We start from the raw sequence: 71,461 nt of genomic DNA, 5'->3' as shown, positions 1-71,461 counted from the left end.
GAGACCTTGGACCTTGAATAACAAGCAGCTATACCCAGGTTCTTCATCAAGGGCTTTAGGTGAGAATCTGAGACTTGCTGGCTTCAGGTGAAGCTTAGCAGATTCCCCACTGTGGTGAGACAGATAGACCCCCAATACAATAGTAAGTGGAGACGTCAATACCTCACTTTGACTATCGGACAGATCTTCCAGACAGAAAATCAACAAAGAAACATCAGACTTAATCTGAACTATAAACCAAATGGACCTAGTAGATATTTGCAGAATATTTTATCCAACAGCTACAGAATACACATTATTTTCCTCAGCACATGGATCATTCTCAAGGATAGACCATAGGTTAGGCCAAAAAACAAATCTTAAAACATTCAAAAAATTGAAGTAATATTGAGCATCTTCTATGACCACAATGAAATAAAACTAGAAATCAATTAACAAGAAGAATTTTGGAAACTATACAAATATATGGAAGTTAAACAATATCCTCCTGAATGACCACTGGGTCAATGAAAAAATTAAGAAGAAAATTGAAAATTTTCTTGAAACAAATGATACTGGAAACAAAACATACCAAAATTTATGGGATACAGCAAAAGCAGTACTAAGAGGGAACTTTATAGCTGTAAGTGCCTGTCTCAAAAAAGAAGAAAAACTTCAAATAAAACCTAAGGAACAGAAATAAATGAAATTGAAATGAAGAAAGTGATACAAAAGATCAATGAAACAAAAAGTTGGGTCTTTCTTTGAAAAGATAAACAAAGTTGACAAAACTTTAGCCCAACTAAGAAAAAAAAAGAGAAGATTCAAATAAATAAAATCAGAAATGAAAAAAGAGATATTAAAACTGATGCTGCAGAAACTCAAAGGATAATTAGTGGCTACTATGAGCAACTACATGCCAATAAATTGGAAAATCTAGAAGAAATGGATACATTTCAAGACACAAAAACCTACCAAGATTGAACCTTGAAAAAATAAAAAACCTGAACAGACAAATAGCAAGTAATGAGATTTACTCCATAATAAAATGTCTCCAAGTAAAGAGAAGCCCTGGACTCAATAGCTTCACCGCTGAATTCTACCAAGCATTTAAAGAAGAACTAATACCAATCCTACTGAAACTATTCTGAAAAATAAAGGATGAAGGAATACTTCTGAATTCATTCTACAAGACCAGTATTACCCTGATACCAAAACCAGACAAAGACACATAAAAAAATTAAAGGCCAATATCTCTGATAAATATTGATGCAAAAATCCTCAACAAAATACTATCAAATTGAATTCCACAATACGTTAAAAAGACCATTCATCACGACCAAGTGAGATTTATCTCTGGGATGCAAGAATGGTTCAACAAATGCAAATCAATCAGTGTGATACATCCTATCAACAGAATGAAGGACAAAAACTGTATAATCATTTCCATTGATGCTGAAAAACATTTAATAAAATTCAACATCCTTTTATGATAAAAACAAACCCTCAAAAAACTGGGTGTAGAAGGAACATACTTTAACATAATAAAAGCCATATATTACAGACCCACAGCTAGTATCATACTGAATGGGGGAAAACTGAAAGCCTGTCCTCCAAGATCTAGAGAATGACAAGGATGCCCACTATCACCACTGTTATTCAACATAGTACTGGAAGTCCTAGCTAGAGGAGTCAGACAAGATAAAGATATAAACAACATCCACATTAGAAAGGAAGCAGTGAAATTATCCTTGTTTGCAGATTATATAATCTTATATTTGGAAGAATATAAAGACTCCACAAAAAAACTATTAGAACTTATAAACAAATTCAGTAAAGTTGCAGAATACAAAATCAACTTACAAAAATCAGTAGCATTTCCATATGCCAACAGTGAACAATTTGAAAAATAAAAAGTAATTCCATTTACAATAACCACAAATAAAATTAAATACCTGAGATTAAAGAAGTGAAAGATCTCTATAAAGAAAACTATTAAACAGTGATGAAAGAAATTGAAGAAGACACCAAAATGTTCATTGATTGGAAGGATTGATATGGTTAAAATGTCCATACTACCCAAAGCAATCTACAGATTCAATGCAGTCCCTCTCAAAATACCAGTGACCTTCCTCACAGAAATAGAAAAACAATCCTAAAATCTATATGGAACCACAAAAGACTCGGAATAGCCAAAGTTACCCTAAGCAAAGGAACAAAACTGGAGAAATCACATTACTTGACTTCATATTATACTACAGAAGTATAGTAAGCAAAGCAGCAGGGTACTGGCATTAAAACAGACACATAGATCAATGGAATAGAATAGAGAGCTAAGAAAAAAATCCATACACAACAGTGAACTCATTTTTGACAAAGGTGCCAAGGAAAAGACAGTCTCTTCAATAAATGGTGCTGAGAAAACTGGATATCCATATGCAGAAGAATGAAATTAGACCCCTGTTTCTCACCATATACAAAAATCAAATCAAAATGGATTAAAGTCATAAACATAAAACCTCATACTATGAAACTACTATAAGAAAATATTGGAGAAACTTTCCAGGACATTGGTCTGGGCAAAGATTTCCCGAGTAATAACCCACAAACACACGCAACCAAAACAAAAATGGACAAATAGGATTACATCAAGTTAGAAAACTTCTGCACAGCAAAGTAAACAATTGCCAAGGTGAAGCGACAACCCACAGAATGGGAGAAAATATTTGCAAGCTACCCATCTGACAAAGGAGTAATAATCAGAATATATAAGGAGTTCAAACAACTCTGTAGGAAAAAAAACGAATAATCCAATTTAAAAATGGGCAAAATATTCGAATAGACATTTCTTAAAAAAAGACATACAAACAGTAAACAGGCATATGAAAAGCTGCTCAACATCATTATCATCAGAGAAATGCAAATAAAAACTACCATGAGATATTTTCTCACCCCAGTTACAATGGCTTGTATCCAAAAGACAGGCAATAACAAATGCTAGCGAGGAAGTGGAGAAAAGGGAACCCTTCTACACTGTTGGTGGGAATGTAAATTAGTGCAACCACTATAGAAAATAGTTTGGGGGTTCCTCAAAAAACTAAAAATAGAGGTACCATACAATCCAGCAATCTCATTGCTAGGTATATACCCAAAAGAAAGGAAATTGGTATATGGGATCTGCACTAGCATGTTTATTGCAGTACTGTTCACAATCGCCAAGATTTGGAAGCAACCTAAGTGTGCGTCAACAGATAAAAGGATAAAGGAAATGTGGTAAAGATACACAATGGAGTACTATTCAGCCATGAAAACGCATTTGATCCTGTCATTTGCACCAACAAGGATGGAACTGCAGATTATTACATTAATTGAAATAAGCCAGGCACAGAAAGACAAGCATTGCATGTTCTCACTTATTTGTGGGATCTAAAAACTGAAACAATTGAACTCATGGGGATACAGAGTAGGACAGTTACCAGAGGCTAAGAATGGTAGTGAGGTAGTGGAGGTGAGGTGAGAATGGTTAAAATATAGAAAGAATGAATAAGACCTACTATTTGATAGCACAACAGGGTGATTATAATCAATGACAATTTAATTGTACATTTAAAAGTCACTAAAAGCGTATAATTGTGAGATGGTTTGGCTGTGTGTCCCCACCCAAATCTCATGTCGAACTGTAATTCCCACGTGTTGGAGGAGGGTCCTGGTGGGAGGTGCTTGGATCATGGAGGGGTGGTTTCTAATGGTTAAGCACCATCCCTCTTGTGCTGTCTCATGATAGAGTTCTCATGAGATTTGGTTGTTTGAAAGTATGTAGCACCTCCCCCTTCACTCTCTCTCTCTCCTACTCTGTCATGTTAAGACGTGCCTGCTTCCCCTTCATCATCTGCCATGACTGTAAGTTTCCTGAGGTCTTCCAGCTATGCTCCCTGTACAGCCTGCAGAACTGTGAGTCAACCAAACCTCTTTTCTTTATAAATTACCCAGTCTCAGATAGTTATTTATAGCAGTGTGAGAATAGACTAATACAGGAAATTGGTACCAGAGAAATGGGGCATTGCTATAAAGATAACTGGAAAGGTGGAAGTGACTTTGGAACTGGGTAATAGGCAGAGGTTGGAACAATTTGGAGGAATCAGAAGAAGACAGGCAGATGAGAGAAAGTTTGGAACCTCCTGGAGACTTGTTGAATGGCTTCGACCAAAATGCTGATAGTGATATGGACAGAGATGGCCAGGCAGATGAGTTCTTAGATGGAAATGAGGAACTTACTGGGAACTGGCATAAAGGTCATTCTTGCTATACTTTAGCAAAGAGACTGGTGGCATTATGCCCCTGCTCTAGAGATCTGTGGAACTTTGAACTTGAGAGAAATAATTTAGGGCATCTGGCAGAAGAAATGTCTAAGCAGCTGCATTCAAGAGGTTACCTGGCTGTTTCTAAAAGTGTATTCTCATATGTATGAAGAAAGAGATTATCTGAAATTTGAACTTATATTTAAAAGAGGAGAGTATGAAAGCTGGGAAAATTTGCAGTTCGACCATGCAGTAGAAAAGAAAAACCCATTTTCTAGGGAAGAATTCAAGGCTGCAGAAATTTGCATAAGTAAAGGAGAGCCAAATGTTAATAGCCAAGTGTATTTATCCTTTCTCATGCTGCTATAAGGACATACCTGAGACCGGGTGATTTATAGAGAAAAGAGGTTTAATTGATCCACGGTTCTGCAGGGCTGGGGAGGCTTCAAGAAACTTACAATCATGGCAGAAGGGGAAGCAAACACATCCCTCTTCACATAGTAGCAGCAAGGAGAAGTGCAGCATGAAGGGTGAGGGTGGGGAGCCCCTTATAAAACCATTAGATCTTGTGGGAACTCACTCACTCACTATCACAAGAACAGCACAGAGGTAACTGCCTCCATGATTCAATTACCTCCCACTGGGTCCTTCCCATGACACATGGGGATTATGGGAACTACAGTTCAAGATGAGATTTGGGTAGGGACACAGCCAAACCGTATCACCAAGACAATGCAGACAATGCCTTCAGGGCATTTCAGAGACATTTGTGGCAGTCCCTCCCATCACAGGCCTGGAGACCCAGGAGGGAAAAATGGTTTTGTGGGCCAGGCCCAGGGCCTTGCTGATCTGCACAGCCTCAGAACATGGTGTCCTGCATCCCAGTGACTCCAGCTTCAGCCGTGGCTAAAAGGGGCCAAGGTACATCTCAGGCCATTGCTTTGGAGGATGGAAGCCCCAAACTTTTGTGAGTTTTAATCAGTGAGGCCCTGTGGGTGTGCAGAAGGCAAGAGTTGAGGTTTGGGAGCCTCTGTCTAGATTTCAGAGGATGTAAGGAAACACCTGGATGTCTAGGCAGAAGTCTGCTGCAGGGGCAGAGCCCTGATGGAGAACCTCTACTAAGGCAGTGCAGAGGGGAAATGTGGGGTTGGAGCCCCCACACAGAGTTCCCACTGGGGCACTGCTCAGTGGAGCTCTGAGAAGAGGGCCACCATCCTCCAGACCCCAGAATGGTAGATCCACTGACAGCTTACATCATGCACCTGGAAAAGCCATAGGCACTGAACGCCAGCTTGTGAAAACAGCCACAAGGGCTGTACCTTGCAGATCCACAAGGATGGAGCTGCTCAAGGCCTTGGGAGCCCAGCTCTTGCATCAGCATGACCTGGGTGTGAGACATGGAGTCAAAGGAGAATATTTTGGAGTTTTGAGATTTAATGACTGCCTTGCTGGATTTGGGACATGCATAGGTCCAGTAGCCCCTTTGTTTTGGCCAATTTCTCCCATTTGGAATGAGAGCATTTACCCAATGCCTGTACACCCCATTATATCTTGGAAGTAACTAATTTGTTTTTTATTTTATAGGCTCATAGGTGGAAGGAACTTGCCTTGTCTCAGATGAGACGTTGGCCTTTTGGTTAAAGCTGGAATTAATTCAGACTTTGTGAGACTGCTGAGAAGGGATTATTGTATTTTGAAATGTGAGAAGGACATGAGATTTGGGAGAGGCCAGGGACAGAATGATATGGTTTGGCTGTATGTCCCTACCCAAATCTCATGTCTTATTTTAATACCCACGATTGACAATCCCCATGATTGAAAAGTGTTAGTGAGGATGTGGACAAAGGGGAACTCTTGTGCCCTGTTGATGGAAATGTAAATTATCATAAATTATTGGAGGAGGGGCGTGGTGGGAGGTGATTGGATCATGAAGGTGTTTCTAATGGTTTAGGCACCATTCCCCTGGTGCTGTCTTGTGATAGGGTTCTCATGACATCTAGTTGTTTGAAAGTGTGTAGCACCTCCCCCTTCTCTCTCTCTCTCTCTCTCTCCCCCGCCCTCCTGCTCTGCCATGGTAAGACGTGCTTGCTTCCCCTTCACTTCCCACCATGATTGTAAGTTTCCTGAGGCCTCCAAGCCATGCTTCCTGTGCAGCCTGCAGAACTGTGAGTCAATTAAACTTCTTTTCTTCATAAACTACTCAGTGTCAGGTAGTTCTTTATAACAATGTGACAATGGACTAATACAAATTGGATTGCTTGTAACAGAAAGGATAAATGCTTGAGGAAATGGATACCTCATTATCTATGATGTGATTATTACACATTGCATACTTGTATCAAAACATATACCCCATGATATGGGTTGGCTCTGTGTCCCCACCCAAATTTCACCTTGAATTGTAATTCCCATAATCCCCACATGTAAAGGGCAGGACCAAGTGGAGGTAATTGAATCATGGGGGCAGTTTCTCTTTGTTCTCGTGATAATGAGTTAGTCTCATGAGATTTGATGGTTTTATAAGCGTCTGGTATTTCCTGTGCTTGCACTAATTCTCTCTCCTGCCACCCTGTGAAGAGGTGCCTTCCACCATGATTGTACTCTTTATAAATTACCCAGTCTTAGGTATTTCTTCATAGCAGCATGAGAACGGACTAATACACCCAATAAATATATACACCTACTATGTATTCACAAAAATTAAACATGAAAAATAAAGAAATTGAAGAGGACACAAAAAGTGTAAAGAAATGCAGTACTCATCAACTGGAAGAATTAATATTGCTAAAATGTCCATATACCCCCAAAATCTACAGATTTAATACAATTCCAATTAAAATTCCAATGACATTTTTCAAAGAAATAGAAAAAACAATCCTAATATTGTTATAGAATCACAAAAAATCCTGAATTAGCCAAAGCAATTTTGAGCAACAATGAACAAAGCTGAGGGGCATCACACTACTTGACTTTGAAATATACTACAAAGCTATAGTAACCAACACAGATTGGTATTGACATAAAAACAGACACATAGATTAACGGAACAGAAAGCAGAGCCCAGAAATTAATCCATGCATTTAAGGTCAATTGATTTTTGACAAAGATGCCAAGAACATACACAGGAGAAAGGACAGTCTCTTCAACACACAGTGTTGAGAAAACTGGATATCCATAGGCAAAGAATAAAATTAGACTTTTATTGCACTAAACTGTTCTTGCATTGCTATAAAGAAATATCTGAGACTGGGAATTTCTGGGTAATTTATAAAGAAAAGAGGTTTAATTGGCTATGGTCCTGCAGGCTGTAAAGGAAACATGGTGCTGGCATCTTATCAGCTTCTGGTGAGGCCTGAGGAAGTTTACAATCATGGAGGAAGGCAAAGGGGGAGCCAGTGTACCAGATGACGAGAGTGGGCATGAGAAAGCGAGGGGGAAAGTGCCACATTCTTTTGAACACCAGATCTCATGTGAACTCAGATAACTTATTCTCTACTAAGGCGACACTCTCAGCCATTCATGAGGGATCTGCCCCCATGATCCAGTACCTCCCACCAGGTCCCACCTCCAACACTGGAGGTCACATTCCAACATGAGATTTGGAGGGGACACACATCCAAACCATATTAAAAATTTTTAAGATATCACTTATTTCCCACCATACAGAAAAATCAACTCAAAATGAATTAAAGACTTAAATGCAAAACCTGAAACATTAAAAATCCTGGAAGAAAACATGGAAGAAAGAATCCATGACACTGGTCTTAGCAAATTTTTTTTTGGATATTAACACAAAACCATAGGCGACAAAAGCAATGATAGACAAATAGAATACATCAAACAAAAAAAAATCTTCTGCACAACCAAGAAAGCAATCCACAGAGTGAAGAGAAATGGGGACTAAATATCTGCAAATCTATATCTGATAAGGGTTTAATATCCAAAATACATAAGGCACTCAACTCAATAGCAAGAAAACAAGTAACTGGATTAAAAAATGGACAAAGGACCTGAATATCTATTTCTCAATCTATTTCTCAAATTCCCAGTCTCAGATATTTCTTTATAGCAATGCAAGAACAGTCTAGTGCAATAAGGGTCTAATTTTATTCTTTGCCTATGGATATCCAGTTTTCTCAACACCGTGTGTTGAAAAGCCTGTCCTTTCCCCTGTGTATGTTCTTGGCATCTTTGTAAAAAATCAATTGACCTTAACTGCATGGATTAATTTCTGGGCTCTGCTTTCTGTTCCGTTAATCTATGTGTCTGTTTTTATGCCAATACCGATCTGTGTTGGTTACTATAGCTTTGTAGTATATTTCAAGGTCAAGTATATTTCTCAAAAGAGGATGTATGAATGGCTGACAGGTATGTGAAAAGGTGCTCAACATCAGTAATCATCAAAGAAATGCAAATTAAAACCACAATGAAATATCACTGGCTGGGCATGTTGGCTCACACCTGTAATCCCAGCACTTTGAGAGGCCGAGGCAGGCAGATCACAAGGTTAGGAGTTCGAGACCAGCCTGGCCATCATAGTGAAACACCGTCTCTACTAAAAATACAAAAATTAGCCAGGCATGGTGGCGCATGCCTGTAGTCCCAGCTACTCAGGAGGATGAGGCAGGAGAATCACTTGAACTTGGGAGGTGGAGGTTGTGGTGAGCTGAGATTGCGCCACTGCACTCCAGCCTGGGCAACAGAGTGAGACTCTGTCTGAAAAAAAAAAAAAAAAAAGTATCACCTGACACTGGTTAGAATGGCCTCTATAAAAAAGGGGGAAGATGACAGTGTTGTGAGAATGCAGACAAAGGGGATTCTAGTACCCCGTTGATGGGAATGTAAATTATCACAGCCATTAAGGAAAACAGAATGGAAGTTTCTTAAAAATTAAAAATAAAATTACCATATGACCCACCCATGTCATGGTGAATCTACATAGATAAAGGAAATGAAATCAGTATGCTGAAGAGATACCTGCACTCCCATGTTGATTGCAGCATTATTCACAATAATGGAATCAACCTAAGTGTCCATCAACAGATGAATAAAGAAAATGTGGAATATAGACACAAAGGCTTTAATTCAGCCTTAAAAGAATAAGGAAATCTATTATTTGTGACAACATGGATGAAGCTGGAAAATGGTTATGTGAAATAAGCCAGGCACGGCCAGGCGCGGTGGCTCATGCCTGTAATCCCAGCACTTTGGGAGGCCGAGGCGGGTGGATCACGAGGTCAGGAGATCGAGACCATCCTGGCTAACACGGTGAAACCCTGTCTCTACTAAAAATACAAAAAAATTAGCCAGGCGTGGTGGTGGGCGCCTATAGTCCCAGCTACCGGGGAGGCTAAGGCAGGAGAATGGCATAAACCCGGGAGGTGGAGCTTGCAGTGAGCCAAGATCGCGCCACTGCACTCTAGCCTGGGTAACAGAGTGAGACTCTGTCTCAAAAATAAATAAATAAATAAAAAATAAGCCAGGCACAAAAAAAGCAAACACCAACACATAATCTCACTTATACTGTGGAATCTAAAAAAATAGAACCCACAGAAACAGAGAGTGGAATGGTGGCTACCAGCAGTTGAGGGCAGGGAGGCAGAGGTACCTGGAGGGTTGCGGTGGGGAGACGTTGGTCAGCAGGTGAAAGGATACAAAGTTTCAGTTAGCCAGGGGGAAAAAGGCCAAGAGATTGATGATGTGACATGGAACCGTGGTTAATAACCACGGACTTGAAAATCTCTAAGAGAGTAGACTTGATGTATTCTAAACACACAAAAAAAGTGTCTGAGCTAATAAACATATTATTTAGCTTGATTGTGGCAGAAATTATATTTCAGATTTTATATACGTATTTCAAAACATCATGCTGTACAGGATAGATACATGTAATTTTAATTGTCAACTAAAAGTTAATGAAATAAAATTATTTTTATTTTTATTATTATTATACTTTAAGTTTTAGGGTACATGTGCACAATGTGCAGGTTAGTTACATATGTATACATGTGCCATGTTGGTGCGCTGCACCCATTAACTCATCATTTAGCATTAGGTATATCTCCTAATACTATCCCTCCCCCCTTCCCCCACCCCACAACAGTCCCCAGAGTGTGATGTTCCCCTTCCTGTGTCCATGTGTTCTCATTGTTCAATTCCCATCTATGAGTGAGAACATGTGGTGTTTGGTTTTGTGTCCTTGTGATAGTTTACTGAGAATGATGATTTCCAATTTCATCCATGTCCCTACAAAGGACATGAACTCATCATTTTTTATGGCTGCATAGTATTCCATGGTGTATATGTGCCACATTTTCTTAATCCAGTCTATCATTGTTGGACATTTGGGTTGGTTCCAAGTCTTTGCTATTGTGAATAGTGCTGCAATAAACATACGTGTCATGTGTCTTTATAGCAGCATGATTTATAGTCCTTTGGGTATATACCCAGTAATGGGATGGCTGGGTCAAATGGTATTTCTAGTTCTAGATCCCTGAGGAATCGCCACACTGACTTCCACAATGGTTGAACTAGTTTACAGTCCCACCAACAGTGTAAAAGTGTTCCTATTTCTCCACGTCCTCTCCAGCACCTGTTGTTTCCTGACTTTTTAATGATTGCCATTCCAACTGGTGTGAGATGGTATCTCATTGTGGTTTTGATTTGCATTTCTCTGATGGCCAGTGATGATGAGCAATTTTTCATGTGTCTTTTGGCTGCATAAATGTCTTCTTTTGAGAAGTGTCTGTTCATATCCTTTGCCCACTTTTTGATGGGGTTGTTTTTTTCTTGTAAATTTGTTTGAGTTCATTGTAGATTATGGATATTAGCCCTTTGTCAGATGAGTAGGTTGCGAAAATTTTCTCCCATTTTGTAGGTTGCCCGTTCACTCTGATGGTAGTTTCTTTTGCTGTGCAGAAGCTCTTTAGTTTAGTTAGATCCCATTTGTCAATTTTGGCTTTTGTTGCCATTGCTTTTGGTGTTTTAGACATGAAGTCCTTGCCCATGCCTATGTCCTGAATGGTGATGCCTAGGTTTTCTTCTAGGGTTTTTATGGTTTTAGGTCTAACGTTTAAGTCTTTAATCCATCTTGAATTAATTTTTGTATAAGGTGTAAGGAAGGGATCCAGTTTCAGCTTTCTACATATGGCTAGCCAGTTTTCCCAGCACCATTTATTAAATAGGGAATCCTTTCCCCATTGTTTGTTTTTCTCAGGTTTGTCAAAGATCAGATAGTTGTAGATATGCGGCATTATTTCTGAGGGCTCTGTTCTGTTCCATTGATCTATATCTCTGTTTTGGTACCAGTACCATGCTGTTTTGGTTACTGTAGGCTTGTAGTATAGTTTGAAGTCAGGTAGCGTGATGCCTCCAGCTTTGTTCTTTTGGCTTAGGATTGACTTGGTGATGCAGGCTCTTTTTTGGTTCCATATGAACTTTAAAGTAGTTTTTTCCAATTCTGTGCAGAAAGTCATTGGTAGCTTGATGGGGATGGCATTGAATCTATAAATTACCTTGGGCAGTATGGCCATTTTCACGATATTGATTCTTCCTACCCATGAGCATGGAATGTTCTTCCATTTGTTTGTATCCTCTTTTATTTCATTGAGCAGTGGTTTGTAGTTCTCCTTGAAGAGATCCTTCGCATCCCTTGTAAGTTGGATTCCTAAGTATTTTATTCTCTTTGAAGCAATTGTGAATGGGAGTTCACTCATGATTTGGCTCTCTGTTTGTCTGTTAAGGGTGTATAAGAATGCTTGTGATTTTTGTACATTGATTTTGTATCCTGAGACTTTGCTCAAGTTGCTTATCAGCTTAAGGAGATTTTGGGCTGAGACAATGGGGTTTTCTAGACATACAATCATGTCATCTGCAAACAGGGACAATTTGACTTCCTCTTTTCCTAATTGAATACCCTTTATTTCCTTCTCCTGCCTAATTGCCCTGGCCAGAACTTCCAACACTATGTTGAATAGGAGTGGTGAGAGAGGGCATTCCTGTCTTGTACCAGTTTTCAAAGGGAATGCTTCCAGTTTTTGCCCATTCAGTATGATATTGGCTGTGGGTCTGCCATAGATAGCTCTTATTATTTTGAGATACGTCCCATCAATACCTAATTTATTGAGAGTTTTTAGCATGAAGGTTGTTGAATTTTGTCAAAGGCCTTTTCTGCATCTATTGAGATAATCATGTGGTTTTTGTCTTTGGTTCTGTTTATATGCTGGATTACATTTATTGATTTGCATATATTGAACCAGCCTTGCATCCCAGGGATGAAGCCCACTTGATCATGGTGGATAAGCTTTTTGATGTGCTGCTGGATTCGGTTTGCCAGTATTTTATTGAGGATTTTTGCATCAATGTTCATCAAGGATATTGGTCTAAAATTCTCTTTTTTGGTTGTGTCTCTGCCCGGCTTTGGTATCAGGATGATGCTGGCCTCATAAAATGAGTTAGGGAGGATTCTCTCTCTTTCTATTGATTGGAATAGTTTCAGAAGGAATGGTACCAGTTCCTCCTTGTACGTCTGGTAGAATTCGGCTGTGAATCCATCTGGTCATGGACTCTTTTTGGTTGGTAATCTATTGATTATTGCCACAATTTCAGATCCTGTTATTGGTCTATTCAGAGATTCAACTTCTTACTGGTTTAGTCTTGGGAGAGTGTATGTGTCGAGGAATTTATCCATTTCTTCTAGATTTTCTAGTTTATTTGCATAGAGGTGTTTGTAGTATTCTCTGATGGTAGTTTTTGTATTTCTGTGGGATCGGTGGTGATATCCCCTTTATCATTTTTTATTGCATCTATTTGATTCTTCTTTTTTTCTTTATTAGTCTTGCTAGTGGTCTATCAATTTTGTTGATCCTTTCAAAAAACCAGCTCCTGGATTCATTAATTTTTTGAAGGGTTTTTTGTGTCTCTATTTCCTTCAGTTCTGCACTGATTTTAGTTATTTCTTGCCTTCTGCTAGCTTTTGAATGTGTTTGCTCTTGCTTTTCTAGTTCTTTTAATTGTGATGTTAGGGTGTCAGTTTTGGATCTTTCCTGCTTTCTCTTGTGGGCATTTAGTGCTATAAATTTCCCTCTACAAACTGCTTTGAATGTGTTCCAGAGATTCTGGTATGCTGTGTCTTTGTTCTTGTTGGTTTCAAAGAACATCTTTATTTCTGCCTTCATTTTGTTACGTACCCAGTAGTCATTCAGGAGCAGGTTGTTCAGTTTCCATGTAGTTGAGCGGTTTTGAGTGAGTTTCTTAATCCTGAGTTCTAGTTTGATTGCACTAAAATTTTTAAAAAGTAAAAAAAATACATGTGGTTTAATACAATTCATGCCAACTCATTCCCTCGTTTTTTGCTATAAACCTTGCAAGGAGATGAATAATCCAAGGCTCTTGGATAAGATAAGGGCCCCATCCATCTTGCTCCTCTCAGCCCTGGAGGAGGAGGGAGAGTCCTTTTCCCGTCTACGCTCATGCACCCCCAATGAGTCCCTGCCTCCAGCCCTGACCTCTGCCCTCGGTTTCTCAGGCAGATCCAGGGCCAGTTCTCCCATGACGTGATCCCTCTCGAAGGCAAGGCACCAGGCAAGATAAAAGGATTGCAGCTGAACAGGGTGGAGGGAGCATTGGAATGGCACTCAGGGCAAAGGCAGAGGTGTGCATGGCAGTGCCCTGGCTGTCCCTGCAAAGGGCACAGGCACTGGGCACGAGAGCCGCCCGGGTCCCCAGAACAGTGCTGCCCTTTGAAGCCATGCCCCGGCATCCAGGCAACAGGTGGCTGAGGCTGCTGCAGATCTGGAGGGAGCAGGGTTATGAGGACCTGCACCTGGAAGTACACCAGACCTTCCAGGAACTGGGGCCCATTTTCAGGTAAAGCCCTCCCTGGCCCTCGCTGGGAACACCCAGATCCCTGCCCTTGCTGCCCAGGACCCTGCCGGGCACTCAGCACTGCCATTCCCAGCAGGTCCCGGCACTCTGCATCCTTTGGAAGATGGGGAAGGAGTGCAGCACGTGCTGGTCTGTGGCGCTGCCAGGGCAGGGGATGGTGCAGAGCAAATCCCAGCTCACTGCAGAGAGGGCAGGACTCAGAGGCACTGAAGTTAAGAGGTTCCGGGCAGTCAGCAGGAGGGCTTTAGCTGTGAAGCCGCTAATCCAGGAGAGGGGAAGGTGGACAGGAGACACTTTGGATTGGGACTGCAGGGTGGGGCTAGCGGGGACATGGCCCCATCCAGCAGGGCCTCGTGCTTGGCCCCACAGGTACGACTTGGGAGGAGCAGGCATGGTGTGTGTGATGCTGCCGGAGGACGTGGAGAAGCTGCAGCAGGTGGACAGCCTACATCCCCACAGGATGAGCCTGGAGCCCTGGGTGGCCTACAGACAACATCGTGGGCACAAATGTGGCGTCTTCTTGCTGTAAGCGGCGAGCTGGGAGCTGGGAGCTGGGAGCAGGGTGGGCAGCCTGGGTGTAGGTGGGAGGCGAGAGAGGCAGGACCCGAAAGCACATCTGCCCTGGGCCCCTGTGGTGGGCAGTGAGGGTGAGCACCCGGCCCAGAGGACGGCCATTCCGTGGGGTCGCGTCTGCCCTGTGGGTTGGGGAAGCAGGGCGGTGGTGGAGAAATGGGCACGGGCACCTCTGCAGAGAAGACGCAGAGCAATGAGCCCTTCTGTGTAGTGAGAACCCGCTCTGCACCAACCTCGGCGGCTGCTTTCTCTTGCGGTCTGGGGACTGTCCTTCCCATAGGTCAGAAAACTGAGGCCCTGAGAAGGGGACTCCCACTGGCCCAGGTCACAGGCTGAGTGCTGAGCCTGGTGTTCGCTGGGGCCGCAGCCTCCCTCAGGGCGCTCAGGGTCCCTGCAGTCCTGGCAAACCTTCCTGATGGGGACAGTCCGGGGCAGGAGGCAGGTGGGGATGCAGATGGCTGGTGGCTCCATTGTTCTCAGAAGCAAGGCACGAGGTGGGGCGGTTGATGGCACTGGGGAGGATGTTTCCTGGCCCGTGGAGAGGGTGGCGCCTGGTCAGGTGGGCAGGGAGAGGCTGATGCTTGGAGTCGGTCACCTGCAGGAATGTTGTCATTAGGACGGGGGAAGGACTGGACGGGGGAAGGACTGGACGAGGATGTCACAGTGGCGACAGCCCCCACTCCATGGCAGGAGGAGAACGCTTTTGGGAATAGTGGGGTTTAGGTAAAAGGGCACCCAAGGGTGGGGGCCTTCACTGAGGCTGGCCTACAGACAACATCTGGGAGGGAGTCACGACCCAGGAAGGCAAGTCCAGAAGGCTGGGTGCACATAACGGAAGGAAGGGGAGCGCACCTGTATGTGTGTGTGTCTTGCATCTGTGCACACGCTGTGCGCTTCTCTGTACCTGCATTTGCACGTGTTGTGTGTGCATGCGTGTGTGCACATGTGTCTGTGTGCATGTATGTGTGGTGTGTGTGCATGAGTGTCTCTGTGTGTGCATGTGCAGGTGCCGGCATGGGTGTAGTGTCTGTGCACACGTGTACATGTGTCTCTTCACACATGGTGTTGAGGTCTTGCATGGGCGCATGTGAGCATGTGCATCTTCTGCCTGCCATCACTGTCAACAGCTCACAGCAGCCAGCTGGACATAAATAAAGGAGTTTTGCAGGAATGTGGCTGACAGGGGAAATTCCTCCCCACCATTCCCTGGGGGCATCCATGGAGCCCCCACGCACTCTGGCTGTAGGTGAGGATGGCATGAAGCACAAAGCCTGGTTTCTGTCCTGCAGAAGATGCAGACACTTCACTGGGGCTGCTGCCCCAGAGGCACTGTGCCCAGGGCAGGGAAGGGCGGGGAGGAGAGGGCAGCCAGGGGCTCTCCCCTCAGGACACTGTGTGGGTGAGGTAGGCAAGCTTGACAACAGGGGTCAGTTCCTTTCTTGCAGAAAATCCCTCCCCCCTACTACAAGGAGGGCCTGCATGGGTGAGGTGGTGCCAGACTTGGGGCGCCAGGTCCCGGGAATGACCTCAGTTACCCTGTCAGTACCTGTGGGCAGAAGCTACCGTCTCATCCCTGCTTAGACCTGAGTGGCCTTTGTCCAGCACCTGGAGGCCGCTCTGAGAAAAGGCTGCAGCTCGAACACAAACAGGCAGCTTCCACCAGGGCCCCCAGTCAGCTCCCTGCAGGCCGATTCCCCTTGGGGACAAGGAGGATGGGATACGGGTCAGGGCGTGTCTTGCTGGGGCGGCCTCACAAGCTCTGCCCTGGCCTCTGTAGGAATGGGCCTGAATGGCGCTTCAACCGATTGCGGCTGAACCCAGATGTGCTGTCACCCAAGGCCGTGCAGAGGTTCCTCCCGATGGTGGATGCAGTGGCCAGGGACTTCTCCCAGGCCCTGAAGAAGAAGGTGCTGCAGAACGCCCGGGGGAGCCTGACCCTGGACGTCCAGCCCAGCATCTTCCACTACACCATAGAAGGTGTGGGCCACGTGGGAAGATCCAGCCTCAGAGACCCTGGAGTGGCCAGGGACGGGGATGGGGGACTGAAGGGAGTGTGGGGAGGCAGCCAGGAGGCCTGGGGCTGCCTTGTGCTCAGCAGTGCATCCTCCCCGCAGCCAGCAACTTAGCCCTTTTTGGAGAGCGGCTGGGCCTGGTTGGCCACAGCCCCAGTTCTGCCAGCCTGAACTTCCTCCATGCCCTGGAGGTCATGTTCAAATCCACCGTCCAGCTCATGTTCATGCCCAGGAGCCTGTCTCGCTGGATCAGCCCCAAGGTGTGGAAGGAGCACTTTGAGGCCTGGGACTGCATCTTCCAGTACGGTGAGGCCAGGGACCCGGGCAGTGCTATGGGGAAGGGACACCATGGGGGCCCAATTTCTCCCTCTCCACCACCCAGTGGGGAATGGAGGCCACAGGGAGGGGTCGGGGATTCCTCACCGTCCTGCCAGGGAGATTGGTGTGAGGCTGGGGCTGGGCTGGGCTGATCCGGAGAATTTGGGATGAGAGCAGGGAGACGTGGGTGTCGGGGCAGGCTGGGCAGGAGGAGGACACTGAAGGATGTTTCCCAGCACCAAAGTCTGAGGGCTGCCTCCCGCTCCCCGGATAGGCGACAACTGTATCCAGAAAATCTATCAGGAACTGGCCTTCAGCCGCCCTCAACAGTACACCAGCATCGTGGCAGAGCTCCTGTTGAATGCGGAACTGTCGCCAGATGCCATCAAGGCCAACTCTATGGAACTCACTGCAGGGAGCGTGGACACGGTCAGGCCGGCAACCAGCCCCACCCAGAGAGGGTGATGCCAAGCCTGCCTCCCAGGCACTGCCTGCCAATGTCACACGGCGCCCACGTGTCCCATCCCCAGGCTATGGGCCCCACATTTCTTACTTGGGATTGTGATGTGATAAACACGTTTGCAGGTTGCCATGGTTGGAATGGGGGGTTCCTTTCTGTGGAGGACTCAGGGAAAGGGGTTTGGACGGGCATTAGGATTTGAAGTCTTGGGCTCTGTCGTGCTCAGGGTATGCATGTCTGCACCCCTCACAGGGAGGTTGTCCTGGGAGGGGTGTCCCGGGGGCTGAGTCCTCCTGTGCAAGGTCTGACCCTGCAGCTGTGTCTCCTGCAGACGGTGTTTCCCTTGCTGATGACGCTCTTTGAGCTGGCTCGGAACCCCAACGTGCAGCAGGCCCTGCGCCAGGAAAGCCTGGCTGCCGCAGCCAGCATCAGTGAACATCCCCAGAAGGCAACCACCGAGCTGCCCTTGCTGCGGGCGGCCCTCAAGGAGACCTTGAGGTGGGTGCTGGCTGAGGCCTCCCTGTGGCCCTGGCCCCCTGCTGGAGAGCAGCCCCCACTGGGTGGTGGCAGACAGAATCTGGGGCTGATAAACAGCGTCACCCAGCAGCCCATTCCCCTGCACCTGCTCTTCCTCCCCCTCAAGGACAGGGAGCTCTTCTTCCTCTGGAATCCCTCTTCAACACCCTGGGGATTAACGTGGGGCATGTCCTTCCGCGCTTGGGGCTGCTTAAGTTAGGGGAGGTTTGGCCGGGCTCAGCAGGTGCAAGGAAGCACTTCCTACGACCTGGGCTTCCCATGGATCTGGGACCTCTGCGGGGTCTTCGGTAGGAAGGGTGCAGAGAGCACAGGAAGCCCCGTCCAGCTGAGGACCCTTTCTGTGGATGCCCCCACCTCCAGGCTCTACCCTGTGGGTCTGTTTTTGGAGCGAGTGGCGAGCTCAGACTTGGTGCTTCAGAACTACCACATCCCAGCTGGGGTGAGTGAGCCCCACACCCCTCCAGCTGAGAACCTCCCTCCCCAGTCATTCCCTGATCCCCGCTCTGCACCGTCCGCAGACATTGGTGCGCGTGTTCCTCTACTCTCTGGGTCGCAACCCCGCCTTGTTCCCGAGGCCTGAGCGCTATAACCCCCAGCGCTGGCTAGACATCAGGGGCTCCGGCAGGAACTTCTACCACGTGCCCTTTGGCTTTGGCATGCGCCAGTGCCTCGGGCGGCGCCTGGCAGAGGCAGAGATGCTGCTGCTGCTGCACCATGTGAGCAGGCCCGGGCTGGGGAGGGGCCTGGGCGGGGTCTGGGCAGCATGGGCGGGGCTTGAGCAATGTGGGACTGGCCTCGGCAGAGTGGGAGTGGCCTGCATGTTTCCTGGACTGGGCAGAGAGGGTACTGGGAGAACCTGGGCCAGGTTGAGGCTGTGTAGGTCCTGGGCAGGAGTTGGTATGGTGAGGAGGGTACCATCTGGGTGAGGTTGCTGCTAAACCGGGTCAGGTGGGAACTGGGGAAGTCGGATGGAGCCTGTACAGGATAGTGGGGCTTGGGCAATACCTGGGCTGGATGAATTCTGGGCCTGGGCTGTAAGGTGGGGCTGGTCAGGAATGAAACAGGTTGGGGGCCAGGCTGCTGTTCCCCCTTCAGCATAATCTCTGCAACTTTGAGGGTCTGAGGAGGCTGCACCACGTGCATGGGCTGCCGACCAAGCCAGATGGAAACCCGGCTTCTGTCCTAGGTGCTGAAACACCTCCAGGTGGAGACACTAACCCAAGAGGACATAAAGATGGTCTACAGCTTCATATTGAGGCCCAGCACGTTCCCCCTCCTCACCTTCAGAGCCATCAACTAATCACGTCTCTGCACCCAGGGTCCCAGCCTGGCCACCAGCCTCCCTTTCTGCCTGACCCCAGGCCACCCCTCTTCTCTCCCACATGCACAGCTTCCTGAGTCACCCCTCTGTCTAACCAGCCCCAGCACAAATGGAACTCCCGAGGGCCTCTAGGACCAGGGTTTGCCAGGCTAAGCAGCAATGCCAGGGCACAGCTGGGGAAGATCTTGCTGACAGGGCCTGACCTTGTCCCCAGCCCCACCTGGCCCTTTCTCCAGCAAGCAGTGTCCTCTGGGCAGTTTGCCCCCATCCCTCCCAGTGCTGGCTCCAGGCTCCTCGTGTGGCCATGCAAGGGTGCTGTGGTTTTGTCCCTTGCCTTCCTGCCTAGTCTCACATGTCCCTGTTCCTCTTCCCCTGGCCAGGGCCCCTGCGCAGACTGTCAGAGTCATTAAGCGGGATCCCAGCATCTCAGAGTCCAGTCAAGTTCCCTCCTGCAGCCTGCCCCCCAGGCAGCTTGAGCATGCCCTGAGCTCTCTGAAAGTTGTCACCCTGGAATAGGGTCCTGCAGGGTAGAATAAAAAGGCCCCTGTGGTCACTTGTCCTGACATCCCCATTTTCAAGTGATACAACTGAGTCTCGAGGGATGTGTGTTCCCCAGCTGATCGTGTCAGCCTCATGCCCCAGGCCTCATCTTTCATGGACCAGGCCTTGTTCCAGAAGTGGGCGTTGGGTCCTCTGCTTCCTGTGCTGTCCCCTGGGGAAGGTCCCGAGGATGCTGTCAGAAGATGGAAGAGTCATGTGGGGTGGGAACCTGGGGTGTGGTTCCAGAAATGTTTTTGGTAACAGGAGAGACAGGATTGGGCCAACAAGGACTCAGATGAGTTTTATTGACTCATTCCTCTGGTTGATACGGAGCCATGTCATGTGCCACGACCTGGGGTGGGCACAGGGAGGCTGCAGTTCCCTACGTGAACCTACCTTGGGCCTCATCTGCTCCTAGCCCAGCAGAGAGAGTTGACCCCTCCTGAACTGGCCACTCCACAGTGCTCCCGTGCAGGGAGAGGAAGCACCCAGTTTGAGAGTGTATCCAGCCAGACTGTCTTTATCTCCATGGATTTTCATCAGGGCAAAGATCACGGCAGCCAGCTCCTGGTGGCTGATGAGGATCAGAGCATTTGTTCCCCCATGAAAGGGGAAATCCCTATGGCATCATTCCAGTGGTGGTCAGTAGTTCCAGGACGCCCTGCAGGACTCAGCCTGTACAGGGAGATGAAGTGCCCCAGGTTGGGAGCACACCTAGCTAGAGTTATTGGTGTTAATCTATTCAGGATGCTCTAAGAAAAAGCCATAGACTGGGTTGCTGACAAACATCAGAATTCTATTTCTCATGGTTCTGAAGGCTTAGAAGGCTAAGATCAAGGTGTCAGCAGGTTCTGTGTCTGGTGAGGACCCACCTCTTGTTTCATAGATAAAACCTTCTTGCTGTTTCCTCACATGGTGGAAAAGGGCAAGACAGCTCACAGAGACCTCTTTTATAAGGACGCCAGTTCCATTCAAGAGGGCACTGCCTGCATTCCCTTCCCCCCTCAAAGGCCCTGCCCTGCTATTATCATCACCTTGGTGACTAGATTTCAGCCTATGAATTCTGGAGGCGGACACAAAAATTCAGATTAAACTACTCTGCTTCTGTTTCTCTAAAATCTACATCCTTCTCATATACAAAATACATGCATTTCTCCCCAGTAGCCCCAAATATCTTAACTCATTTTAGCATCAACTTTAAAATTGTAGTCCAAAGTGTGATTTAAATGTTATCTGAGTCAAACATGGGTAAGACTCAAGGTACAATTTATCCTGAGTCCAACTGTTCTTGCTGCGAACCTATGAAATCAAACATGTTATGTGCTTCCAAAATACAGTGGTTGGAGAGGCATAGGATAAACATTCCCATTCCAGAAAGGAGAAACAGGAAAGAAGAAAGGAGTAACAAGTTTCAAGCAACTCCAAAATTGAATGTGACAAACAGTATTAAACCTTAAGCCTCAAGAATAATCTCCTTTGACTGGATTTTCCATCTTCTGAACATAGTGGTACAGGGGTTGTTTCCCTCAGGGCTTCAGGATGCTCTGCCCCTGCAGCTTGGCTGGGTGCAGCTGCAGTGCAGCTCTCATGAGTTGGAGTTGCATTCCTGCAGGTCTCCCAGACTGGAATGACTCACCGGTAGCTTCACCTACCTGGGATCCTGGGCTGTCCTGCTCTGCTGCCTCCACTAGGCATGGCTTTCACAGCAGCCCTCTGCCTCAGTCTTGTACCTGAAGTTGTGGGCCACTCCACCCTTTGATATCCAGGTGCAGGCTTCCACACCCCACAGCTCATGCAACCTTCACTCCAGCAGAGATGACCCTATGTTGACACCACCAAGGTTTACTACCTGTGCCCTCTGGAGGGGCAGCCACTGTGGCACATGACCCACATAAGCTCACTGGAGCCCACTTGGGGTGGTCAATGAACAGAACTCCAGAATGTGGGGAGCAGAGCCTTCAGGTAGCACAAGGGAGTGAGTGCCAAAGTCTTACAGAAAAATATAGCCCATCCTTTAAAAATATTCTGTCCCCCTAGACTCTTGCACTTTGGGTGTGTGGTGACAGTGGCAGCCCCAGTTATTTCTAAAATGCCTCCAGGGTCATTCTTCCATTGTCTTGGTAAACAACACCTGGCTGATCCATACTAATCTTATCAAATGGTCCCTTGGCCACACCCTTGGTGCTGTCTCCAGAACATGCTTTCTCATATTTTGCAATATGGACAGACTGGCAATTTCCCAAATCTTTAAGTTCTGCTTCCCTTTTGATTTAAAAAAAATCCATCTTCAAATTATTTTTCTCTTCTTCTATTTTACTATAAACATTCAAGAGCACCAAGTTGCACCTTAAACACTTGGCTTAGAAATCTCTTCAGCCAAATATCTTATTTAATTACTCACCAGTTCTACTCTACATAAAACACTAGGACATAAAGTCAATTCAGCCAAGTTCTTTGCCAGTTTATAACAAGGACTACCTTTCCCCCAGTTTCCAAATAACATGTTCCTTATTTCTGTTTGAAGTCCCATAAGAATGGTTTTTATCATCTATATTTCTAGTACCATTCTGTCCATGGCCACTTAGATATTCTCTAAGAAGATGGAGGCTTTCTCTACAGCCCTCCTCCTCTTGTTCTGAGCCCTTACCAGCAGCATCCTTCAGGGCCTGCTCATGGTGACATAGGCTTTCTCTAGCATGCACTTCAAAACCCTTCTAGCCTCTACCCAATTACCCAGCAGCACCCCATCTTTCAGTACCAATCTTCTGTCTTAGTTTATTCAAGCTGCTATAACAAAGTACCACAGACTGGGTGGCTCGGAAACAACAGAGATTTGTTGCTCACAGATCTGGAGCCTGAGACATCTGAGATCAAGGTGCTGGCAGATTTGGTGTCTGGGGAGGGTCTATTTCCTGAGTCATAGATAGGACATTCTTACTGTGTCCTCACATGATGGAAAGAAATGAAGAAGCTCTCTGGGGACTCTTTTGTGTGGGCACTTTCACTTTCAACAGCATTTTTCAGTTTTACTTGCACTTATCCTGAAAAATTTCCTGTACATGTATCCAGCAGTGGAATTTAAAAAAACAAACAAACAAGGATTGGCAATAGGGTTTGGAGGAGCCAGGACCCAGATATCCAAGATAGCAGGCAGGGTCTTTTTTGGAAAAGAGCACAGTCTAGCCCTGCTCACATGTCTCAGCCCTTTTACTGATAGAGAGGGACTGCTGGGCTCTCTTCTTCCTTAAGAGTTGTCCTTGGAAATGTCCACCTCTGGCTGGAAAATAATTCCCCAGCTCCAGCCTTCTCACTCTCCTAGGTGAAGGTGTGTGAGTGTTGTGTGGAGAAGGGCACAAGCCTGAGGCAGCACAGGGGAAGGTGTCCTTGAGGATGGCAGAAACTTTGCTTTGCCTGAAGAACCTGTAATGGCCTCCCTGAGGGAGCTGCCTTGCAAGACACTGTTGATTTGTCTCAGAACCTACTGCACCATCTCTCTTTCCTTCTAGACCTAGAGCTACACTTAAGTACCAGCAGGCCCCAAAAGATGAGGTAAAAGTGTGACCCAGGAGGAGCTGTGCTACACTCTAAAACAACCATGTGCCATTCCCAATACATGCAGATGCATCAGGGGAACACAAGTGGAAATGAATTTTAAGTGGGTGGGATCATGGTTGAACAAAAGAAAAGTTAGATTCAGGCTGAATCTATTGATATGGGCCCTCCAAGCAGAGATTCTGGATAGTTTGAGAGTTAGAAATGGGCTCTAATAGTTTGGTTGGTTGGCTGAAATATGAACAAAATATGGCCGACATGAAATGAATGCCAGGACAATCTTAGTTCACCATAGAGGAACATATCCAAAGCCTGAAGGAGAGTGAAATGATAAAGCAGATTGATCATGTAAGATCTGTGCCAATCCACGGAGGCCACCCATCCCTGGAGGCCCAAGGAAGTATCTTTCACCATGACTGTCAGAAATAAATTTGGGAAGGGAGTTTTTTTTATCCTTGAAGAGCTCTGTGGGCACTCTTCTCTGTAGGTCAGGCATTATAGTGGGAGCTGCTGTCACTTAACTGGGATCCTTAAAGGCAGCGGAAATAATTGCAGTGGGAGGGGCGTAGCAGGGCCTTGTGGCAATCCTTAATAACCAGAAAAGCTGGCATGGCTGCAATAATGAACAGCACGGTTAAAGCCGTACTCAGAAGAATCTGCCTGGCGGAGGCCCATGGCATTGGCTAGTTGATCACGGTGTTCCTAGATGCCAAACAAATAGGTATGGAGTCCACTAAATCCTTATTTGATCTGTATAAGCAGAGGAGTTCTAGGTCAAGTGGACAGAAGTTAAACCAGAATCATAAAAGCAGAGTCATGGCCCCTGAATCAGTTCCCACAATGAGCCAGTTTACATGCCCAGAACCGCTTGAATGAAGGGTAGGCCAGTTCCTCTTGAGGAACAGACCCCATGACACTGCCAAAAATTTATACTGTTAATCTTTCTCACATCCTCCCCCAAAGAGCCTTTTACCAGGGTGACTTTGCACTGGGAAAAAGGAAATCGTCAGACTTCTCAGGGATTTCTAAACACAGGCTCTGAATTGACACTAATTTCAGGAGACCCCAAATATAAGGGATTATAGAACTCAGATGATTAATGGAATTTTAGCTCAGGTCCATCTCACAGTGGATCCAATGGGCCCCAAAACCCATCCAATGCTTATTTCCCTCAGTTCAGAATGCATTACTGGAATAGACATACTCAGGTCCTGACAAAATCCCACAAGGGTCTCTTGACCTGTGAAGCAAGGGCTATTACTGTAGGAGAAGCCAAACGGAAGCCACTAGAATTGCTTCTGCCCAGGAAAACCATAAATAAAAAGCAATATTGCATTTGCAGAAAAAATTACAAATGTTGGTGTCACTATCAAGGACTTGAAGAGTGGAGGGATGATGATTCCCACCATACTCCCATTCAACTAGATTATTTGGATGAGCAGAAGATAGATGGATCTTCTAGAATGACAATAAAGTACTGTAAATTTAGCCAGATGGTGACTCCAAGTGCAGTTTCTGTACCCGATATCATTTCATTATTGTGGCAAATTAATATGCCTCCTGGTACCTGGTTGCTATGATTTCAATGTCCCCTCTAGAACTCATGTTGAAACATAACCCAGAAGTGGCAGTGTTGATTCGTGGTGCCTTTGGGAGGTGATTACACTATGAAGGGTTTTGCCCCCATTAATATATTAATCCATTCCTGGATTAATGGGCTGTCATGGAAACGGTGACTTTATAAGAAGAGGAAGAGAGACCTGAGCTAGCACACGCAATCACACTCAGCCCCTCGCCATGTGATGTCCTGCGCCACCCTGGGACCCTTCAGAGAGTCTCCACCAGCAATAAGACTCTCACCAGATTCACCTCCAACTGACAGCTTCTTAGACCCCATAACTGTGAAAAATAAATTTCTTTTTCTTTACAAATTACCCAGTTTCAGGTATTCTGTTATAAACAACAGAAAACAGACTAAGACAATAGTATGCAGGTATTGACTGACAAATGCTTTTTTCTAAATTTCTATTAGGAATGACCACCAGAAGTAATTTGCTTTCAGCTGGCAAAATCAGCAATACAACTTTTCTGTCCTAATGGCTGTGATAATTGCATACGTTAACTTGAGTAGGATACAGTATCCAGTAACTCAATCAAACATGATTTATGGGTATTAGTCTGTTCTTACCTTCCTATAAAGAAATACCTGAGACAGTGTAATTTATTTTAAAAAGAGGTTTAATTGCCTCATGGCTCTGCAGGCTGTACAGAAAGGATAGAAGCTTCTGCTCAGCTTCTGGAGGGGCCTCAGGAAACTTACAATCATGGCGAAAGGTAAAGAGGAAGCAGGCACGTCTTATGTGGCTGGAGCAGGAGTAAGAGAGCATGGAGAGGTGCTACACACTTTTAAACAACCAGATCTTCTGAGAACTCCCTCACTGTCCAGTATCAAGGGGGGATGGTGCTAAACCATTCATCAGAACTCCGCCCCCATGATCCAGTCACCTCCCACCAGGCCCCACCTCCAACACTGGGGATTACAACTGAACATGAGATTTGGATGGGAAAACAGCCAAACCATATCACTCTGTGTTGTGAAGGTATTTTGTAGATGTAGTTAACATCAACAGTAAATTGACTTTAAGTAAAGAAGATTAAGATCACTCTCAAAAATGTGGTGGATCTTATCCAACCAGTTGAAAGGGCTTAAAAGCCAAATTAATGTTTTCTAAAGAAGAAGAAATTCTACCTCAAGACTGCGGCATCAATTCCTGCCCAAGAGGTTCCAACCTACTGACCTGACCTACAGATTTTGAACTTACCAGCCCCCCAAATCATGTGAACACACACACACACACACACACACACACACACACACACACACACACACACAGAGTATATATTTAGAGACAGAGAGAGAGATCCATTGGAACTACTGATTCTGTTTCTCTAGAGGACCTGCACCAATACATTTGGTGATATGGTTTGGCTGTGTCCCCACCCAAATCTCATCTCAAATTGCAATCCAAACATGTCAAGGGAGGGATCAGGTGGGAGGTGATTAGATCATGAAAGCAGTTTCTCCCATGCTGTTCTCATGACAGTGAGCGAGTTCTCACAAGATGTGGTTGTTTGATAGTATCTGGCACTTCCCCCTTGCTTCTCTCTCTCTCCTGCCACTTTGTGAAGAAGGTCCTTGCTTCCCCTTCACCTTCCACCATGATTGTAAGTTTCCTGAGACTTCCCCAGCCATGCACAACTGTGAGTCAATTAAACCTCTTTATAAATTACCCAGTCTCAAGCAGTTTTTCATAGCAGTGTGAAAACAAATTAATACACTTGGATACAGGAAAAGGTTTTTTAATAAATAAAAGCTTTTCAATAAATAAATCTGACAACACAAAAAAATCTTTTGCATTGCAAAAATGTAAACAAATCAAAAGACAACTGATGAACTAGTAGAAAATATTTGCAAAATACATCACAAATAAAGTGCTAATGTCCTCAAAATATAAAGTGCTTAAAGATGACTGACTGGGATCAGCTACTGGGCACCTCTCTCCCAGAGAGGAATCAAAATCATGAGTAAACACTAACACTTCAAGTAGATCATCTAAGAGAGCATGCTGAAATTCAACAGAGAAATGACAGGAATCACAGACAGCCTAGGAGAGCTAAGATGGCACCCTCTGAGCTGGTACAGGCACAGAGTTGGGAGAGGCTCCCTAATGTGGGCAAGTGGTGGGCAAGTGAGAGACCCCAGGTGTCCACACCTCTGCCATGGGCCTTTAAAATCCTAGACATGAGAAAGACCACTCAAGTACCCCGGACCTCCAGGGAGCTGCCTGGAGACAGCACAGAGGCACCCCTCAAACCTGTGTGGAATCCCACAGGCTTTTGATCCCTGAACAGCCTAATACCAGCTGCTGCTACCATGCCAAAGAGGGAGGCTGAGCACTTTTGCATTCCCCAAAGACAGATGCTGCACCCATGGTATGGAGGAGCAGGCAGACTACGCACTGCATGGCTTCCTACTTCTGCTGCTCCCCACCAAATGGGGTGTGCCTGCATTGGCAACAGGGCCCCAGCGAAGCCACCCCATAGCTCAGCGTTTCCCTGAAATCCCAACCCCCAGAAACCACTGATAAGCCCTGTGGGTCATGCAGTAGTCACTGCCACTGCTGCCTCCACCCCTGCCACCCATGGTCCAGGAAGGGAGCAGGGAGGCCAGGCACCTAAACATGCCCCAGCAGCAAAATCCAGCGCTGCTTCTGTGGGAGGGAAGTGCGATGGGCCACGCGCTCTGAAGCTGCCAGTCTCCAGTGTCGCAGCTCGGGGGGTCTGCCTTCCCTAGTGAAAGGGCCACAGCACAAGCATCAGCTGTCACTTGACCTTTTCAGCTGCAGCTTGGAGCCCTTCTGACAGCCCAGCCCCCAAAGGCCTATAATCTGCCCTCAGGCTCTCACTGCCTGAGCATTCTGCCTGCTGGCACCTGAGAGTTTGGCTGGTGGCCAGGGACCAGTCTACCCCTCCCTGTCACATCTAGCACCTGAACTCTGGGCCGGGCGGATCCTGGTCCAGTCCCTACAGCACTCATATATACCATTCACTGGCCATCTAGGGACCTAGGAATTAGAGAATTATCTAGCCTATTGTGGCACTGCTGATACCTGACCACTCCCCCAGGCCCTGAGGTGGGCTGACCCAACCAGCTGACGTCACTGCAACTGAAACCCGCCCACACAGGCTGAAAGGCAGAGGCCCTCCCCACCCGCCAGCAGTTACCACCCTGGGGAACAGGTGAGCCACAAAGCTGTCTGTATCGGACTGAGTGGAGGTTATATCCAAAACCACTCCCACAGAGAGCCATAGGACTGGCATTTCCGTGGCTCTCCGCTACACTGTGGCCTAGAGATAGACCACAGTGTGCATCTGAAATGAAAGTCACTAGCCCTGGCACAGGGGTGTGATAGGGAAACAGATTGTGCTCCTGCCTATCTAGGACACAGAGCTAGTGCAATTCCCCAGGTGCCTGTGCTTGCCATTGGGGTATTTATGGGCAAGCCAGGGGATCCAGCTCTGCCTAGCTGTGTCCCCCATCCACTGAACAGATAGCTCAGGGTGCCAGGCACTCCACTGTCCAGCCCATCACCTGAAACAACAGAGAGTTCCTCACAGTAGCCAAAGGTCTAGTTCATACCCATCCACTTGTGCTGCAGCCGATTCTTACCCATAACTACCACCTACTGGCCTGCAGGTCAAACTGCACAACTCACTATAAAACCTGCTGACCGAGGTGCAGAGGACTATAGAAGGGAAGCCAAAAGAACCTGCCCAACATACTCCACAGTCACACCCCCAAGGGTTGGGGGGAATAATAGAGAAAAAAAAAAAACAATCAGAATGAAAATAAATTCAAAAATAAGAAGTGTCAGCTTCTACAAATGAGAAAGAATCAGCATAAGAACTCTGGCACCACGAAAAATCAGAATGTTGTGACCAAAGGATCACACTAGCTCTTTATCAATGGACCCCAACCAAAATGAGAACTCATAAATGACAGGTAAAGAATTCAAAGTATGGGCTGTAAGGATGCTCAACGAGATCCAAGAGAAGGTTGAAAACCAACACAAAAGAACCATGAAAGCCTTCCAGGAAATAAAGACAAAGGTAAATATCTTAGAAACAAAAACCCAACAGAACTTGTGGAGAAGGAAAGTTCATTTAAGGAATTTCAAAGTACAGTTGGAAGCTTTAACAATAGACTACACCAAGCAGAAAAAAGAATATCCAAGCTTGAAGACTGGTCTTTTGAATTAACCCAGTCAGACAAAAATAAAGAAAAAAGAATTATAAAAAATGAACAAAGCCCCTGAGAAATATGAGATTATGTAAAGTGACCAAGCCTACAGTTTATAGGCATTCCTGAAAGAGAAGAAAAAGTAAGCAACCTGGAAAACATATTTGAGGGAATAATTCAGGAAAATTTCCCTAATCTTGCTAAAGAGGTAGACGTCCAGATATAAAAAATTCAGAGAACACCTGTGAGATATTATACAAGACAAACATCACCAAGGCATATAGTCATCAGACTATCCAATGTCAATGCCAGAAAAAAAATCGTAAGGGCAGCTAGAAAGGTGGGTCAAATCACCTGTAAAGGAAAATCCATCAGACTAACAGCAGAATTCTCAGCAGAGACCCTACAAGCCAGAAGAGATTGGGGGCCTGTTTTTAGCTTCCTTAATGAAAAAAAAAAGCCAGCCAAGAATTGTATAATCCTGGCTAGCTAAGCTTCATAAATGAAGGAGAAATAAGGTCTTTTCCAGACAAGCAAATGCTAAGGTAATTTGTCACCACTAGACTACAATAAATACTCAAAGGAGTTCTAAACATGGAGACAGAAGGACAATACTTACCATCATAGAAGGACACATGAGTGCAAAGTTCACAGATCCTATAGAGCAATTACACAATTTAAACTCCAACACAACTACCTAACAACACTATGATAGGAACAAAACCTCACATACCAATATTAACCTTGAATGTAAATGGCCTAAGTGCTCCACTTAAAAGATAAAGAGTGGCAAATTGGATGAAAAAAATAAGACCCAATCATTTGCTGCCTACAAGAGACCCACCTACTGGCTAAAGACACCTTCACACTCAAAGTTAAAAGGTAGAGAAAGATATGTCATGCAAATGAAAAGCAAAAGCAAGTGGGAATAGCCATTCTCATATCAGATAAAACAAACTTTAAACCAAAAAGTTAAAAAAAAAAAGTCAAAGAAGGGTATTAGGTAAGATAAAGGGTTGAATACAACAAGAAGATTTAACTCTTCTAAATATCTATGTACCTAACACCAGATCACCCAGATTCATACAGGAAATACTAGTAGACCTAAGAAAACAGGTTGATAGCAATGCAATAATAGTGGGGACTTCAACACCTCATTGACACCACTGGACAGATCATTGAGGCAGAAAATCAAGAAACACTGGACTTGAATTGGACTATAGACTAAATGAACCTAATAGATATTAGCAGAACATTCTACCCAATAACCACAGAATATACATTCTCATCTATGCATGGGATATTCTCCAAAATCAACCATATGCTTGGCCATGAAGCAAGTCTCAACATTTAAAAAATCGTATCAAGTATCCTCAGAACACAGTGGAATAAAATTATAAATCAATATCCAGAGGAACTCTCAAAACTACATAAGTACATGGAAACTAAACAACTCGTTCAAGAATGACTCTTGGGTAAACAACAAAATTAAGACAGAAATAAAACAATTCTTTGAAACAAATGAAAGTAGAGATAAAACATATCAAAACCTCTGTGGTACAGAAAAAACAGAGCTATGATGAAACTTTATAGAATTAAACACCTACATTGAAAAGAAAGAAAGATCTCGAATTAGCATTCTAACATCACACCTCAAGGAACTAGAACAAGAAGAGTCTGAGTCTGAGAACACTTCTAAGGGGCTGCCCAGGCACACTGGGTGCAGGATCTACCTAGCTCATTTCTGCAGCTCTCCCAGCTGCTTGCCCAAACCGAAATCTAGCAGAAGAGAAGAAATAACAAGAATCAGAGCAGAATTAAGTGAGACTGAGACCAAACAGGATGACACGCAGGATTAGTGAAATGAAAAGTTGGTTCTTTGAAATGATAAACAAAATTAATGACCACTAGCTAGACTAAGAAAAAAAGAAGATTCAAATAAGCATAATCAGAAATGATAAAGCTGACATTACCATTGATACCACATAAAAACCAAAAGATCATCAGAGAGTACTTTGAATACCTCTATGCACACAAACTAGAAAATGTGGAGGAAATGGATAAATTCCTAGAAACATACAACCTCCCAAGATTAAACCAGAAAGAAACAGAACTACTGAACAGACCAATAAGGAGTAATAAAATTGAACTCATATTAAAAAAATCTTCCAACAACAACAAAAAAGCCCAGCACCAGGCATATTCACAGCGAAATATTACCAGATGTACAAAGAAGAGCTAGGACCAAAGTTACTGAAACTATTCCAAACAATCTAGAAGGAGAGATTTTATGGGATGCTTTTTCTGCATCTGTTGAGATGATCACATGGTTTTCATTCTTAGTTCTGTTTACGTGGTGAGTCACATTTATTGATTTGTGTGTGTTGAGCCATCCTTCCATCCTTGGAATAAAGTCCACTTAATTGTGATGAATTGTCTTTTTGATGCACTGTTGAATTTTGGTGTCATAGAATGAGTTAGGGAGGAATCAGGCAAGCACACAACAAAGAAAACTACAGGCCAATATCACTCAACGAAGAAGCCAAAATCCTCAACAAAATACTAGCAAACTGAATCCAACAGCACATCAAAAAGATAATTCATCCCTCTTATTCCAGGGATGCAATGATGGCTCAACATATGCAAATCAATCAATGTGATTCACCACATAAACAGAACTAAGAACACAAAACATATGATTATCTCAATACATGCAGAAAAAATCATTTGATAAAAGCCAATATTCCTTCATGATAAAAACTGCCAACAAACTAGGCATTTAAAAATAACTCAAAATAATAACAGCCATATATGACAAACCCACAGCCACTGAATGGGGAATATATATGATGAATCCACAGCCACTAAACATCATACTGAATGGGAAAAGGTTGAAAGCATTTCCCCTAAGAATTGGAACGAGGATGTCCATTCCTTGTTCCACTTCTTGGAATGGATGTCCATTCCTTGTTCCACCACTCCTATTCAACATAATACTGAAAGTCCTAGACAGAACAATCAGGCAAGAGAAAGAAAAAAGAAAACAGGAAGTCAAATTATCTCTGTTCACCAATTACATAGTCGTATACCTAGAAAGCTCTAAAGACTCCTCCAAAAGACTCCCGACTTGATAAACAACTTCTGTAAAGTTTCAAGATACAAAATCAACATACAAAAATCAGTAGCATTTTTATACACTAATAACATTTAAGCTGGGAACCAATTCAAGAACTCAGTCCCATTTACAATAGACCACACACACACACACACACACACACACACACACAACCTAGGAATACATTTAACCAAGGAGGTGAAAGATTTCTACAAGGAGAACTACAGAACACTAATGAAAGAAATTATAGATGACACAAACAAATGGTAAAACATTTCATGCTCATGCATTGGAAGAACCAACATCGTTAAAATGACCCTATTGCCCAAAGCAATCTGTAGATTCAACACAATTCTTATCAAATTACCAATGCCATTTTTTTACAAAATTAGAAAAAAAATTCTATAGTTCATATGGAACAACAACAAAAAGCCCAAATAGCCAAAGCAATCCTAAGCAGAAAGGAAAAATCTGGAGGCATCATATTGCCTGACCTCAAATTGTGCTACAAGACTATAGTGACCAAACAGCATGGAACTAGTACAAAAATAGACACATAGATCAATTAAAAAGAATAGAGAACCTAGAAATAAAGCCACATACCTACAACCAACTAATTTTTGACAAAATTGACAAAAATAAACAATGGGGAAATGACACTCTATTCAATAAATGGTACTGGGAAAATTGGATAGCCACATGCAGAAGAATAATACTGGGCTCCAACTCTCACCATATATATTGAGACAGAGTTTTACTCTTGTTGCCCAGGCTGGAGTGCAATGGCATGATCTCGGCTCACTGAAATCTCTGCCTCCTGGATTCAAGCAACTCTCTTGCCTCAGCCTCCAAAGTAGCTGGGATTATAGGTGCCTGCCATCATGCCCAGCTAATTTTTTGTATTTTTAGTAGAGACAGGGTTTTGCCATGTTGGGCAGGCTGGTCTGGAACTCCTGACCTCAGGTGATCTGCCCACCTCAGCCTCCCAAAGTGCTAGGATTACAGGCATGTGCCACTGCGCCCAGCTCTCTCAGCATGTATTATATAGAAATTAAATTAAGATGAATTAAAGACTAAATGTAAGACCTGGAACTATAAAGACCTTAGAAAAAACCCTAGAAAAACTCTTCTGGATATGCTTAGGCAAATAATTTATGATGGAGACCCCAAAAGCAAATGCAACAAAAACAAAACAACACAAATGAGACTTAATTAAACTAAAAACCTTCTGCACAGCAAAAGAAACAATCAACAGAGTAAATAGACAACCTACAAAAATGAGAGAAAATATTTGTAAATTATGCCTCTGAAGAAGGACTAATATTTACAAGAAACTCAAACAACCCAACAAGAAAAAAGCCAAACACCACCATTGAAAACTGGGCAAAGGACATGGACAGACATTTCTCAAAAGAAGAAATACGAATGGCCAACAAACACACGAAAAAATGCTGAAAATTCCTAATTATCAGAGAAATGCAAATTAAAACCACAATGAGATACTGTCTCATACCAGTCAGAATGCCTATTATTAAAATATCAGAAAACAACAGATACTGGCATGGATGTGGAGAAAAGGCAATATTTATACACTGTTGGAGGGAATGTAAATTAGTTCAACCTTTATGGAAAAACAGTATGGAGATGTCTCAAGGAAATAAGAATAGAACTACCACTTGACCCAGCAATCCCACTACTGGGTATCTACTCAAAGGAAAAGAAATTATTATATAAAAAAGACACCTGCACTCATACGTTTATGGCAGCACTATTTACAATAGCAGTCATGGGACCAACATAAGTGTCCATCAACAGTTGATTGGATAAAGAAAATGCGATATGTTTGCACCAGGAAATACTACAAAGCCATAAAAAGAATGAAATCATGTTATTTGTAGCAACATGGATGGAGCTAGACACCACTATGCTAAGTGAACTGAGAGAGAGAAAATCAAATACTGCATGTTCTCACTTATAAGTGGGGGCTAAACAATGGATACACATGTATACAAAGACAGAAATAATAGACAATAGGAATTTCAAAACGGAGGACGGTTGGGTGGGGCGAGTGTTTAAAAATAACCTGTTAGGTACAATGTCCAATAGTTGGGTGTTGGGTAGACTAGAAGCCTAACCCCCACAATTACATAATATACCCATGTAACAAACATGCACACATGACCCCTGATGTGGTTTGGCTCTGTGTCCTCACCCAAATCTCATTTTGAATTGTAATCCGAATTGTAATCCCCAAGTGCTGAGGGAGGGACCTGGTGGGAGCTGATTGGATCATGGGGGCAGTATTCCCCATGCTGTTCTCATAATAGTGAGTGAATTCTCATCAGAGCTGATTTTTTTTTAAATTTTTTTTTCCTGGCACAAGGCTTTTCATTCTAACAGCACTGGGTGGGCCCAACCCACCTGCCAGACAGTTCCCAGGAGTGAGGCTGGTCTTTCCTAGCAAGTAAGACACAGTTTTGTTAGGTGAGTGAGCAGCTCCTCCCTTAGTCCAGGGAGAGCCCCCACTCCACTGGGTGATGAAACTCTGGCTTTTTGGAGGCCTGGCAATGCACAGAGGCCCTTCCTCTCCAGGAATGCCCGGGTTCACATGGTCCACTTCAGACATCTGGTCTCCTGGTGGGTCCCCAGACAGCACACGGTGCAATACCAGGCACCACAGCTGACACAGGTGTAGGGGGAGGGGAAGCCGCAGACAGCACAGAAGGAGCGCTGTGGCCGCGACAGGGACTCTGCACAGGCTATCAGGTAGTTGGGGCCCTTGGCCACACTCAAGTTCTGCTCCTCCAGCAGGGCCTGAAAGTTTTTTTGGAAGCGAAGTTGAAAATGATCACCTCGGGTTTTCTTCTTTTACTGTCTGGTGTCTGCATCATCATCGAACTGTGGCAGTCTCTTGCTGAGCTGAGGGAGTCCCACATGGGGGTCGTCCTGGAAGTTGTCATTCTCCAGGACTTCTAGCTGCCAGTTGATGCGACACTGCCAGCTGGCCCAGTCCAGCACCCGTTGCTGCCCAGGGTCCTGGGAGTGGACTTCATTGAATAGAAAGAGACCCTTTGCTTGCTTCCTTGACAAGATTCCAGACCTTCTCCATGTCCAGCAATGCTGCTCGGGCTCCAGCTTGGCTGCTCTCCCTGCCTCTACGGAGGTGGTAGCTGGTCCTCTTCTCTGCTCAGTCTATGCACTCTTCCTGAAGTTTTCTTCTCCACCATTTGCACAACCCAACTGATCTGATGGTTTTATAAATGACAGTTTTCCCTGCTCTCTCTCTCTGCTGCCACCATGTAAGACATGCCTTGCTACCCCTTTGCCTTCCACCATGATTGTAAGTTTCCCGAGGCCTCCCCAGCCATGCAGAACTGTGCGTCAATTAAACCTCTTTTGTTTACAAATTACCCAGTCTCGGGTGGTATTCTTTACAGCAATGTAAAAACGGACCAATATAACTCCCAAATCTAAAATAAAATAAAATTTTAAAAGCTTAGAAATTGAGAGAAAACTTTCAAACCTGATAAAATGGTAAAAATTCATGAACAGAGAATTCACACACACACACACACACACACACACACACACACACACACACACGCCCTTAGCTCTTCATCTCTATGGTATTCTTCCCTAAGATATGTAACTTCAGACTAATCATGAGAAAACATCAGATAATCCAAATTGATTGGCATGCTGCAAAACAGCTGACCAGAATTGAAAGTATCAAGGTCATCTAAAACAAGGAAAGACTGAGAAATAGTTATGGGTCAAAAGAGACTAAGGAGACATATTCACCAAACACAATGTGGTGTCATGGATTGTTCCTCAAAACAAACCCCAGAAAGGACATTAATGGAAAGCTGGTAAAATACAAACACATTCTGTGCTTTAGTTAATATTGCTGTAATAAAGTAGTTACTTAGTTTTGAGAAATGTGTTGTGATTATGTAAGATGCTAACTCAAAGGAAGATCGGTGAAGTGGATAAAGGAACTCTGCACTCTTCTGACACTCTTGGATAACTCTAAAATTATTTCAAAATATATATGGAAATATATATGGAATATATATTCAAAATATGTATGGAAATATAAATATACGCGACTACTCAGTGAAGCATTGTTTATAATTGCAAAACATTGGAAACAAGCTGAATGTTCATATACAGTAGTGGTTGAATAAACTATGGTACATCTATATAAAGGACAACTGTGTAGTTATAAAAAGAAGGAAGAAAACTCCTGTGATTATCATCAGAGCAATTTCCAGGATCTATTAAAAATTGTGTATACAATTTTTGCCTTTTGTGTAAGAAAGAAGAAAGAAAAAGAAAGTAAAGAAAAAGAGGAAGGGGCTCTCCCTCTCCCTCTCCCTCTCCCTCCCCCTCCCCCTCTCCCCACGGTCTCCCTCTAATGCCCAGCGGAAGCTGGACTGTACTGCTGCCATCTCGGCTCACTGCAACCTGATTCTCCTGCCTCAGCCTGCCGAGTGCCTGCGATTGCAGGCGCGCGCAGCCACGCCTGACTGGTTTTCGTATTTTTTTGGTGGAGATGGGGTTTCGCTGTGTTGGCCGGGCTGGTCAGCCAGATGGAAAAAGAAAAAGTAAAACCGTCTCTTCAAACTTCACATGATCTTTCATATAGAATATCCTAAGAAGCCCACTAAAAACAGTATTATTTCTAACAAAAGTAATTCAGCAAGACTTCAGGGTATGAGATCAATATGAAAAATCATTTGTATTTTCCCTACTAGTAATGAAGAATCTGAAAAAGGAATTAAGAAAATAATTCCATTTTCAATACCATCAAAAGGAATAGAATACTTAGGAATGCATTTAACAAAAGAAGTTCAACTCTTATGCTCTGAAAACTACAGAACCCTGCTGAAGAAAATTAAAGATCTAAATAACTGAAAAAGCATCCCATCCATGTTCATGGGTCAGAAGACATGATGTTGCTGAGATGACAATGCTCCTCAAATCTATCTACAGATCCAGTGCAATCCCTATCACAGTCTCAAAGAATCCCCAAAGAATCTCTTCTTTGTAGAAATTGGTAAGCTGATTATACAATTCATATGGAATTGCAAGAGACCCACAAATGCCAAAATAGTCTTGAAAAAGAGTAAAGTAGAAAGACTCACACTTCTCAATTTAAAAATTTACTACAAAGTAGAAATAATGAAAACAGTGAAATACTGGCACAAGGACAGACAGATAGATCAATAGAACAGAATTGTGAGTCCAGAAATAAAGCCATACATCTATGGTCACTTTTTAAAAATTGTACTTTAAGTTCTAGGGTACATGTACACAACGTGCAGGTTTGTTACATATGTATACGTGTGCTGTGTTTGTTTACTGCACCCATTAACTCATCATTTACATTAGGTATTTCTCCTACTACTATCCCTCTCCAAGCCCCCTGACCCCACGACAGGCCCCAGTGTGTGATGTTCCCTGCCCTGTGTCCAAGGGTTCTCACTGTTCAATTCTCACCTATGAGTGAGAACATGCGATGTTTGGTTTTCTGTCCTTGTGATAGTTTGCTCAGAATGATGATTTCCAGCTTCATCCATGTCGCTACAAAGGACATGAACTCATCCTTTTTTATGACTGCATAGTATTCCATGGTGTATATATGCCACATTTTTTTGATCCAGTCTATCATTGATGGACATTTGAGTTGGTTCCAAGTCTTTGCTATTGTGAACAGTGCCGCAGTAAACATATGTGTGCGTGTGTCTTTATAGTAGCAGTTTTTATAATCCTTTGGGTATATACCCAGTAATGGGATGGCTGGGTCAAATGGTATTTCTAGTTCTAGATCCCTGAGGAATCGCCACACTGACTTCCACAATGGTTGAACTAGTTTACAGTCCCACCAACTGTGTAAAAGTGTTCCTATTTCTCCACATCTTCTCCAGCACCTGTTGTTTCCTGACTTTTTAATGATCACCATTCTAACTGGTGTGAGATGGTATCTCATTGTGGTTTTGATTTGTATTTCTCCAATGACCAGGGGTGATGAGGATTTTTTCATGTGTCTGTTGGCTGCATAAATGTCTTCTTTTGAGAAGTGTCTGTTCATATCCTTTGCCCACTTTTTCATGGGGTTGTTTGATTTTTTTCTTGTAAATTTAAGTTGTTTGTAGATTCTGGATATTAGCCCTTTGTCAGATGGGTAGATTGCAAACATTTTCTCCCATTCTGTAGGCTGCGTGTTCACTCTGATGGTGGTTTCTTTTGCTGTGCAGAAGCTCTTTAGTTTAATTAGATCCCATTTATCTATTTTGGCTTTTGTTGCCATTGCTTTTGGTGTTTTAGTCATGAAGTCCTTGCCCATGCCTATGTCCTGAATGGTATTGCCTAGGTTTTCTTCTAGGGTTTTTATGGTTTTAGGTCTAACATTTAAGTCTTTAATCCATCTTGAATTAATTTTTGTATAAGGTGTAAGGAAGGGATCCAGTTTCAGCTTTCTACATATGGCTAGCCAGTTTTCCCAGCACCATTTATTAAATAGGGAATCCTTTCCCCATTTACTTTTGTCAGGTTTGTCAAAGGTCAGATGGTTGTAGGTGTGTGGTGTTATTTCTGAGGCCTCTGTTCTGTTCCATTGGTCTAGTTCTCTGTTTTGGTACCAGTACCATGCTGTTTTGGTTACTGTAGGCTTGTAGTATAGTTTGAAGTCAGGTAGTATGATGCCTCCAGCTTTGTTCTTTTGGCTGAGGATTGTCTTGGCAATGCGGACTCTTTTTTGGTTCCATATAAACTTTAAAGTAGTTTTTTCCAATTCTGTGAAGAAAGTCATTGGTAGCTTGATGGGGATGGCATTGAACCTATAAATTACCTTGGGAAGTATGGCCATTTTCACGATATTGATTCTTCCTATCCATGAGCATGGAATGTTCTTCCATTTGTTTGTGTCCTCTTTTATTTCACTGAGCAGTGGTTTGTAGTTCTCCTTGAAGAGGTCCTTCACATCCCTTGTAAGTTGGATTCCTAGGTATTTTATTCTCTTTGAAGCAATTGTGAATGGGAGTTCACTCATGATTTGGCTCTCTGTTTGTCTGTTATGGGTGTACAAGAATGCTTACGATTTTCGCACATTGATTTTGTATCCTGAGATTTTGCTGAAGTTGCTTATCAGCTTAAGAAGATTTTGGGCTGAGACGATGGGGTTTTCTAAATATACAATCATGTCATCTGCAAACAGGGACAATTTGACTTTCTCTTTTCCCAACTGAATACCCTTTATTTCCTTCTCTTGCCTGATTGCCCTGGCCAGAACTTCCAACACTACTTTGAATAGGACTGGTGAGAGAGGGCATCCCTGTCTTGTGCCAGTTTTCAAAGGGAATGCTTCCAGTTTTTGCCCATTCAGTATGATACTGGCTGTGGGTTTGTCACATATAGTTCTTATTATTTTGAGATACATTCCATCAATACCTAGTTTATTGAGAGTTTTTAGCAAGAAAGGCTATTGAATTTTGTCAAAGGCCTTTTCTGCATCTATTGAGATAATCATGTGGTTTTTGTCTTTGGTTCTGTTTATGTGATGTAAAATCATTTATTGATTTGCATATGTTGAACCAGCCTTGCATCCCAGGGATGAAGCCAACTTGATCTTGGTGGCTAAGCTTTTTGATGTGCTGCTGGACTCGGTTTGCCAATATTTTATTGAGGATTTTTGCATCGATGTTCATCAGGGATATTGGTCTAAAAAAATTCTCTTTTTTTTTGTTGTGTCCTTACCAGGCTTTGGTATCAGGATGATGCTGGCCTCATACAATGAGTTAGGGAGGATTCCCTCTTTTTCTATTGATTGGAATAGTTTCAGAAGGAATGGTACCAGCTCTTCTTTTTACCTCTGGTAGAATTCAGCTGTGAATCCATCTGGTCCTGGACTTTTTTTGGTTGGTAGGCTATTAACTATTGCCTCAAATTCAGAGCCTGTTATTGGTCTATTCAGCGATTCAACTTCTTCCTGGTTTAGTCCTGTGAGGGTGTATGTGTCCAGAAATTTATTCATTTCTTCTAGATTTTCTAGTGTATTTGCATAGAGGTGTTTGTAGTATTCTCTGATAGTAGTTTGTATCTCTGTGGGATTGGTGGTGATATGCCCTTTATCATTTTTGTCTATTTGATTCTTCTCTCTTTTCTTCTTTATTAGTCTTGCTAGCAGTCTATCAGTTTTGTTGATCTTTTCAAAAAACCAGCTCCTGGATTCATTGATTTTTTTGAAGGGTTTTTTGTGTCTCTATCTCCTTCAGTTCTGCTCTGATCTTAGTTATTTCTTGCCTTCTGCTAGCTTTTGAATGTGTTTGCTCTTGCTTCTCTAGTTCTTTTAATTGTGATGTTAGGGTGTCAATTTTAGATCTTTCCTGCTTTCTCTTGTGGGCATTTAGTGCTATAAATTTCCCTCTACACACTGCTTTAAATGTGTCCCAGAGATTCTGGTACATTGTGTCATCGTTCTCATTGGTTTCAAAGAACATCTTTATTTCTGCCTTCGTTATTTACCCAGTAGTTATTTAGGAGCAGGTTGTTAAGTTTCCATGTAGTTGTGCAGTTTTGAGTGAGTTTCTTAATCCTGGGTTCTAATTTGATTGCAGTGTGGTCTGAGAGACAGTTTGTTGTGATTTCTGTTCTTTTACATTTGTTGAGGAGTGCTTTACTTCCAACCATGTGGTCAATTTTGGAATAAGTGTGATACGGTTCTGAGAAGAATGTATATTCTGTTGATTTGGGGTGGAGAGTTCTGTAGATGCCTATTAGGTCTGCTTGGTGCAGAGCTGAGCTCAAGTCCTGGATATCCTTGTTAACCTTCTGTCTCGTTGATCTGTCTAATATTGACAGTGGGGTGTTAAAGTCTCCCATTATTATCGTGTGGGAGTCTAAGTCTCTTTTTAGGTCTCTAAGAACTTGATTTATGAATCTGGGTGCTCCTGTACTGGGTGCATATATATTTAGGATAGTTAGCTCTTCTTGTTGAATTGATCCCTTTACCATTATGTAATGGCCTTGTCTCTTTTGATCTTTGCTGGTTTAAAGTCTGTTTTATCAGAGACTAGGATTGCAACCCCTGCTTTTTTTTGCTTTCCATTTGTTTGGTAGATCTTTCTCCATCCCTTTATTTTGAGCCTATGTGTGTCTCTGCACATGAGATGGGTCTCCTGAATAGAGCACACTGATGGGTCTTGACTCTTTATCCAATTTGCCAGTCTGTGTCTTTTAATTGGGGCATTTAGCCCATTTACATTTAAGGTTAATATTGTTATGTGTGAATTTGATCCTGTCATTATGATGTTAGCCTGTTACTTTGCCCATTAGTTCATGCAGTTTCTTCCTAGCTTTGATGGTCTTTACAATTTGGCATGTTTTTGCAGTGGCTGGTACCGGTTGTTCCTTTCCATGTTTAGTGCTTCCTGCAGGAGCTCTTGTAGGGCAGGCCTGGTGGTGACAAAATCTCTCAGCATTTGCTTGTCTGTAAAGGATTTTATTTCTCCTTCACTTATGAAGTTTAGTTTGGCTGGATATGAAATTCTGGGTTGAAAATTCTTTTCTTTAAGAATGCTGAATATTGGCCCCCACTCTCTTCTGGCTTATAGAGTTTCTGCCAAGAGAGCCACTGTTAGTCTGATGGGCTTCCCTTTGTGGGTAACCCAACCTTTCTCTCTGGCTGCCCTTAACATTTTTTCCTTCATTTCAACCTTGGTGAATCTGTCAATTATGTGTCTTGGGGTTGCTCTTCTCGAGGAGTATCTTTGTGGTGTTCTCTGTATTTCCTGAATTTGAATGTTGGTCTGCCTTGCTAGGTTGGGGAAGTTCTCCTGGATAATATCCTGAAGAATGTTTTCCAGCTTGGTTCCATTCTCCCTCTCACTTTCAGGTACACCAATCAAACGTAGATTTGGTCTTTTCACATAGTCCCATATTTCTTGGAGGCTTTGTTTCTTTTTACTCTTTTTTCTCTAAACTTCTCTTTTCACTTCATTTCATTAATTTGATCTTCAATCACTGATACCCTTTCTTCCAGTTGATCAAATGGGCTACTGAAGCTTGTGCATGCATCACATAGTTCTCTTGCCATGGCTTTTAGCTCCATCGGGTCATTTAAAGTCTTTTCTACACTGTTTATTCTAGTTAGTCATTCACCTAATCTTTTTTCAAGGTTTTTAGCTTCCTTGCAATGAGTTTGAACATCCTCCTTTAGCTTGGAGAAGTTTGTTATTACCGACTTTCTGAAGCCTACTTCTGCCAACTCGTCAAAGTCATTCTCCATCCAGCTTTGTTCCATTGCTGGCGAGGCACTGTGACCCTTTGGAGGAGAAGGGATGCTCTGGTTTTTAGAATTTTCAGCTTTTCTGCTCTGGTTTCTCCCCATCTTTGTGGTTTTATCTACCTTTGGTCTTTGATGATGGTGACCTACAGATGGGGTTTTGGTGTGGATATTCTTTTTTGTTGATGCTGATGCTATTCCTTTCTGTTTGTTAGTTTTCCTTCTAACAGTCAGGTCCCTCAGCTGCAGGTCTGTTGGAGTTTGCTGGAGGTCCACTCCAGACCCTGTTTGCCTGGGTATCACCAGCAGAGGCTGTGGAACAGCAAATATTGCTGCCTGATACTTCCTCTGGAAGCTTCATCTCAGAGGGCCACCCAGCTGTATGAGGTGTCAGTTGGCCCCTACTGGGAGGTGTATCTAAGTTAGGCTACACAGGGGTCAGGGACCCACTTGAGGAGGCAGTCTGTCTGTTCTCAGAGCTTAAATACCGTGCTGGGAGAACCACTGCTCTCTTCAGAGCTGTCAGACAGGGACTTTTAAGTCTGCAGAAGTTTCTGCTGCCTTTTGTTCAGCTGTGCCCTGCCCCGAGAGGTGGAGTCTACAGAGGCAGGTGGGCCTCATTGAGCTGTGGTGGGCTCCACCCAGTTCGAGCTTCCCAGCTGCTTTGTTTACTTACTCAAGCCTCAGCAAGGGTGGACGCCCCTCCCCTAGACAGGCTTGCTGCCTTGCAGTTCAATCTTGGACTAGCAGTGAGCAAGGCTCCATGGGCGTGGGACCCACTGAGCCATGCGTGGGATATAATATCCTGGTGTGCCATTTGCTAAGACTGTTGGAAAAGCTCATTATTTAGGTGGCAGCGTTCTGATTTTCCAGGTATAGTCTGTCACAGCTTCCCTTGGCTAGGAAAGGGAAATCCCGTGACTGCTTGCACTTCCCAGGTGAGGCGATGCCCTGTCCTGCTTTGGCTCACACTCCATGGGCTGCACCCACTGTCCAGCCAGTCCCAATGAGATGAACCAGGTATCTCAGCTGGAAATGCAGAAATCACCATCTTCTGCATCGATCACACTGGGAGCTGCAGACTGGAGCTGTTCCTATATGGCCATCTTGGAACAGACCACCCCTGTCACCTGACTTTTTTACAAAGGTGCCAAGACCATCCATTGGGGACAGAATAATCTTTCCAACAAATGGTATTGAAACTTGATAACTATGTGGAAAAGAATGAAGTTGGGTTCTTATCTCAGACCATATATGAAAATTAATCTGAAATTGATCAAAGATCTAATCATAAGAGCAAAAAATAACAGTCTTAGAAGGAAACATAGATGTAATCCTTACTGACCTTGGGTTTGGTGAAGGTCATGGCACCAAGAATATGAGCAAGAAAAGAAAAAATAGATAGTTTGGACTTCACCAAAATTGAAAACATGTGTGCTTCAAAGCACACTCTCAAAAGTGAAAGGACAAACCACAGAATGGGAGACAGTATTTGCTAATCATCTATATGATCAGGGATTTGTATCATGAGTATATAAAGTACTCTTACAATCAAGGAAGATAAACAAATGGCCAAAAAACACAGGCAAAGATACTCAATGTCATTAGTCATATGGGAAATGCAAATCAAAACCACAATGAGATGGCACTTCACATCTACTAGAAAGACTAAAATAAAAAACGTCAGGTAATAACAAGTGCTAGAACCCTCATACATGGCTGGTGGGACTGTAAAATGGTGCAGTCACTCTGGAAAACAGTCTCATAGTCTCTTTAATAATTATCTAGAGAGTTACCATAGAACCCAACAATTCCACTACTAGGAATATACCTAAGAGAACACAAGTCCAAGTTTCCATGATGGCAGTGTACAAGCAAGCTGGCTTCCCTCCCATCTCAAAGAAAACCAAAACCAAATACACAGCACTGAGATTATCACCAGCAATATCCCAGGACTCAAATATGAGGATGAGATAGTTCCTGGGGCCACAGAAAAGTAAAAAAACTCCTAGAGCAGATGTAAGAAAATGGGATTTACATGCCCACAATGCCCCTCTCCCCAGTCTGCTCAGCACCAAATGTGCAGAACATTTCCCCCTGACTCACAGTTTCTACACTGGACAAAGTGACATGGAGGCAGACAACCAGCTTCCTTCCCATGTTGGGTTTCCTGGCAGGAGACCTGCCCCTGCTTCAACCTAGAGGTATCAACAGGAGTGCCTGAAGGGAAAAATATTTCTGAGGAAAGTCAGAGACAAAAGGGGAAATGGGACTCCCATCCCACCCTTGAAAACTCTGCTGTGTAACTCAGCCAAAGGAGACACTAAATCATGTGGCTGTTCACAGTGCCATGCTGTAGGAAGTAAGTCCCACAGGCCCCCAGGCATGCAGCCCTGGTCAGCCTTCCCACATGACCAGGATATCCTCTTGGGGCCTCTCTCTTTGGGACTGGTAGTACTCTACTGTTGACTAGAACCAAGGCAAAGTTGGGCTTAAGTTGCCATCTAGTGCAGAAGAGGAGGCAGCAACCTAGCAGGAAAAAAGGAAAGAAACAGATAAATTACAAAAATCTCTAATGAAACATATCCAGTAAAAACCAGGCTGGGTGTGGTGGCTCACACCTGTAATCCCAGCACTTTGGGAGGTCGAGGTGGGAAGATCACTTGAGCCCAGGAGTTTGAAAGCAGCTTGGGCAACACAGGAAAACCTCATCTCTATTAAAAAAAAAAACAAAATTAGCTGGTCTGAATTACTCAGGAGACTGAGGTAGCAGGATCACCTGAGCCTGGAATGTGGAGTTGCAGTGAGCCACAATCACCACCACATTCCAGCCTGGGTGACAGAGTGAGACCTTGTCTTAAAACACACACACACACACACACACACACACACACACACACACACACACACACACGAAACAAAAAGAAGCCAGACAGAGAAGTCTGAAATAAATACATAATTCTTCTGTGCAAGGACATAGACATACATTCACAAGAAACAATGGCAAACAGGGAGCCATGACCTCCCCAACCGAACAAGGCAAGGAACCAGTAACTGACCCTAAAGAGACAGCAATATGTGAATTCTCTGACCAAGAATTCAAAATAGTAGTTTTAAGGAAACTCAGTGATCTCCAAGATAACAAAGAAAAGCAATTCAGAAATTTATGAGAAATAATTAACGAAGACACTGAAATAATCTAAAAAGTCAAACAGAAACCTTGGAAATGAGAGATATATTTGCTGAACTGAAAAATTCATTACAGGCTTTCAACAGCAAAATAAATAAAGCAGAGGTAAGAATCAATGAACCTGAAGACAGCTATTTGAAAGTACACAAAGGAGAAAAAAGAGAGAAGAATGAAAAGGAATGGCAATAACCTATAAGATATAGAAAATTACCTCAAAAGACCAAATCTAAGAATTACTGGTGTTTAAGAGGGAGTTAAGCAAGCACCAGGGGTAGGAAGCTGTTCAAAAAATAAAAACAGAAAAATTTCCAAAACTTGAAGAAGAGATAAATATTCAGGTACAGGAAAGTTAGAGAACACCAAAGAGATCTGACCCAAATAGGACTACCCTGACACATATAATAATCAAACTCTTAAAGGTCAAGGACAAAAAGAGGACCCTAAAAATGGCAAGAGAAAATAGGCAGACATGTAAAGGAGCTCCAGTTCATCTGGCAACAGAATTCTTAAGGGAAACTCTACAGGCCAGGAGTGAGTGGTATGACATTTTGAAAGCGTTGAACAGAAAAAAAAATCCTCAACTGTCATCCAAGAATAATGTATCCAGCAAAACTGGACTTCAAATATGAAGGAGAAATAAAGTCTCTCCCAAACAAAAGCTGAGAGAATTCACCACCACCACATCTGTCTTACAAGAAACACTAAAGGGAGCTCTTCAAACTGAAAGAAAAAAACACTCATGTATAAAAAGAAAACATCTGAAAGTATAAAACCTAGGGTAAAATTAAGTACACAGACAAACCAAAATATTGCAATGCTGTAACTGCAGTGTGCAACCCACTCATAACTTTAGTATGAAGCGCAAAGACAAAACTACCAAAATCAATTAATAGCTACAGCAACTGATTATAATAAAACCACAAAGTAATCCCTGAATACAGAGCAAGGGAGGGAAGAACAGATATGAATAGGGACTCCACTATGAGTGCTCAAGTACATGCAGGCCAACAAATGCTCATGAACATCTCCACTAAACAATATTTTTTTTTATTTTTCTCTTACAACAAACCATAAATGGGCCACCTAGAGGAGCAGTGGATAAGGGTCTCTGGCTTACAAGGGAATAATGGAGAGCAACATTTCTCTGCGGAACAGGTGAAGATGGTCAGACCCTCCAAGGAGGGGTCCTCATGGCAATATATTGCTGACTATGATAGAGGCAAAACTCAGCAACAGTTTTGACACCCCCAGCCTCACAGTTCCTTCTGGAAGCTCCTCCTCAGTTACTTCATCGGGTAACATGTCCCTTTCAAGATTAGTAGGTCCTCCTGCATTGCAAACCATGCTATTACAACAACGAACCCAGTAGAAGCTATTAGTTTTGAAGATTTTTCTTGGGGCTTCAGGAGGCTGTTCAGCTGCATATACAAATGTGCAGTTGTGTGTACAGTTCTTATAAACAAGTAGTTCACAAGAATTTATGCCTAAAAAAAGAAGCAGCAATGAAAATAATTGATTTCACATTTTCTGCTTGTAAATATTGAAGCACATACACCTCACATTCAACCATAATTAGCTCCATGTACACATTCTACACTCCCAGCTGTGATAATATTGTCTAGAACACTTGACTGAGAGAGAATATCCAAGTCCACTAGCGGGTCTCATCACTCCCAGAACAACTTCTTCTGGAGACAGTTTTCTATCTAACCTGCCATCTTTAGGCCTCTGGCCCTCCCAAAATGATATTATGGTACCCTGTCATGTAGCTACGCACAATGAAATGTCCTGTTCATTTCTTATGGTAAGAATTCTAGAGCCCGAGAAATTAAATGCAGACCAGAAATCATGTTTCACTTATGGTCTAGAGATCACATGCACCTTTAACAGAGGTGCCCATATTAATGTAGCCTTAACTAGATTTTCTGCAGTTGGCAAGACCCTTCTAGGGTAAACCCCTTCCTGGGACCCTCAGCCTGGTGTTTCAGTCTGCTGGACCAACATATAAATGCTCTTGAGCCCTTGGTGCCAACCTCCTCCCCAGTACAGACTTGATGCACCATTCCAACTAGGTACATGTTATCCAATGGACACGCCCTCTGGTGAAGGTTATCGATCGCAACTAATGTGATCACGACTAATGTGATCAATAACCTTCGCTAGAGGGCTTGTCCAGTGGCCTCAGCTGACCAATGCCACCTGACCAAAGCTCCATCTAACACCTCCTTCAAGAATCCCTGGGTTAAATACCTTGGCCCTCATCACTACTTCTGTTCCCCTCGAAGTCTATCCAGTGTTTACACAAATACTTTATTCTGGAACTTACCATAATTGATTTATCTATTCATGGCTCTGGGTCTTGTCTCCTCTATAACACCAGAAACAACTGAGGAATACGAACCAGTCACTTGTTTTCTGTTATTTTCCATTTAAAAAGTTTATTGGAGTTCACCATTCTACAGAAATGTGCCTGACCATAAGTCCACAACTCAATGGATTGTCACCAAGTGCCCACAGCCAGTACTCAGCATGCAGCATCAGAAACAGAGCTGCGAGAGAGCCCCAGGATTCTTCACTCTGTTCCTCCACGCAGACACGGCTGTGAGCAGCCCAGGCCAAAGACAGGAAATGTATGGGCTTCTAAACCTATAGGTTAGTTCTGTTTGGTTTTGAACTTTATGAAATGAAATTATACATTATATCTGCTTTTGTGGATGGCTTCTTTTGCTCTAATCTGTGTTTATGAAATTTATCCCTATTGTTGCACACTGTTGTATATTGTTCATTCTCAAAATTGCATAGCATTACATTGGTGAACATACCACAATTTATTGTTGATGGACATTGAGGTTGTTTCTGGTTTTTGTCTACTCCAAATAGTGCTGCAATGAATACTCTTGTCTTGTATTTGCCTTGAGGTGAGCCTGTATAAGCTTTTTTATAATTAGCTATGTACCTAGGAGTAGAAGCGCTGAGTCTCAGTGTTTGATACGCAGCTTTAGCAGACAACGTCGAAGAGTTTTCTACACTGGGTTGAACTTATCTATAGTCTGAGGGATTGTGCACACTTCAGAACCCTGACAACACGTGGTATGATCACTTTAGGATATTGAGTCATTTCCTGTGGTGTTATTGTGTTGTGGTTTTAAGCTGCATTTCTTTCAAGAAGAACGACAGTGAACAACTTTTCTTATGTATGTTACACATTCAGACACCATTTTCTGGCAAATTCCCTTTAAACCTTTTGTTTAAATTTCCATTGATCAGTTTTTTATTAATTCATAGGAATAAGTTCATTATATTATGAACACAAGTACTTTAGTAAATACATGTTTTGAAATGCTTTTTCCTCATCCGTGGCTTGCGGTTATACTATTTCACAGGTATCTTCTTAGGAACAGAAGTTTTGAAGTTAAAGGTAATTCAACCTATCAATTTCATTCTTATGTGACTAGCACTATTTTGTTCGATTTTTTAAATTCTTAATTCCTAAAAGTCATAAATACAGCATTTTACATTTTTCTCTAAAAACTTTATTGGTTTAATATTTACATTGAGATCTACAAACCATCTGAAACTGCTTCTTTTATATGGTGCAGATATTGTGTATAAATATCTAACATATCCACCACTGCTCAGCGCAGAGAAGTGTCTTTACCTACTGCACTGCAGGGTCAACTTTGTCAGAGATCAAGAAACCAGAAGTATGTGGCTTTTTCTGAATTATTTCTCTTCTAGTGTTGTTATCTTTCAATCCTGACCACAGGATCCAACACCAAACCGTTTTGATTAAGGAAACTATATGAATAATTTTGATAGTTCAGAGCACAAGTCCTCGAGCTTTTTTCTTTTTCCCCAAGACTGCTTTGGCTATTCCTAGCCCTTCATATTTTCAAAAAGCATTTGGCACCAACTTGTCAAAACACAAACACACCCCTGCTGAGACTTTGACTGAAATTCTTTTGGATTTGTAGGTTAATTAGAGAAGAGATATCCTTACTCTTTTGATTCTCATGATCCATAAGTATAGTGTACAATTCCATGTGTTTAAGTCTTTAATGGTGTTTTAAGTCTTCAATAGTGTTCTTGCAGTTTGAGTGTTGAAATCTTGCACAAATCCAGTTAGATTTGTGGTACTTGATTTTGTGATACTTTAAAGAGCACCATTCCTTGGATTTCATTTTCAATCTGTTTCTTGATGTACAAAAGGACAACTGATTTTGTAAACTGATTTTTGAATACTTATCTTGTATCCAGGATCTTTCCTAAAGATATCTGTTATTTGAAGTTTGTTGTCTCTGATGAACAGTAAGCAGTTTAAATTCTTTCTTTCTCCTCTCCATGAGACTTAATACTTCCTCTTGCCTAACTGAACTACCTAAGAACTCCAGTTCCATTGGGAATAGAAGTGGTGATGGTAGACATTTCCCTCAGAGATTTGGAAAGGGTGTTGGATTTTATCAAAACATTTCAGCATCTACAATCATCTCTGCCCTTTTCTTTGTTAATATGGTGAATTAAACTGATGGGTTTCAAATTGTAAACCACATTGCAATTCTGTTATTGAATCCACAAGGTAGTGGGGTTATGGTGTGTGTGTGTGTGTGTGTGTGTGTGTGTGTGTGTGTGTGTGTGTGTATGAACCTTTTATTTTAAAAATAGTTTTAGGTTTTCAGAAAAGTTGCAGAGATAGTGCAGAGTTCCTATATGCCTCATACCCAGGCCCCTTGTCTCAGGACACTGCCTGCGTTTCTTTCCATAGAGGTCTTTTGCTTACCATCCTGCACAGCCCCAGAAATCAGCAAATCTCCTGAAAGGAAAAATGTCCCAGCATTCCAGCATTCCCAATTTCTTTGTCCTAATATCCATCAGGGTTCATTCAGGAAAATGGAGCCTCTAAAACAGTCTAGGTCTAAGTTATTAAATAAAAGTGTTACAGCTGCCATGACCATGGGGGAGCCAAGAAAGGAAGTCAGTCAGGTAAGGCTGAAGATCAGAGGAACAGTCCAGAGCTAGGTCACTTACACTGGGGCAGGCTGGAACAGCCCAACTCTGCAGGGCAATATCAAAGGCCATGCACCGTTATCCTCTCAAGTAAGGCTGTGCAGAGGAGTCTCTTGCAGAGACGTTTAAACTGCGCCACTGGAGTACCCATCACCTAGGCAGGCCAGTGGCCAAATACCTGCTGGAGTCTTAGAATTGCTTTCAGTCAAAGGCTCAAAAGTGGAGAAGATGGGGTGGACATGAAGGAGGACAGATTGGAGTCCACCAGTGTCCTTCACTTCACTAAACCATCGTGACCTTCCAGAAGAGTGATCTCTGCTTCACCCATACCTTGCGAATCTCACTCAAGTTCCTCTTTTTGCCAACTATTACCCCATGAGGGAGTTATGGGAAAGATAGTTCTCAGCCTCATTTAGAGGCAGTAATCCCAACATGACAAAACCATGCCATCAAGGTCCCCAGCAGTGGCCACTGTGGAGACAAAGCCCAGATTCTCAGCCTCCTGCTCATGTCCCAAATCAGCAGTTGGTCTGAAGAAGAGGTGTGTATGAGTCTCTTCTCACGCTGCTATAAAGAACTGCCCGAGACTGGGCAATTTATAAAGGAAAGAGGTTTAACTGACTCACAGTTCCGCGTGGCTGGGGAGGCCTCAGGAAACTTACAATGACAGCAGAAGGGGTAGCAAACACATGCTTCAAATGATGGCAGGAAGGAGAAGTGCCGGGGAAAAGCTCCTTATAAAACCATCAGATCTTGTGGGAACTCACTATCACGAGAACATCATGAGGGTAACCACCCACATGATTCAACTACCTCCCACCAGGTCCCTCCCATGACACACGGGGATTATGGGAGTTACAATTCAAGATGAGATCTGGGTGGGGACATAGCCAAACCACACCGAGGTGGTAATCAGGGGATTATTTTTGCACAAAGCTTAGAACACAGAATGACATGTGAAGTTGCAAGCACAACCACAGACACCGGGGACAAAAGGGCTACAGGAAAGGCCCTGAGCAGGGCCCCAGACAAGGCCTCCACCTGTGCGCCAGGACATACACTGGCTGCACCCTCCCTGCTTGCTCCATTGGTCACTGGGCCTCTGGCCATACATCTTCTGCAGGTTAGGGCCCTGGGGAGAGAGGGCACCAGAGGGCTCTGAGGAAGAAGCAAGAGCATCCTGGAAGTGCAGGCTGTGCCCTGACCTCATGCTTGTCCTTCCCATCTGTGTGTGGTAGGTTTTTCCCTGGGGGGAGTCCATGGCCCATCCACTGCTTTGATATGCCGAGCTGGAAGCACTCTCTAGACTACCAGAAATTGAATGGCCAGTGAGGACTCGCCCAGGCAGCATGGGGTGTCTACACACACAACCAGGGACAGTAGAGGCTCTGAGGTCCAGCAATGCTCCTACCCCCTGGAGACGCTGCAGATGTGTGGACAGATTGTACTACTTTGCAGAGTACCTGGCTCTACAAGATGATGCATGCTGGCCTATCATGAGGCTGAGACCAAAGCGTGCAGAAACGCACTCAGGATGGGAGGACATGAGGGAAGGGGAAACAGAGCTGGGTGCAGAGAAGAAAGCAGACTGGCCCTGGCCCCAGAAACTACCCAGGTAGGGGACTAATCTACAATGTGTCAAAATGACAAAGAGTACTTACGAATGGAGATTGTCATACAGCGCCTAATATGATACGGACATACTCTAATGTTGGGACAGTTGAAGTCATTTATGACCGCACAGTCATGGCATCTCAAACTGTAAGTCCCTGAGAGGGGAGAAAGCAGGCTTCAGGCTTCTGCTCCACCACGCCTTTTCCACCCATTACCAGCTCACTCCACCCTTCTTCAACGGCCAGACCTTCCCCTCTGCTTCCAAGGACTTCTCCTAGCCTGCACAGCTCAGCTCTCTATGCAGTCTGAGTCTGGCCCAGGCTAGCTCCTGGGAGGGAGGCCAGGCACAAGGAGAGCTTTCCCTGCTCTCCAACGCAGGCTCCAGAGAGCGCCATTGGTGGTCACATATGGGATTGCTATGCTCTGCAGACCTGGCTCACCTCGCCAAGGAAGACTGGATACTCACAGGGGTCCGGCATCCTCCTGGGTTTCCCTGGACAGAGCCCCTCCTGCCTGGCGCTGATGGGGAAGGGCCACATCAAAGTTCCCCCTTGGTCCCTGGTCAGCTGTTCCTTCATCCTAACCCTCTCCTTGCTCATGACTACTCCTGGACTGCCCTAGTGCCCACCCCTGATTACACAGACAATGCAGGCCCCAGCTAACGGAGACTTGCTCCACGTTGCAGCCAATCATCCCAGTGACCCCCAGCACCCCAGGTGAATTCTCGTCCTCTCCAGGACAGTGAGAGGGAATGATACTTACACTGAGCGCGCATGGTGGCATTGGCTGCCACCAATGGGAGCTCCATGGCTAGGAGTAAGGCAAAGAGGAGCATCACTTCACGCAGGAGCCTGGACCTGAAGGGAAGGAGCCCCATACAACACGTTAGTGAGCCATGGCTCCTTGGCCAGCTCTATGCCCCTGGCCTCAACGGCCTCATGAGTCTCCCTGACTCTGCCCACCTGAATGCCTCCCCCACTGGGCCAGTAGCTCCTCGGGTAAGGCACTGGGGTCGGGCAGGTCTCACCCACACACGAGGCTTCGCCAGGCCTGTGCCCTCACCTCAGACAAACTCGCTGTCACTCCTCGAGCCAGGGAGGTCCTGGGGCTGCTTCATGTGGCAGCTCACCCAAGGGTCCCCACGCTCCGAAATATTTTTCTGTATCTGCTGGTTGATTCTGAACCTCAACAGCGGCTTGTGAAATGTTCTCAAATACTCCGCCCACTGACGCGCTTCCCGCTCCCACATACAGCTCAGCAACACGAGGGCCGAGGTGACTACAGAAGGGGAGCGAGGGCAGAACATGCCAGAAGCCCAACTTGAAGGCATCTTCAGTGTCATTACGAGAGAACTCCCCTCCCAAAATCAAGTCTTCCTTCACCCTGGGCATCACTGAGCCATCAGCTAATTACTGGCAAGGGGAGGGTCTGGGGCACCTCACACCTGAGTCCTGATGCCAGCACTGTGGGCTCAGAAACGCCCCCCAGGTCACCAATCAGTTGCCACAACTGAGACATTTTCTCGCAGGGACCCAACTGCACCCTTACTCCTGCAAACGCGCTGTCTCCATCCCCTACCCCCCTTCAGCAGCCCGACTCAAGGGGGAAGCTCCATCTCCCTGGCTGGGAGCAGGTCAGCCCGCAGTGCTCAGTGGGGCAACTCCCTGGGCCCAGCTGCTGATGCCTGCTGACTCCCCTCACGCGAAGGCCCCACCTGGAGGGGGTCAGAGCCTGATCTGTAGCTCCCTCCACCGCAGGAGCAGCTGGGGCTACAAAACTAGAAGCTGACTGTGCAGCAAGAAGCCACACCCCAGGGATAGGGACGATCAGGATCCAGTACCCACTTTGCCCCACCCTGTGTACCAAGTCCAGCTCCAGTGGGCAAGGCTGAGATTCAAAATGCCCCTAGCCCTAGGTCATCAAGTTTGGGAAAAAAGATGGGCTGGTACCTCTGGGATGCAGGAGACCAAGACTGAGGGCCTGTCAGTGTCCACCCTTGGAAGGGGCTCCTGACTCGCCCGGCCAGCCAGCCTCCCTAGGTGGATCTCCTACCCACTCCATGCCCATTCCCCTGAGACCCAGCAGCCCCATCTCCACTCTGTCCTGCCTGCTTTCCCTGGATGCCTCCTTCACTCATCCAACACTTGCTCCCAAAGCTGGGCTCAAGGGCACCTACTGACCCAGAGCATGTACACTGAGGCCCTCTTCCTCCATGAGGGCACAGCAGACATTCTGAACACCCTTCCACTGTCAATGCCCAGAGCACATGCAGGAAAACTCCCATCAAATGTGTTCACTGATTTCCAGCTGGATCTTGGGGCAGATGGGAAAATACCCAAGAGCTACAATGGAATACTAGAAGAAAGCAAACTGGAAAGTCCACAGTAACTGTATGATTTCCTGGGGCACAGGTTGACACCCAGCGCCCAGAGCTTTAGGTTTTGTAGTAGAACAGGTCCTGGAGACAGAGCCAGGGCCGAGGTGAGTGGGAAATGAGAGCTTGGATTCCTTCACAGAGCATGGCTCCTCAAGACTAAAGGTGTCAGAGAAGCAGAGTGGGCTAGAAAATGTGGATCATCAGCATCAGCAAACAGAGACCCTGGTAACTTCGGGCCTCATCTTCCAGAGGATGCATGAAAACAGTGTGTTTCCCAGGAATTCCTTACCCAGAGGCTTTCTCAACAGTCAGTCTGGAGTTAGAACGTGTATGACTGTGTGATCATAAACCCCAGACACAAAAACCACTTGCAAGTGGTCATGAGTCATCCTCACCCTGGGAAGCCAACAGAAACCATCACTGGAGGGGGACATACCCTCCACTCAGACCCCCAGTCTCCGGTTGACTAATGACAAATACAAATGTGCCACAGATAACCAGAGGCACAGAAGTGATTAAGCCCCCAGGAGCAAAGGCAGAAGAAACAAAGTCTCCAAGTTAGACTCCCAAGGAATTCCCATATAGGAATGATTGGAGGCAAATGTAAACATACAGCCTTGAAAAGTCAGGAAAAAATCAGGTCACTTCCACTTCTACATGGGATGCAGTAGGTTGTGGCTGCTCAGAATGTGACAACCGGGCAAATCAATCCACAGAGTTAAAAGTCACATTTGAAAGGCCCTTGGACAGATATGGAAGCACCAAGGCCCACGTAAACTGAAATTCCGAAGAGGGCGAACCCTTCCCAGGGTACCCTTTGTCACTGCAAATACATTTGTCAGTTTGGGCACCAGCTGAAAGCCAGGCTGGCTACAGACAGGGACTCCAGTAGGGAATGCAAACCAGAGTGCTGTCTTGGCTCACGGGGGACCAAAGTGGCCCAGAATCTCCAGGTACCTAAAGATCAAGACAGTTTTCCCATGGAAGAGCCTCCAAGTGCTGTGGTGGGAGGGACCCTGGGGAGTCAGAGAAGGCCAAGTAGAATCCCCCCCAGTGTGGCAGATCCCAGGAGACAGAGTGCCCCTAGAAGGAGCCTGCCACAGTCACACCACTGGTCTCCATCATAAGCCAGTGGCCCCGATGGAACAGGTGTGTGGGATGAGGTTCAAGGGGAAAGTCAAAGCCTAGAAAGGGAAACCCATCCGAGCTGAGGATTCGGTGTGAAAGGTGAGCATACAAATTGGGTCACCCTTGTCACACCCAACTAAGGCAGAGTGCCAGGTAGGGAGACCATTCAGCACTCAGGATAGAAAACATTGCTCCAAGAATGTACTTCTCTGAGGCCTGACTGCTGAAACTGCCTGCGGTAACCTGAAACCAGTTTTATCTGATGGCTACTGAGACCACCTGCTGCAACTCTAAGCCTCGGTTCACCCACTGCTGTCACTGATTCACTCATCAACCAGAGCTTGCCAGCTCCCCAAAATCCTACTAGTGCCAATGAAACTCAGACAGCAATATGTACTATTTCTCTTCTTTATAAAAAAGAGACATAGTTTCTTTTCTTTTTTTTTGAAACAGTCTCGCTCTGTCCTGCAGGTTGGAGTTGGAGTGCAATGGCGTGATCTCGGCTCACTACAACCTCCACCTCCAGGGTTCAAGCAGTTCTCCTGCCTCAGCCTCCTGAGTAGCTGGGACTATGGGCGCACGCCACTACGCCCAGCTAATTTTTGTATTTTTAGTAGAGACGGGGTTTCACTATGTTGGCCACACTGGTCTTGAACTCCTGACCTCAAGTGATCTGCCTGCCTCAGCCTCTCAAAGTGCTGGGATTACAGGTGTGAGCCACTGCAAATTTTAAAAATCCTTCTCTTTGTTCTTCGGACATACTGAATGCCAGCCCGTCTACCCCCATACCCCTAATTACAATTATTTCCTCCCAAAGAAAAGATTTCAATTTCAGAAAGTCATCTATTTTATTTGACTTCAACACGAGACAAGCCACACTCTGTAGGAGAAGGGGAAGGGCACCGCTCAAGATGGCTTCAGTTAGGGTTAGAGACAGGGCCGGCTCCAGAGGCAGCCAGGGTCAGGTTGAAGCCGCAAGCATCCCAATTGGCCTCCACCTTTGAGCAAGCCAGTAGTCCAGGCCTTCCCACAGGCTCCTGGAGAGAGGAGAGGGCACACATCCCCAGTAGTAACATACAACCGCCTCCAAGCTTTCCAGCTATTTTGTACGCAACGCAAGATGTTCAATAAAAACATCACAGGATATGTAAGAATTAGGAATAAATTATTGCTAATCAATAAAACAACAATAGAAATAAACCCACAGTTCACTCAAATGTTGACATTAGCATACAAGTACTTTAAAAATTCTAATGAGAGCATTAAAGAGCAAGAGAAAAAGATTACTAAATTGATTTTTTAAAGATGAAAAAATTTAAAAAATAACAGGATGTGTAAGAGGCAGAAATAAGGGACTATAGTATGAATTATTTCTACACCACCATACTTCTGACCCTAAATATGTGAGTTTTTACACACGAACCAGTTCTCCAACTCTCTGGACACTGACTGTCCAACATTTCAATTCAATTCTGACACTGCCTTGAGTAGGGCAGACCCCACAGGTGAAGGGCTCAGTCCCACCCTAATGCCCCCACTTCAGATGCCAATCACAAGTCTGGGCCACGTGTACTTCTGACTGCCCAGTTATAAATCAAGGGTTTCCAAGACCACCTCCTCCTAGACAATTTGCTAGAACAGCTTACAGAGCACAAGAAAACAGTTTACTTACTATTACCAGTTTATCACAAAGGTGACAACTCAGGAACCGTGAAACGGAAGAGATGCATGGGGCAAATACAGGGTAAGCTTAAGATGGCTTCAGACAAAAAGAGTAGGAATATTTTATTATCAGCAGACCCACTACAAGAAATACTGAGTTTATAACATATATAGAAATAAAGTATATGACAATATCACAAAGCAAAGGAGGCTGTAGAACTGAAAGGCAGAAACAGTTACGTCAGCGTCGGCGAGTGCAGGCTTCCAGGCAAAAAACATTGCAAGAGGTGACAAGGACAGATACTTCAGGGCCGAATGCAGTTTCGGACACTCAGAGTCCATTTTCTGACTATGGTGGCATTAAGCAATAAGTCACCCCAGAAGGATTAACTGGAAAATCCTCATCTGTTTGGAACTTAAGAACACACCTCCAAATAAGAAATGGACCCCCAAATCCTTCTCGATAGAAGTCAAGAATATTTTGGGCAAAGTCATAATAAAGAATGAAAAATAGAAACCTGGCAGAAGTAGCCTGAAGGGACACGGAAGGAAAAGCAGGGCTCCATTAGAAAAGGCAAAAAGACTGGAAACGAAGGCCTCCTTCTCTCCTTCGAAAGCAAGGAGCCAGAAAAGAATGAGCAGCAGAACGTGGCAAGGGCTGCGGCCCGAGACCCCCGCCTTGGGGAATCACAGACAGTGTGGGGGTGGGGCGGCCCCCGGGACACCCCGAGGGAAGGGGGCTCAAGAACTGAACGGAGCCCCAGCCCCAGACTCTCGAGGGAAGTTGAGCTGTAAGGGGAGGGGGACCCTGGGACCCCTGAGGGAAGCGGAGTTGGGGTGCTGGCATCTCCCTGGGACCCCTGAGCATAGTTGGGGGGTCTCCCTGGGACCCTGAGGGGAATGGAGTAGGGGGCGTCTCCCCAGGAACCTGAGGCGAGTGGAGTTTGAGGGGTCCCCCTGGTACCCCTGAGAGGAGCTGAGTTCGGGGGGTCTCCCTGGGGCTCCGAGGGGAGTGGAGATCCCAGGGGAGTGGGGGCACCCCATCCAGGGAAGCGCGGCGCACCCCCAGGCGGCGTCCTGGCGGCCCAAGCAGCTGACGAGGAGGCTGCCCTGCCGGGCTGCCTCAGCGGGGCCCCTGGGCAGACTCCAGTCTCACGCCTGGGTCCCGACCCGCCTCAGGAAACTCACCTGTGCCCCTCGGAGCCTGCAGTGTGCGTGCCCGCCGCCTCCAGCGATCTGAGCCTCCCGCGCCGACCGCCCCACCCGCTTTCTGGAACTTTCGGGGGCCTCCGCCGGCCGCACAGCTCCGCCCTCCTTCCGGACCCTCAAAGCCCCGTCCCCAGGCTCCAGGCCTCCAGCCCATCTGCCAGTGTTCAAAGGTTGGCAGGGTCGCCCTTGGGGCTCCCAGGGGAAAATATTTCTCACAGAAATCTGCACACCCTGGCTCCATCCACGCTCCCTTTAGGAAAGCCACGGGGAATGTTCTAGAAGCGCACGGCCCTGGCTGCTGGAGAAACGGGACAGCAGCCACCCTCGGCAGCCTGTTGGCACCGCCCAGGCCCACCCTGCCCTCAAGGTCCCAGTCCACCTGCCTCGTTCCTGGACCCTCCCTCTAGGGGGTCCCGCCATCACCATAACCCCTGGGGACCCCGGGAGCCCCTCCGCTCAGGGTGTGACCCCGTCGCCTCTGGAGCCGGCCCTGTCCCTAACCCTGACCAAAGCCAGCTTGAGCGGTGCCCTTGCCCTTCAGCCCCGCCAGCGCCCACCTGTGCAGAGGTTTCAGGGGGAGACCTGCCTGGCTTTCGCTTGAGCTCCTGCCATTTTGCCTCCAAGCTGTGTGTGGCCAGGGACAGCTGGCTTCACCCGAGCATCTCCTACACCATGTGGCTTGTCTCTTGTCGAAGTCATATAAAATAGGTGAATTTCTGAAATTGAAATGTTTTATTTGGGAGGAAATAACTGCAATTAGGGGCATGGGGGCAGACTGGCTGGCCTTCAGTATGTCCAAAGAACAAAGAAAAGGCTTTTTTAAATTCGCGGTGGCTCACACCTGTAATCCCAGCATTTTGGGAGGCTGAGGCGGGCAGATCATTTGAGGTCAGGAGTTCAAGACCAGAGTGGTCAACATGGTGAAACCCCGTCTCTACTAAAAATACAAAAATTAGCTGGGTGTGGTGGTGCGTGCCTGTAGTCCCAGCTACTCAGGAGGCTGAGGCAGGAGAATCCCTTGATCCCGGGAGGTGGAGGTTGTAGTGAGCCAAGATCGCGCCATTGCGCTCCAACCTGCAGGACAGATCAAGTCTCTGTCTCAAAAAAAAAAGGAACTATGTCTCTTTTTTATAAAGAAGAGAAATAGTACATATTGCTGTCTGAGTTTCATTGGCACTAGTAGGATTTTGGAGAGCTGGCAAGCTCTGGTTGATGAGTGAATCAGTGACAGCAGTGGGTGAACCGAGGCTTAGAGTTGCAGCAGGTGGTCTCAGTAGCCATCAGATAAAACTAGTTTCAAGTTACCGCAGGCAGTTTCAGCAGCCAGGCCTCAGAGAAGTACATTCTTGGAGCAATGTTTTCTATCCTGAGTGCTGAATGGTCTCCCTACCTGGCACTCTGCCTTAGTTGGGTGTGACAAGGGTGACCCAATTTGTATGCTCACCTTTCACACCGAATCCTCAGCTCGGACAGGTTTCCCTTTCTAGGCTTTGACTTTCCCCTTGAACCTCATCCCACACACCTGTTCCATCCGGGCCACTGGCTTATGATGGAGACCAGTGGTGTGACTGTGGCAGGCTCCTTCTAGGGGCACTCTGTCTCCTGGGATCTGCCACACTGGGGGGGATTCTACTTGGCCTTCTCTGACTCCCCAGGGTCCCTCCCACCACAGCACTTGGAGGCTCTTCCATGGGAAAACTGTCTTGATCTTTAGGTACCTGGAGATTCTGGGCCACTTTGGTTCCCCGTGAGCCAAGACAGCACTCTGGTTTGCATTCCCTACTGGAGTCCCTGTCTGTAGCCAGCCTGGCTTTCAGCTGGTGCCCAAACTGACAAATGTATCTGCAATGACAAAGGGTACCCTGGGAAGGGCTCGCCCTCTGCGGAATTTCAGTTCATGCAGGCCTTGGTGCTTCCACATCTGTCCAAGGGCCTTTCAAATGTGACTTTTAACTCTGTGGATTGATTTGCCTGGTTGTCACATTCTGAGCAGCCACAACCTACTGCATCCCATGTAGAAGTGGAAGTGACCTGATTTTTTCCTGACTTTTCAAGGCTGTATGTTTACATTTGCCTCCAATCATTCCTATATGGGAATTCCTTGGGAGTCTAACTTGGAGACTTTGTTTCTTCTGCCTTTGCTCCTGGGGGCTTAATCACTTCTGTGCCTCTGGTTATCTGTGGCACATCTGTATTTGTCATTAGTAAACCAGAGGCTGGGGGTCTGAGTGGAGGGTATGTCCCCCTCCAGTGATGGTTTCTGTTGGCTTCCCAGGGTGAGGATGACTCATGACCACTAGCAAGTGGTTTTCCTGCCTGGGGTTTACGATCACATAGTCATATACGTTCTAACTCCAGCCTGACTGATGATTCTATGGGCTTATGCTTTGCCTAGTATTGGAGGTGTAAAACTCTCTGGATGCCTGATCTAAGGGGCCTGAGGCAGGATGTCTTTATTTCCAAGGTCAGAAGACGGGATGGGTTGCCAGAATAATCTTTATGTGGAACTGTTGTAATCTAGAAGACACAAACTTTACCGTTAAGTTAAACAAGCAAAGGCGAAAGATTACTAATAATGAGATAAATATCAAAGGTCCTAGGAAGGGCAAAAACCAAGTGAGACTCAGGAGGGTGCTTTTTATTGTTGACCAGCTATAGTTAGGATCACAGCCTTGGTTGTATTTATGCAACTGGGCAGCTCGCTCATATATTTTACGTTCATCTTCTTCTATTTGACCTGAGGTGTTTACGTAAGTGCAGCAGGTTTTATTACTTATAGTGCATACTCCTTGTTCAACCAATAAGTATAATACTCTCATGCTAACCTGTCATCAATTATTATATCTGCAAAGGAATCAAGGGAGAGTTTTAATGTTTCTAAGTGTCTCCTGTTTTATGAGACAGTGCGTAGAATGAAGAAGTAAAGTTTTGAAGAGTTGCCTCATAATAGGCAAATTTTCCCCATGGGGTGGGTAAGCCAATGGCAGCCTCAACCCCAGCCAATATAAGGTGAATTGCCCGCTTAGCTCTCAGGTAAGTGATGGTATATAATTGTACATTATAGGGTGTTGCCTGTCTTATTGTACATTGACCCCTGAACCAAATGTTATCAATACGCTGGTAACCATTGAGTTCATGGTCCCAAATGAGAGATAAGCTATTTATATGCTGATTGAATAGGTGACCACATGACCATAGGTATCCACTGGGGGTGCAAACCTGTATGGGATGAGAGTTGTTAAGGAGGCTGAGTAGGAGGGACTAAGGATGCTAGTTATCTGTTTATTTCCAAAACAACAGCTTTAGGTATTCTAAGAGTTCACAAGTGTTGGCCATAGTGTCTTTCTCAGGTGCCTGTGGGGACTCATAAGAAACGGGCTTAATCTTAGACAGGTGTATCCAGCTAGTGAGTCCTTGAAGTTTAACGGCAATGGGGGTGCTTAACAATGCCTGATGAGCCCCTCCATCTTGGCTGTAACTGATCCTCAGAGGATCCTTCTTTCCAGGTTTTTAATAAGATGAAGTCTTCTGGTTGAACAGAGGAGCTATGAATATTCATGAAGGTGGTCCTGACGCAAACATATTTTAAAACGTTCCTGTAACTTACACCTCTGTCTACCCTGGGGTGCAGACTTCATCCCTGCCTGGCAGGGTCTTCGATCCAGTCTGTTTTGTCAGTCTTATGACCTCTATTTTAATTTTAATGCTGGTCAGTTGTGCCTGAATTCCAAGGTGGGGGAAAGGTATAGTGAGGCTTGTCCATGCCTTCCCCGCCCCCTGACTACCAGCTCCACTTCCCCTCCTGGCCTAAACTAGTTTTTCAGGTTTTTGGCCTAAGGGGGCCCCATTCTGCTGGGGATGGGGGTGCTTAGGATTTTATTTATTTATTTACGTTTATTTTCCTCCTTTTTTGTCAAGGTATGCCAGAGGCAGTGTCAACAGCCACGCTTCTATTTTGTCCCGTGTGGACACTGGAGTGGGAGTGGTGGGCAACCGGCCCTGGGTCCATCATGCCCCTTGGTGGAATTCCTGTGGCCAAGGGACTTTGAGTCAAAAGACTTAGAGCCAATGAAGTACTCTAGGCCAGATGGGAATGTAGGTGGGCAGGCACTCATTAATCTTAAACCCCCTTCAGCAACATGAGAACCAAAAATCAAAAGCCAAAAGGCAAGGTTACAAAATTGGCTTCTTTATACATTCTGTGTATGAGCTACTGTCATCATGGTTTGTGGCAATTAGCTACACAAAACACAAGCACTTTTTTCAGCCATTTAGGCATTTGTGTGCCTGTCCTTTATTTGGAAGGTTTGCACTCATTTTATTCCTCAAAACTGGCCCTGAAAACACTTATGACACTCCCTGGGCCTGGTGGGAGTAAATTTTGGAGGTAAAAGAAAACATAAAGAATTAACAACATTTTAAAGAAAAAGGTCATAAGCCCTATCTAATTTTGAGAATGCCAGGAAATAAGTTAAACATTTAAATTATTTAGTATAAAGGCATAGAACAAATTATATTATTTCAGATGAAGGCAAAATTATTAAATGAATCATAATGTTTTTGAATACAGGCCTGTCCCTGTGTCTCATGAAAGCAGTTTACTTTGTCCCCTTTGCCCAGGTCTAAAGACGAGGCTTCGATTAACCTGAGTTTTTGTCAGATACTGGTGGAAGTCAGTGCCTTCTTTAGACATGTGTGCCCAGGAGTCAAGGGCCTGCAACAGGTTATTAACTGAGCACAAGGATTAGCTAACAACTCCTGATAAGGGCAGTTTCAAGGGGGCTGAAGGGAATCCTTTAACTAATTTTCTTCCAATATATAATTATCAGGCTGGAGGTGGTGATACTGGAGTTCATGGTCTACCTGGAAGCTATACAAAGATTTTATAACCTCACAGAGATTAATTTTTATAGGTTTAATAAGCCCCAGCGAGGACACTAAATCGGAGACTTAATTTAGGATTTTGATTTTGAGATTATTTGTTAAAGATGTTAAAAGGCTCAAAACATTTGATCAAAACAGAATCACAGGTCATTGTAACAGTTATTCATTTTGAAGGGGTGGCCTGCCCCTCCACACCTGTGGGTGTTTCTCGTCGCATGGGATGAGAGACTGAGAAAAGAAAGAGACACAGAGACAAAGTATAGAGAAACAATAGTGGGCCCAGGGGACCGGCGCTCAGCATAAGGAGGACCCGCACCTGCGGTCTCTGAGTTCCCTCAGTATTTATTGACCATTATCTCTACCATCTCGGAGAGGGGGATGTGGCAGGACAATAGGGTGATAATGGGGAGAGGGTCAGCAGGAAAACATGTGAACAAATGTCTCTGTGTCATAAACAAGTTTAAGAATAGGTGCTGTTCTTTGATGTGCACATACATAAACATCTCAGTGCATTAAAGAGCAGTATTGCTGCCAACATGTCTCACCTCCAGCCTTAAGGCGGTTTTCTCCGATCTCAGTAGGTGGAACATACAATCGGGTTTTACACTGAGACCTTCCATTGCCCAGGGACCAGCAGGAGAGAGATGCCTTCCTCTTATCTCAGCTGCAAAGAGGCCTTCCTCTTTTACTAATCCTCCTCGACACAGACCCTTTATGGGTGTCGGGCTGGGGGACGGTCAGGTCTTTCCCTTCCCACGAGGCAATATCTCAGATTATCACATGGGGAGAAACCCTGGACAATACCTGGTTTTCCTCGGCAGAGGTCCCTGCGGCCTTCCGCAGTGTATTGTGTCCCTGGGTACTTGAGATTAGAGAGTGGTGATGACTTTTAACAAGCAAACTGGCTTCATGCACTTGTTTAACAAAGCACATCCTGCACCCTAAATCCATTAAACCTTGAGTCGACACAGCACATGTCTCTGTGAGCACAGGGTTGGGGGTAGGGTTGCAGATTAACAGCATCTCAAGGCAGAAGAATATTTCTTAGTACAGAACAAAATGGAGCTTCTTATGTCTACTTCCTTCTACATAGACACAGTAACAGTCTGATCTCTCTTTCTTTTCCCCACACATTTAACCAAGAGTAATAATAAAGAAGACATTATGAGCAATACAGAAAGTCATATGGATGTAAAAACCTTAAGCCTTTTAAATGTCAGGGTTTTTTTTTTTTCAATAGAAAACCTAATAAAGACAGCATAAGAATTATCTTGATAAAATATAAAATCTTGCATTTTTTAAAAAAGCCAGCTGATAGGCTGGGTGTGGTGGCTTACACCTGTAATCCCAGAAATTTGGGAGGCCGAGGTGGGCAGATCACTTGAGGTCAGGAGTTAAAGACCAGACTGGCCAACATGGTGAAACCCCATTTCTACCAAAAAATACAAAAATTAGCTGAGCATGGTGGTAGGTGCCTGTAGTCCCAGCTACTGGGGAGGCTGAGACAAGAGAATGGCTTGAACCCGGGAGGCAGAGGTTGCAGTGAGCTGAGATTGTGTCACTGCACTCCAGCCTGGGCAACAAAGTGAGACCCAGTCGCAAAAAAAAAAAAAAAAAAAAGTAAAGCCAGCTAATAAAAAGGCAGAGAAAACCTTCTGCAGTGAGACTGCTTCTCCTTACGGGAAGCCCATTTAGATAACCTGGAAGACAAACTTGAGGAAAGAAGTGCTTGAATGCACAGGAACAGTGTTTAAGGTTATGAGCATATGTGACTCTTAGGAACAGCATGAGAAGTTTTCTGATTACACTGAAAATTTAGACACAGCAAGAAAAGCCAAGAATATAAAATCAAGTTATGCTAGAAGAAAACATTGCTTTTCTAGACCTTCAAGATAAAACATTTTAGCATCAGGCCATTGCAATAGTTAAAACTGGAGGAAAAAAGGGGTGCAGGAGCTGACAAAAAATGCTGAAGGAGAGGGTCATCATCTCAGGCCTGCTTAAGGAGAAAAAACTGAATGAGAGGGTCATGATCTCAGACCTTTTCAAGGAGGAAAAAGCTGAAAGCAGTGAGACAGAAAAAATGGAATGTCTGAAATATTGAAATATGGATCTGAGAAGTTTTGAGCCTCTCCCTCTCCTTCTCCCTCTCCCTCTCCGTTGTCTCCCTCTCCCTCTCCGTCGTCTCCGTCTCCCACTTTCCGTGGTCTCCCCCTCTCCCTCGTCTCCGTCTCCCGCTTTCAACGGTCTCCCTCTGTTGCCAAGGCTGGACTGTACTGCTGCGATCTCGGCTCACTGCAACCTCCCTGCCTGATTCTCCTGCCTCAGCCTGCCGAGTGCCTGGGATTGCAGGCGCGCGCCGCCACGCCTGACTGGTTTTTGTATTTTTTTGGTGGAGACAGGGTTTCGCCCTGTTGGCCGGGCTGGTCTCCAGCTCCTGACCTCGAGTGATCTGCCTGCCTCAGCCTCCCGAGGTGCCGGGATTGCAGACTGAGTCTTGCTCACTCAATGCTCAATGTTGCCCAGGCTGGAATGCAGTGCGTGATCTCGGCTCGCTACAACCTCCACCTCCCAGCCACCTGCCTTGGTCTCCCAAAGTGCTGAGATTGCAGCCTCTGCCCGGCCGCGACCCCATCTAGGAAGTGAGGAGCGTCTCTGCCTGGCCGCCCATCGTCTGGGATGTGAGGAGCCCCTCTGCCCGGCCGCCCAGTCTGGGAAGTGAGGAGCGCCTCTTCCCTGCTGTCATCCCATCTAGGAAGTGAGGAGCATCTCTGCCTGGCCACCCATCTTCTGGGATGTGGGGAGCACCTCTGCCCAGCTGCCCCGTCTGGGATGTGAGGAGCGCCTCTGCCCGGCCGCCCTGTCTGGGAAGTGAAGAGCATCTCTACCCGGCCACCACCCCGTCTGGGAACTGAGGAGCTCCTCTGCCCGGCTGCCCCGTCTGAGAAGTGAGGAGCCCCTCCGCCCGGCAGCTGCCCCGTCTGGGAAGTGAGGGGCCCCTCTGCCCGGCCGCCATCCCCTCTGGGAGGTGTACCCAACAGCTCATTGAGAACAGGCCATGATGATGATGGCGGTTTTGTCGAATAGAAAAGGGGGAAATGTGGGGAAAAGAAAGAGAGATCAGATTGTTACTGTGTCTGTGTAGAAAGAAGTAGACATAGGAGACTCCATTTTGTTCTGTACTAAGAAAAATCCTTCTGCCTTGGGATGCTGCTAATCTATAACCTTACCCCTAACCCCGTGCTCTCTGAAACATGTGCTGTGTCCACTCAGGGTTAAATGGATTAAGGGCGGTGCAAGATGTGCTTTGTTAAACAGATGCTTGAAGGCAGCATGCTCGTTAAGAGTCATCACCACTCCCTAATCTCAAGTACCCAGGGACACAAACACTGCGGAAGGCGGCAGGGTCCTCTGCCTAGGAAAACCAGAGACCTTTGTTCACTTGTTTATCTGCTGACCTTCCCTCTACTATTGTCCTATGACCCTGCCAAATCCCCCTCTGTGAGAAACACCCAAGAATGATCAATAAATACTAAAAAAATTTAAAAAAAAAGAGAAGTTTTCGAGAGAAACAGTTTATAAAAGTGAAAGTTGGCCAGATGCGGTGGGTCATGCCTGTAATTCCAGCAGTTTGGGAGGCCGAGGCAGGTGGATCAGGAAGTCAGGAGATTGAGACCATCCTGGCTAACATGGTGAAACCCTGTCTCTACTAAAAATACAAAAAATTAGCCAGGTATGGTGGCAGGTTCCTGCAGTCCCAGCTACTCGTGAGGCTGAGGTGGGAGAATGGTGTGAACCCAGGAGGCGGAGCTTGCAGTGAGCCAAGATCGCGCCACTGCACTCCAGCCTGGGCGACAGAGCAAGACTCCATCTCAAAAAAACAAAACAAACAAACAAAAAAAGTGAAAGTAAAATTTCTTGTAATGTCATTAAGACCAAATCAGTGCCTTAAGAACATTTTGTTTTAACATAGGAGACCAATTTTTAGAAAGACTATTATAAGTGGCTTCCTTTTAATAATAACCAACTTAATTACATACGAAATTTCTTTCATAAATTCCCCTTCATGAACTTGACCCTGACATACACAGATCATTGAAGAGATGCTTGGACTTTCTGCCTTGCCCAAACTTTCCCTCTTTCCTAAATAATCAGCCATTTTATTTTAGGACAAAAATTTACCATACAAGATCCTTTTTCATACAACGTTATTCTCTTTTCTTGATAACCTTCCTTACCAAAAATACATCTTCATATCCATAACTTTTATTCACATCTCTCGCTCCCCTACTTACTGGCTCTTTTCTAACTTGTTTTGTAAGTAACTGTTTTCAAGTTCATCATTTGAATTGACCTTTAGATAACTTCTGAATTAGACAAAATTATTTTTCTTCTCAATAAGACTAGTTCCTGGGAGGCTTTTGGCCTCCAACATTGCCCAGAGAGATGCCAAATTAAATAGCCCAAAGAATGAAAATCACCAGGACCAGAAGGAAAATGGCAGGCGTAAACTTCAGAGCATGCAAGCTCAGGATGACAGATGTCACTAATGAGGCACAGACAGCAAATACACAGCTGACAAAGGGGACAAGAGGGACCTAGCAGTATGTGCTGGCAAATATCCCTCTGAGACTCAAACGGGCTCTCCATTGGGGTGGCACTGCAACCCTGGGCCCCTAAAGGCCGAAAAGCCCCATGCAACCGGGTAGTGGCTGACCTGGAGGATCCCTGGCTCCAGGCTCCCCAGCAGATAGAGCCCAAAGGACCTCACACATTGGGGTGAGGACTGCTAACCCCTAGTCCCTAGGGGAACATAAAGAAGCATGAGAATCCCTGCTTCTCCCAGGGCTCGGAAGGCTGAGCACATTGTATACAGGAAACCGGAGCGGGAAGGGATGGGAAGGGACAGCTAAGGGCACTCATTCATCTGTGAGTCTGAAAACCGAGGAAGCAAGAGATCCTACACTGTTTGCCAGATGTTAGCACTTTATAGATAAGACCCACAATTCTAGAAACATGTTTCCCAGAGCATAAACTTTTCTTAATTGACCCAGACATACAACACGCAATCCAAGGAAAGCTGTGGACCAAAGTTTTGGTAAAGTAGTCTTTAAGGAAGTTTGGTTTAAAAAAAAAAAAAACCTTTTCATCATTTTTTTCTTCAGTTTTAAATGAGTTTTTAATGTATACATTTTAGCCAGAACTGGCTGAACAGTACAAGAAAAGACAATCTCCAGGTAGCCTTGAATTAGTAACACCAAAAACAGTGAGTCTCACCTCAACACCGTGAGATAAGCAGAGTTGCCACTCGGCAGCAGCTTAGTAACAGCCGATCCAAAGCAGGCAGAAAAGAACAGAGAGAAACACATAAAGAACATTAGAAGCCACCACTGGAAGGTGGAAACTTCTGGGCCAGCCATTCGGGGCTACCCCAAGGCTGCTGTACAGCAAAGCAATGAGCTGGGAAATGATGAGAAGTAGAGCTTTCCCATCCCCAGCAGAGGGCACAAGGTGGATTAGTTCAGATCACACACTGACAAACATCTTGCAAAGAGACTTCCATTGTTTCAGATATACCCCAGGGCATCTAACCTTGTGGGCCGAGCCTCTAACCTGAGTTTCTAGGCGAGCATCCTTGTCTAAGCGTGACAAAGGATGCCAACAGGATCCCAACCCACTCCTCTTATTGCTAGCCTCTTCCTAGCCACTTTCTTCTAGACGAAGAGTTAAATCAGGCTGTAAAAGACATCATTAACTTGGGACAAGTTCAGCAGGCCATCTTCCAATATGATAATAAGATGTGACCTCAGCCGGGTCATGGAGTTTCAGATCATTTCCCTGCTAGCCCAGGTGCACAGGTCCTACTCAAGACATGGCGAAAAGGAAGCCCAGAGGCTCAGTTCACTGAGAAATGAAAGGGTCCATACCAGGTTTCCTTGGCCACTCCATCAGCTGTACAGTTGGAAGGACTTGTCTCTAGAATAAAACCTTTTGCTTCTCCTGATGGACGACAGGCCTGCTTGGAGAAAACAGTCTACTCCCGTAAACCTATATAGGACCTCAAGTATTTGTTCAAGAAGCTGCCTCTGGAAGACAGCAATAGTTAAGTAACATCCTTATATAAATGATATATACCAGGGGATATGCAGACTATCTTCAGGACCCTGGCTTGATATCCCCAACTGCACAATTCATAACCTGAACCTCTCCATTCTCAATGACACCAGAGGATATGCAGACTATCTTCAGGACCCTGGCTTGACACCCCCAACTGCACATTTCATAACCTGAACTCTCCATTCTCAATGACACCAGGGGATATGCAGACCATCATCAGGACCCTGGCTTGACACCCCCAACTGCACATTTCATAACCTGAACTCTCCATTCTCAATGACACCAGGGGATATGCAGACCATCATCAGGACCCTGGCTTGATACCCCCAGCTGCACAATTCATAACCTGAACCTCTCCATTCTCAATGACACCAGGGGATATGCAGACTATCTTCAGGACCCTGGCTTGCTACCCACCAACTGCACAATTCATAACCTGAACCTCTCCATTCTCAATGACACCAGGGACATTCGAATTTGGGCTCCTCTGGGAATTGTTTTCCCTCGAGGCCACCCTAATAACCTCCTGTGGTCCACTGCCTGCTTTCCTTATACTTTTCCTCTGTTGGCTCAGGCCTATTCCTGCAGAGACAATGTGTGATTCACAGGTGAATGTGCCTTGGGATGGATGGGGATAAACGGAGTGACCACAACTGCACCTCCCAACATCAGGCCACTATCTGAGCAAGGTCAGGCCTTGGCATGGTGCCAGTGGGAATAGGCCTGACTATTGGCCTAGCAGCCCCTTGGGGAGGCCTGACATGGCAGATTGGTCATGTAGTGGATCAGACTGGGCAGGCTCTAGAAGGTGTGAAGCCCTCCCTCAGTTCTCTCGATAACATGGTGTTGGGTAACCATTGGCCCTTGATTACCTAACGGCAGAACAAGGAGGTGTATGCATAGTCACCAACACCTCCTGCCATGCTTAGATAAATACTACAGGGCAAGCAGAGGTGAACATCCAAGCAATCTACAATCAGACAATGTGGCCACACTCTCTGGTAAAGGGAGCCCAGCAGAGGAGTCAGTTCCGAATGCTGCATCATCACCTCTCTCTCCACAAGTTGGTTTCTTCCTTCCTTAGGACCATCAGCGGCTATCCTTCTTTTGATTTTTGGACCATGCTTGTTTAACTTCCTGGGAAAACTTTTGTCTTCTAGATTGCAACAATTTTACTGACCGTGCAGTGCTTCCAGTGTGTTCCAGAAGCCCTCAGCCCTAGCAGATCGTCCCCTTAAGCTGAGAGGAGTTCCATTCCTCTCAGGTAAAGGTAAAGGATATAGGAACGACACTCGCCTCAGCAGGAAGTAGCTCCAGAAGAAGAGACCTTTGCCCAAAACCCCTTAAAATGAAGATGAAATCTCTCAGGGGGAATGAAGCAGGCTGGCTGGCTTCCTGTGGTGATCTGGTCTAGGGGAGAAAAACAAAGCCCCTTACTCAAGCTCTAGCTCACCTAACTTTCAGCCAATCAGCCCCCTGAAGCAGGGGGCTAGGGACTTCCCTGAAGCCCCACATGTATAGTTAGACTTAAATTTCAACCTGGAGTTACCCCTTCCTCATTTTAATGCTAAAAATCACACCCAGAGGTGGAGATTTAAATT

The 71,461-nt window shown here is 45.1% G+C and overlaps 2 protein-coding genes and 1 pseudogene across 3 annotated transcripts; 1 reads left to right on the top strand and 2 right to left on the bottom strand.

Moving 5' to 3' along the window:
- Positions 1-13,905: 13,905 nt before the first annotated feature.
- CYP11B1 (cytochrome P450 family 11 subfamily B member 1) lies at positions 13,906-21,390 on the top strand. Of its 2 annotated transcripts, XM_057303103.2 has the most exons (11): positions 13,906-14,144; positions 14,239-14,373; positions 14,532-14,687; positions 15,904-15,981; positions 16,513-16,712; positions 16,850-17,053; positions 17,340-17,494; positions 17,857-18,023; positions 18,423-18,501; positions 18,581-18,778; positions 19,249-21,385. In XM_057303103.2, exons 1-11 carry the CDS (start codon positions 13,906-13,908, stop codon positions 19,360-19,362), a joined length of 1,725 nt encoding a protein of 574 aa, XP_057159086.2. In that variant the 3' UTR covers positions 19,363-21,385. The 2 variants fall into 2 exon arrangements, with proteins under 2 accessions (XP_057159086.2, XP_034822909.3); XM_034967018.4 differs by lacking the exons at positions 14,239-14,373; positions 15,904-15,981; positions 18,581-18,778 and having other exon boundaries at positions 19,249-21,390.
- Positions 21,391-34,316: 12,926 nt separating this feature from the next.
- LOC100971921 (zinc finger HIT domain-containing protein 1-like) lies at positions 34,317-44,041 on the bottom strand (annotated as a pseudogene).
- Positions 40,512-58,922, bottom strand: GML (glycosylphosphatidylinositol anchored molecule like). The gene is made up of 4 exons (XM_003819476.4): positions 58,839-58,922; positions 53,246-53,340; positions 52,531-52,638; positions 40,512-47,349 (listed from the first exon to the last, which is right to left on the bottom strand). Exons 2-4 carry the CDS (start codon positions 53,316-53,318, stop codon positions 47,054-47,056), a joined length of 477 nt encoding a protein of 158 aa, XP_003819524.1. The 5' UTR covers positions 53,319-53,340; positions 58,839-58,922; the 3' UTR covers positions 40,512-47,053.
- Between the last annotated feature and the right edge of the window lie 12,539 nt (positions 58,923-71,461).

Source organism: Pan paniscus, chromosome 7, assembly GCF_029289425.2.
Source record: "Pan paniscus chromosome 7, NHGRI_mPanPan1-v2.0_pri, whole genome shotgun sequence".
NCBI lineage: Eukaryota > Metazoa > Chordata > Mammalia > Primates > Hominidae > Pan > Pan paniscus.
The sequence above is the reverse complement of the archived record's forward strand: the minus strand, read 5'-3'. Positions and strand labels throughout refer to the sequence as shown.

Bases quoted from the DNA above. Each gene is read 5' to 3' on its own strand.
- CYP11B1 (XM_057303103.2), top strand. From the start codon at position 13,906: ATGGCACTCAGGGCAAAGGCAGAGGTGTGCATGGCAGTGCCCTGGCTG. The intron at 17,495-17,856 runs GTCAGGCCGGCA...TGTCTCCTGCAG, and splicing joins CTGCAGGGAGCGTGGACACG to ACGGTGTTTCCCTTGCTGAT. The intron at 18,024-18,422 runs GTGGGTGCTGGC...CCCCACCTCCAG, and splicing joins GCCCTCAAGGAGACCTTGAG to GCTCTACCCTGTGGGTCTGT.
- GML (XM_003819476.4), bottom strand. From the start codon at position 53,318: ATGCTCCTCTTTGCCTTACTCCTAGCCATGGAGCTCCCATTGGTGGCA. The intron at 52,639-53,245 runs GTAAGTATCATT...CTCCCCTCTCAG, and splicing joins TGCCACCATGCGCGCTCAGT to GGACTTACAGTTTGAGATGC. The intron at 47,350-52,530 runs GTAAGTACTCTT...TTCTTTTTTTAG, and splicing joins CTGTATGACAATCTCCATTC to GCATAAATTCTTGTGAACTA.